The sequence below is a fragment of the Lampetra fluviatilis genome, chromosome 3 (assembly GCF_964198595.1).
Source record: "Lampetra fluviatilis chromosome 3, kcLamFluv1.1, whole genome shotgun sequence".
Lineage (NCBI taxonomy): Eukaryota > Metazoa > Chordata > Hyperoartia > Petromyzontiformes > Petromyzontidae > Lampetra > Lampetra fluviatilis.
This window is the reverse complement of record NC_136277.1, coordinates 25,076,614-25,148,702: the sequence shown is the minus strand read 5'-3', so window position 1 is coordinate 25,148,702 and position 72,089 is coordinate 25,076,614. Positions and strand designations below refer to the sequence as shown.

Sequence of the window (72,089 nt, the reverse complement as noted above, 5' to 3'; positions counted from 1 at the left end):
GATGTACCTTATTTACTTTTCACGTGCATGTGTTTTCTCAGAAGTTTGAAGGTTCAATATTTATATGGCTGTTTTACAAAAAAATACATATATATTTTGGAGAGTAGCACATCACAAGAATGCCCTTCAAACAACCCCACTATGGTATGCATTCAAGAAGAACATCATGGATAATATAAATGACTGCACATGGTTTTCATCTTTGGCTTTTCCCACAATTTTAATAATGCATGGCCAATTGCTGTTCTTACTTGTGTCATGAATTTATGAGCATTTTATAGGTGTGATTCCAGCAGATTTCGTATAAATTGTACCCTCCAATATACCGTGCATTGTTGAACAACACACGGTACAACTCGAAAACTCATCGGGGAGCTCTTGCAGCCTGTAATTTTTATGTAGAGGCCTCGTCTCATCCTGTTTATGCAATGCTCAGTGTAGGTGGCTGCCAGGTGGAAGATAGTGGCACCAGACGTGGAGTAAATGAGACCATATGCCCTTCCTGGTCACTGTTGCATATTGCATTATACTGGAGAGATGTATTCCTTTTTAAACAAAAATAACGCAGCTACTACCACCATCAACTCTAAACGTGTGATACATTGGTGCATTTTGCAGCAGAAACATCCGTTGAGATGTCCCATTGAGATTGAGTTCCCTATAACTTTTTTCCCCTGTGTGCGCCTCAGTGCAGGCTAAGGCATGCAGAGGCCACAGTGCACAGTTTGTGTTCATCTACTACTTTTTTTTACTTGATACAGCTGTCGGGCTGTGACGGTTCCACCTGAAGACGGAAGCTTGTGTTGCCTCCGAAATGTCGTGATTTTTTATTTATATTTTACTTTTATTAATTTAAATTTAAATTTTTTACCTACGTGACTTTAACGAAAAAAAACCTAAGAATATGAATCCTTGCAGTCACGAAATCTTCAAATCTAGAATTCATCTACTGCGTAGGTTGTGATGGCTGCGCTGCAGAAGCTCCGACGCGTGATCGTGTTGTACCGCTCGTTGTTCAGCACGACGTCTGACGTTTGGCTCCCGCGCACACGGTGCCACGCAGCGTATTTCTTGACCTGTAAGCGTCTTGACCAGTGAGCATAGAGAGAGGAATGACTTTTGGTGTTAGTTTTGGGAGCCAAATAGAAAAGTCAAGATTCAGAGTTTTGTTTAGCAGGTAAAAACTTGAGCCTGCGTGGGTTCTCTTCAAAGGTCGACATGGTTAAGAAAAATTGGGGCCTGAAACGTAATTCTCTAAGCCCTCCCAATCAACACCTGTGAGGCCTCCCAATCAATTTCAATCATAAATTGTATTTAATTTTTTTATGTTATCTTTTCGCTCAATGGTATCCTGATTGTGCTATTGATGTTATCATGTCAGGAGATGAAGTATCGATTCGGATATCCCGTAGAAGACTACGACCCTTCATGTTCAAGAGTGGCCCTCAGACGTTGATATCACAGAGCCACCCCTGAGATCCTTTCAAGTGACCTCTGATTATACAGTAGGGGGCAGCGCTTTCCTACCCGCCCTGCAAACGATATCAACGTCCGTCGCATGACTGTCAACCCGACGTTTAATTCTCGAAGCCGGAATTTATCCGAATTAAGTGCAGAACCAAATTTAATGCAAAATGATTTTTTTTCTGTGTGAGCATTAATTGGTGACCAGGCTGAGACCCCCAACTCCCTAAACCTAAGAACTCTTCTTTTATCGAATCAATATCGGTCCACCACATGAGGGCTGCTGCTTGGTGGCTCCAATTGCGAACAGAACAGCCCATCCAATTACGGGGGTCATTGTAAACTTATCTATTACTCTGTGACCATGGCAATGTACTCCTTTATCACATTTCATGTCATCTTTGCATTTCAGCTGCTATCACACCTCCGGGTACTGGACGGCGCATGCCTCGTATGTTCTCGGTCACAACACGGGACACACAGATAGCGTGCTAAAACGCCATGCAAACATTGTTGCTTCATAAAAAAAAATAAAAAAAATTACCTTTAGAAGTTTGATACGTTTATTGGTTAAGTTGATGGAACATGTTTTGTTAACAATTATCTTTTTTATGGTTCTAAAGATTTCGAAGAGTGTTTGGATTGTAGAACACATATTTAGGAATTATTGAGCTATTTTATTGAAGCGTGTAATATTTTCTCAGGATTCCCATGAAGTATTTTCATCTTAAACATTGCATCTTAAAAATACTTACTTGAATTATAAACTACTGCATAAGTATTCCACTGCACGAAACAAACTATTTGCCGTTTAATTACAAAAAAAGATTTAACGATCAATTTTATGACAAGTGTTTTTTCTTTAAGAAAAAATAAACTGCAAAAAACATAAATATGGTGTTTTATATTTGAAAGAGTGGGAAATTGTATGAAATATTCTTCTGCATCAAACATGATCTTTCCACTGCTGGCGTGAATATCCCAACCTGTCACAATGTCCTGGTGGTCACACAATCTCACGATCCGTCGAGCTGCTACGCTTGAGACGATCTCATTGCTCCATATCCATGGTCGACGTTGCCTTCGGATGTGTAAGTCCTGATCATTGGCTGTCATCTCTTTACCGAAATGTATATCTTGTTAAATTACATTGTTCTTTTTACAACAGTTAATTAATACATGTTTTAAAGTTATATTAAAATATAGAAAAAATACTGAAAAGAATAATTCCAAAGTCAAATTATGGAACAGTACTGCATTAGCCTGCTATAATTAGACATAATCGTTCTTTATTTAATACAAATTGCGGTAAAATATCTTTTTTTTAAACACCTTCAAATATTCTTGCAGATTGAACGACTGAATGTAAAGTTATAACGATTTCATTAGGGGCAGTGGCTTGATTCCTGCAGTGTAATGAATAATCGTCCTTGCATGCACGTGTGAGACTTGGTGAGGGCTGTGTGCAAGGCTAATTCAATTACTGCACAATTATGACTGAAGTTGATTGTTCAACTTGAGAAGCGATATATTGTGAAATTAAAATGGAATGGAATTAAAGATTGACGTCACAAATTAGGAATTATTTGTTAATTGAAAATCTTATGTTGGTCTCTCCTGTTCAACAAACATGGCATGCACTTCACGAAACGGTTACATATGTAGTGGGTTCAATTTAGGCACACACTTCTTGGGAGGCAACACTCATTTATTAGAACAATAAGTATTATAACACTGTACATTACACATAGGGCGGTGACCACCGACCTACTCTAGCTAACACACACTTCTCTAACTCTCAGCTACTCTAGCGTGACCCAGCCAGGTGGGCTACTGGCAGGTCCGCTGACTGGAGGCCTTGACTCTTTTTGGCGTTTTCACGATGCACCTTCATTCTTGGTACGGGCAGCCTCGAACCTCGTGAGGAGGCTGCTTATATGGGCCTCGGCGTGCCCGGGCCCCACCCCAGCCACGCCTCCCTTCGAGAACCCTCTCGAAGCCCCCCCCCCCCCTGCTGTCCACGTGCCCCCCGAGGTGCCCCCACTGGGATCCAGTCACGTGTCCGACGGAATCACAGAGCGTGCCACGACCTCGCACCACCCTCGTGGCCTCCCGAGTCCAGAACCGGCCCTGACGTCATTCCCGCCTCCAGCCGGAATGACGTCATGTGTGTGTGTAGACCCACGGGGTAGTGACGCTCCCCCGCATAGTGACGTCAACGTGTGCGTGTGTACACAGTAGTGATGCTACAATCACTACACAGAGAATACTAGTAGTACATTTAATATAATTCTGTAAAACGTTGTCGCGGCCTTGACATTCAAAATAACATTCAGTGTCAATAATTGTGGACACTTATGCCATGAATATTGTATTCATGTGTTGTCAATAAAGCAACATGTAATCCGTCACACAATATCTGTTGGTAAGGACAATTGGAAACTGCATTTTTACTCATAAGCCATCCGAGCATCTTTGGTTTGCCCCCATTCAATGGTCTTAATGACCATGAGTTGACCACGTGCCCCACCACTCCGTCGGCTCCACAGCTTTAGAGGTTGCCTATCAAGAGCCATTGCACAGTGGCACCAAAGTAATTTCAACAGCTTAAAACCAATGCCTAAATAACCATCGAATGCCTTAACAACCTTGAACATTCATATAGAACGTTTGTTGCTGTTCATCGCCCTCTTGGCTTTTCAGACCAACGGGGTCAAGAAGCATTAGTTTAAGCAAGATATGTTTTATTTATTTATATGTGGTGACACAGAATAGAGTTCGGCTAATACATATGCTTTCATTCATGGCACTCCATGGTAATGCATATTGCGTTTGTATACAGAATTAGAAGATTGCTCAGCAGTACGTATTGCCTTATTCCTCCGTTGGGTGGATTTGGTTCTCGCTACAAATCGAATTTTTACAAATGACCGTGTGTGCGTCGCAGCAGATGTCACTGCTCTCACACCGCGTTTCCACAGATGAGCTTCAGCTGAATTGGGGGAAAGTTACCTTCCCATTTATGGTTATGAGTAAACCCGGGGCCTCTCATTTCAACAAATTCTTTGGTGATTCTGCATTGGCAGTGGTGCAAAATCACAAGTAAGAAAAAGCTCAAAACATCTGTCAATAATACTACCTTGAAAGGAAAAAATATAGTGTTTACTAATGAATATGTTTTATTCGTTTGTTATCTGACCCTCTCAATGTTTGCTTTAGACTTTGTGTTCTTCGTATTTATTGATTTGATGTGGCTTATGGCATTCACATTTTCACCTTTTCTCGTATGTAGATGCATTTAATGACTTTTAGGTCAAAGGTATGCATATGATGAACATGTACAAAAGTTTAACACGTAGGCTTTCGCGACCAATATCAAAGAGTGTGCAACGTATGACTGTTAAATCTTGATTATACCATATAATCACTCTATACACAATACCTCGGACATGTATATGCTAGGCGTATGATTTACAATCACGGAGAAATCGATGGAGCTTCTCCATAAACAATAACAAGTGTCGTGTATGTCTGTTAAAAAACACACGGCTAGGTTGTTCAGATTGCAGTTAGCACTGTATGTCAAGCAAAGGTCAACACTATTCTGTTAACAAAGTACAAGTCCACAAGTTGTCTCTCCAAGTATCTGCCTTCATCGATGACCCCAACTATTCATATATTCCTTCAATCTGCAGGCGCCTTAGTCCAATGGCTCTCTTGAGCTCATCCATTCCTGGAGACACACAATAAATCATGACAGACATTGAAGTGTCACTCCTGTGTTCGTGTTTGTGCTTTCAGGTTGTACCTCATGTGGTTACAAAACCATGTTCGACGTTTCGTTCCACGTGCTAATTCAGTTCCCAAAGAAGCTCCCTAAGCACGTGAACAAAAAATAACTAATTTGATTGACCAGGTAAGGCCCACTGAGCTATATATGTTTATTTTTCCGAAGTCTCATATGGTGTTCGACCAGATGACGCCAAAAGGCGCACAGTTCAAAGACAACGCATGAGACTAGCCTCTAAAGAAAGATGTATCTGGTGTGGACCAATCAGTTTCAAAGACAATGCATAAATTATCAGAGTATTGTTTTTTGTTTGCATTTGACTGCAAGTATTGTGGTTAATGTAAGCATGATTCCTTGCAAAAGGTGTCAGTTTTGTTGCCAGAAAAAAGGGGAAAACCCCTATTAGTATAAGGTGAGAAATGTAGATGAATGGAAATATACTGTACAGAGAAGGGAAAAGAAAGGTGGAGAGAAGCCAGGCTCTATATATGATTAAACGTTTTCCTGGCTTGCTGGCATACACGGACGTACAGTCGTGTCCACATGACATGCGAGTTGCTGTTTCAGATATTTAAAAAATACGCTCGTGTTGGTGAGAAAAAACAATCACATCAGAGCAGTGCCGGATTATCCTCGTAGCAAAAGTAGCAAATGCTACGGGCCGCACACTTTCAAGGGCCCCGCGCTAAATGCTTTTAAGCTATTAATTCCAGTTCAGTGATTCTGCACTTGCTCTATTACTATAGTACTATACTTCCTTCAACTTTTATGAACGTCTGGGTGTTTAAGGTTAGCGATTTGTCGTATTATCTGGCTGTATGGAAAATGTAAAAATACAATTACTCTACTATGCAAGTTAAACATTTATGTGTTAATTTTATTTTTTATGTAGAGCCCCTTTATAACATATGCTACAGGCCCCGCATTAGCTTAAGCCGGCGCTGCATCAGAGTATAGTACTATATTTTAGAACAAATACACACCACTATAGTAAGACGTTAAGTGCCAACCATAAGCAGCTTTGAGGTCAATTCCATGAGCATCATTTACCTCAACTTTTCAAAAAACATTCTGCAGTAACACCCATGCTAAGAGGATTACGCCAGAGTTGTCATCACATTTGAGTACTTTTACCAAGTCGGATTTGCAATGCTCAATTGTAATGTTGTAGGGTCAGCGGAAATGCAATCATAGGCAGTTGATCAGTACCATTTCCTGGGGATGGTGATACTTCTTTAATTGTGATTACACCTTTTGGCGGCAACACTGGAATCCAGTTATCATCTGTAAAATAAAAAAAACACACACACAACACTATGCTAATGCTGTGAGTATATTTCCATCACTTAAGAAAATATTCACCGAGTTACAAGACGCTTTCAGGAGTGTCTTATTCACAGATGTTTAGCCACTTATGTGTTGTGCTGCACACTCTACCAAGTTCCAATATAATTCAATTTGCTCATTACGCTGTGACAGTTGTCCTCCTTACGTGGAAAAACCTACAAATGTCTTGCTAGCAATGCATTCTAGGTAAAAATTGTATCCGCATTTAGCTCTCCAATGTGCGTAAGGGTCATACCGCGTGTTGTTTGGCACGATGGCCGCTATTTCGCTGCACATGTTGGAAGATTATTGAGGAACGTTGGACATCACGTCCAACATTAAGCGGTACGACACTTAAGCACATCAGAGAGCTATAGAGCACAATCACGAAAGCCGACACAACTGTATATGTCTTTGCGTAACTCTCCCAGGTATACCTGTATGACTGGCACTCGTGTCAAAATGAAACAAATACACTCATGCTTATGGAAAACATAATCAAATTGGAGTAGAGTACAATATTTTATTTTTTTAAATGCATAAGACTAAAGCAAGACATAAAATTCCCACAACCAGTAGCTTCAAGGTAAAATTCAATGATTAAGTTTTAATTCAACTTTTCAAAAACATTCTGCAGTAAAACCCATGCTAAAATGATTCCACCACAGTTATCATCGCATTTGAGTACTTTTACCAAGTCGTTTTTGCAATGCTCAATTATCATTTTTGGGGGGGGGTGAGTGGAAATGCAATCATCGGCATCTGATCAGTACCATTTTCTGGGGTTGGTGATGGTGAAAATGCTGTCATTGTGGGTACATCTTGTGGTGGCAACCCAGGTGCCCATTGATCAGCTGTAAAATAAAAACACACACACAACACTCTGTTACGTTAATGCTGTAGATATACGGACATTGTGCCCAACATTAAGAGGTACACTCAGAAAACACATTGGAGAACTATGTAGCACAATCACGAAAGCCAAGGCAGTTGTATATACAGATTTGCAAGAACTCTCCCAGGGAAACCTGAATGACTGGAATTGGTGTTCACTAAAATAAAATACACTCGCGCTTATGGTAAACATAACCTAATTAGACTCGAGAACAATATTTAATAACAAATATACACGACACTTCAGCGAGACATGAAGTGCTAACGATAAGTAGCGTCGAGGTCATTTACATGAGCATGATTTACATCAACTTTTTGTGAGAAAAAAATCAGTAACACTCATGCTAAAAGGATTAGACCAGAGTTGTCCTCACACTTGAGTATTTTTACTTGGTTTATTGTGAGTGGAAATTCAATCATAGGCAGCTAATGAGTACCATTTTCTGAGAACGGTGATGGTGTTGGTGCTGTCTTTGTAGATAATCTTTTTGGCGGCAAAAGTGCTTTCCTGTGATTAACTGTAAGATAATAAGACACTTTAACACGTAGGCTTTCGCGACCAATATCATACGCAATAGACGCTTTTTTTTTGGATCGCGTAAATATATAAATGTGTCGTCAAACCCACCACCACCCGACACAGCCAATTAGTAAGGTTTGTCACGTAAACAGAATGTGCCAATTCGTCACTAGTGCAGCACACCGGTGTGTTGGAGAGCAAAGCCACAACATTTACAATCTGAGAACGACGTTTCGCCAATAATTACAACCAGCTTCATCAGGCGACAGCCAGATTTGTGGAGAAATTATCATGTGTCGTTCCTTAAATAGAGGGGTAGATGTGATGACATCACTTGTGTGCTCTTCTTGCGCGAAGTGGGGGGGATAAATGAATAAAAATAAATGACTATGGATATCCATTGTCGTTTACGTTAGTTAGACACGTAACACTGTGTTATGTAAATGCTGTTACAATACGTCCATTACCCAGGAACAGATGCATCGAGTGCCAAGACACTTTCAGGGGTTGTGCCTTTACTCACAACATGTTTAGCCACTTGTGTGTCGCGCTGCACGCTGTAATACGTTTCAGTAGAATTTTATTTGATCATTGCGCTGTAAGCGTTGTCCTGCCACTCGGAGAAGCCTACAACCTTATTGCTAGCAATGCGTATTAGGTACAAACTGTATCCGTATTTAGCTCTCCGATGTGTGTACGGGTCGTTGTTCGGCACAACGTCCGACATTTCGCTCCACGTGCTGGGAGATTATTGAGGAACGTCGGACATTATGTCCCACAATAAGCGGTACAATCCGAAAACACATCAGAGAGCCGTACAGGGCAATAATGAAAGGCGACGCAGTTGTATTCATCTTTATGTAACTCTCACAGGTATTCGTGTATGACTGGCGTTGGTGACACATTAAAATATATTTAAGATGCTTGCGCTTTTGGAAAACATAACCAAATTTGAGTACAGTCCAATATTTCAGAACGAATACAGAATACTACAGCAAGACGTATAAAAGTGCCAATAAATCAGAACATTTGAGATTATTTCGATGAGCATCATTTATCTCGACTTTTGAAGAAGAATAAGAAGAAAAAAACACTGTAGTAACACCCATACTAAAATATTTTATTACACCAGAGTTGTTATCACATTTGAGTTATTTTACAAGGTCCGTTGTGCAATACTCAATTATTATTTTGGGGTCAGTGGAAATGCAATCATAGATTGCTAATCAGTACCATTTTCTGAGGATGGTGATGGTGGTGCGATAATTGTGGATACTCTTTGTGGTGGCAAAGCTGGTTTCGGCTTATTAGCTGTAAAGTACAAACACACACAACACTCTATTATGTGAATGCTGTAAGTATACTTTCATTACTCAGGAAAAGATTCACAAAGTGCCAAGACGCTTTCAGGAATGTGTCTTGCTCACAGAAGTTTGCCACTTGTGTGCCGTGCTGCACGCTGTACTAAGCGTTGTCCCGCCACTCTGAGAAACCTACAGACGTCTTGCTAACAATGCCCTCATGGTACAAAATGTATCCATATTTACCTCTCCGATGTGACGGGTCTTACCGCCTGTTGTTATGGGGAGTAGTAGTATAGCGGTTAGCGCGCTGCGCTACGAACCCGCTAGCCTGAATTCAATTCCCATTCACGGCCAATACCAGTGATGATAATCTGAATCGGTCCTGGGTATCCCCTAGGTCCACTCAGCCTCAAATGAGTACCTGGTGCGGTGTGTAAAAACATCACCACTGGGGAGACAGAGGCGGTCGGGCGTGGTGTTGGCCACCCACACCCTCGTGTACAATGCCGGCCTTCATAGGTGCTCGCTAACAGCACTTGCCCCAACAGTCTGTTAAGGCTATACGGGGGGATCTTTGTCTTTGTTCGACATAACATCCGACGTTTCAATGCACGTGCTTGGAGATTATTGAGGAACGTCGGACATTATGTCCCACAATAAGCGGTACAATCCGAAAACACATCAGAGAGCCGTACAGGGCAATAGCGAAAGGCGACGCGGTTGTATTCATCTTTATGTAACTCTCACAGGTATTCGTGTATGACTGGCGTTGGTGACACATTAAAATATATTTAAGATGCTTGCGCTTTTGGAAAACATAACCAAATTCGAGTACAGTCCAATATTTCAGAACGAATACAGAATACTACAGCAAGACGTATAAAAGTGCCAATAAATCAGAACATTCGAGATTATTTCGATGGGCATCATTTATCTCGACTTTTGAAGAATAAGAAGAAAAAAAACACTGTAGTAACACCCATACTAAAATATGTTATTACACCAGAGTTGTTATCACATTTGCATACTTTTACATGGCCCGTTGTGAAATTATTTTTTGGGGTCAGTGGAAATGCAATCATAGATTGCTAATCAGTACCATTTTCTGAGGATGGTGATGGTGGTGCGAAATTTGTGGATAATCTTTGTGGTGGCAAAGCTGGTTTCAGCTTATTAGCTGCAAAGTACAAACACACACAACACTCTATTATGTGAATGCTGTAAGTATACTTTCATTACTCAGGAAAAGATTCACAAAGTGCCAAGACGCTTTCAGGAATGTGTCTTGCTCACAGAAGTTTGCCACTTGTGTGCCGTGCTGCACGCTGTACTAAGCGTTGTCCCGCCACTCTGAGAAACCTACAGACGTCTTGCTAACAATGCCCTCATGGTACAAAATGTGTCCATATTTACCTCTCCGATGTGACGGGTCTTACCGCCTGTTGTTATGGGGAGTAGTAGTATAGCGGTTAGTGCGCTGCGCTACGAACCCGCTAGCCTGAATTCAATTCCCATTCACGGCCAATACCAGTGATGATTATCTGAATCGGTCCTGGGTATCCCCTAGGTCCACTCAGCCTCAAATGAGTACCTGGTGCGGTGTGTAAAAACATCACCACTGGGGAGACAAAGGCGGTCGGGCGTGGTGTTGGCCACCCACACCCTCGTGTACAATGCCGGCCTTCATAGGTGCTCGCTAACAGCACTTGCCCCAACAGTCTGTTAAGGCTATACGGGGGGATCTTTGTCTTTGTTCGACATAACATCCGACGTTTCAATGCACGTGCTTGGAGATTATTGAGGAACGTCGGACATTATGTCCCACAATAAGCGGTACAATCCGAAAACACATCAGAGAGCCGTACAGGGCAATAGCGAAAGGCGACGCGGTTGTATTCATCTTTATGTAACTCTCACAGGTATTCGTGTATGACTGGCGTTGGTGACACATTAAAATATTTTTAAGATGCTTGCGCTTTTGGAAAACATAACCAAATTCGAGTACAGTCCAATATTTCAGAACGAATACAGAATACTACAGCAAGACGTATAAAAGTGCCAATAAATCAGAACATTCGAGATTATTTCGATGGGCATCATTTATCTCGACTTTTGAAGAATAAGAAGAAAAAAAACACTGTAGTAACACCCATACTAAAATATGTTATTACACCAGAGTTGTTATCACATTTGCATACTTTTACATGGCCCGTTGTGAAATTATTTTTTGGGGTCAGTGGAAATGCAATCATAGATTGCTAATCAGTACCATTTTCTGAGGATGGTGATGGTGGTGCGAAATTTGTGGATAATCTTTGTGGTGGCAAAGCTGGTTTCAGCTTATTAGCTACAAAGTACAAACACACACAACACTCTATTATGTGAATGCTGTAAGTATACTTTCATTACTCAGGAAAAGATTCACAAAGTGCCAAGACGCTTTCAGGAATGTGTCTTGCTCACAGAAGTTTGCCACTTGTGTGCCGTGCTGCACGCTGTACTAAGCGTTGTCCCGCCACTCTGAGAAACCTACAGACGTCTTGCTAACAATGCCCTCATGGTACAAAATGTGTCCATATTTACCTCTCCGATGTGACGGGTCTTACCGCCTGTTGTTATGGGGAGTAGTAGTATAGCGGTTAGCGCGCTGCGCTATGAACCCGCTAGCCTGAATTCAATTCCCATTCACGGCCAATACCAGTGATGATTATCTGAATCGGTCCTGGGTATCCCCTAGGTCCACTCAGCCTCAAATGAGTACCTGGTGCGGTGTGTAAAAACATCACCACTGGGGAGACAAAGGCGGTCGGGCGTGGTGTTGGCCACCCACACCCTCGTGTACAATGCCGGCCTTCATAGGTGCTCGCTAACAGCACTTGCCCCAACAGTCTGTTAAGGCTATACGGGGGGATCTTTGTCTTTGTTCGACATAACATCCGACGTTTCAATGCACGTGCTTGGAGATTATTGAGGAACGTCGGACATTATGTCAAACAATAAGCGGTACAATCCGAAAACACATCAGAGAGCCGTACAGGGCAATAGCGAAAGGCGACGCGGTTGTATTCATCTTTATGTAACTCTCACAGGTATTCGTGTATGACTGGCGTTGGTGACACATTAAAATATATTTAAGATGCTTGCGCTTTTGGAAAACATAACCAAATTCGAGTACAGTCCAATATTTCAGAACGAATACAGAATACTACAGCAAGACGTATAAAAGTGCCAATAAATCAGAACATTCGAGATTATTTCGATGGGCATCATTTATCTCGACTTTTGAAGAATAAGAAGAAAAAAAACACTGTAGTAACACCCATACTAAAATATGTTATTACACCAGAGTTGTTATCACATTTGCATACTTTTACATGGCCCGTTGTGAAATTATTTTTTGGGGTCAGTGGAAATGCAATCATAGATTGCTAATCAGTACCATTTTCTGAGGATGGTGATGGTGGTGCGAAATTTGTGGATAATCTTTGTGGTGGCAAAGCTGGTTTCAGCTTATTAGCTGCAAAGTACAAACACACACAACACTCTATTATGTGAATGCTGTAAGTATACTTTCATTACTCAGGAAAAGATTCACAAAGTGCCAAGACGCTTTCAGGAATGTGTCTTGCTCACAGAAGTTTGCCACTTGTGTGCCGTGCTGCACGCTGTACTAAGCGTTGTCCCGCCACTCTGAGAAACCTACAGACGTCTTGCTAACAATGCCCTCATGGTACAAAATGTATCCATATTTACCTCTCCGATGTGACGGGTCTTACCGCCTGTTGTTATGGGGAGTAGTAGTATAGCGGTTAGCGCGCTGCGCTACGAACCCGCTAGCCTGAATTCAATTCCCATTCACGGCCAATACCAGTGATGATAATCTGAATCGGTCCTGGGTATCCCCTAGGTCCACTCAGCCTCAAATGAGTACCTGGTGCGGTGTGTAAAAACATCACCACTGGGGAGACAAAGGCGGTCGGGCGTGGTGTTGGCCACCCTCGTGTACAATGCCGGCCTTCATAGGTGCTCGCTAACAGCACTTGCCCCAACAATCTGTTAAGGATATACGGGGGGATCTTTGTCTTTGTTCGACATAATATCCGACGTTTCACTGCACGTGCTTGGAGATTATTGAGGAACGTCGGACATCATGCTCAACATTAAGCGGTACACCCAGAAAACACATCAGAGAGCCGTGCAGCGCAATAGCGAAAGCCAACGCGGTTGTATTCATCTTTGTGTAACTCTCACAGGTATCCGTGTATGACTGGCGTTGGTGACACATTCAAAATATAGATGTGCTTGCGCTTATGGAAAACATAACCAAATTGGAGTACAGTACAATTTTTGAAAACGAACACAGAACACTGTAGCAAGACATAAAGTGCCAACCAATCAGAAGCTTCGAGGTCATTTCCATGCGCATCGTTGACCTCAACTTTTGAAGAAAAAAAAACCACTCCAGGAATCACCCATACTAAAAGGATTGATTACACCAGAGTCGTTATCACATTTAAATACTTTTACAAGGTCCATTGTGCAATGCTAAATTATTTTTTTGGGGTCAGTGGAAATACAAGCATGGACCGCTAATTAGTACCATTTTCTGAGGATGAGGATGGTGATGGTGATGCTCTATCTGTTGATACAATTTTCGGTGGTAAAACTGGTTTCAACTTATTAGCTGTAAAAACACAAACACAAAACACCGTATCACATGAATGTTGTTAGTATACTTTCATTGCTCACGAAAATATTAACCGAGCACCAGGACACTTTCAGGAGTGTGCCCCTGATCGCAGATGAGTCGCCACTTCCTTGTGTGTCGATGCACTTCACTCGATACAAAGTTGCAATGGAATTCACTTTCACGGTGGTGCTGTGGAGGTTGTCCTGCCACCGACGGGGGGGGGGGGGGTCGCTCAGGACCATACAACGGGGACGAAAATATATATACGTATTTTTAAAGTGAGGGCTGAACTGTACGATTTTTCATGGATGAAATCACATTTTTAAACTCTTTGGCTCTTTCGGTAACGTCACGTAGATATCTACGTGACTTTACCGAAAGACCCACATAGTATGAATTCCTGCAATCACGAAAGCTTTAAGTCAAGATTTAATTTTTTTTAATGAATTCTTCAAAAGAAGAAGTGAGATGAGCATCCAAAATTCAGGGGGACGCAAGCTTGCCAAGAGCGGACCGCGTTGCAGGCCGACGCGCAGCCGGATGATGCAAGTTCACCCACGTGGCTTTGCCGGCGGTGACCTTGCGCTCTCTCCAAGAGTTCAGCTTTGAGGGGCGTCAATGTCTGGGCCAGGAATCGGCAAACCTGCAGCTCTGGATCTGCACGCGGCTATTTAAGGACTGCTTCGTGACTATATTGAGTTTTTTTTATTTCATTGTAAGCTGGTAAGTATATTTGACGGGGCCAATCCCAGTTAATCATAGCCACCCACTGCTGCCTATGCTCAGCAGTTATGTTGGAAATGGAAGGGCACTGGGGAAGAAAGCTTGACGTTTAGGGTGCTGCACAAAACCACTTTTCTTAAATTGCCAGTGTTCTGTATTTACAACATAATTGGTATCATTTGTAATGCGAGTTGTACAATGTAGCATATGTAAAACACACCTGTTGATTATCAGACACCGGTGCAGCATTGGTGCAGCCATGAGTGTACTGCACGACGAATCTACCAGCTTGAGTTTAATTCATAACCCCAGCTACTACAATCAGTGGCGAGTGATATCTAAATCAGTCTCGGACCCTCTTCGGCGTGGTGAAGTAAGGACCTTTATAACTTGCATGTCGTGGGTGGGGGGTGGTCCTTCATCCAGCAATGGATTGAGAGTCTGAAATTATAACTTAGTGGGGTTTCTTTTTAATCATGGACATCGGCCAAAGAAGAATGTGTTTAATCACTATGTACTTGTCTTCTGTGAAATACGGTTCAAAAACACGGTCGTTAATAATATATATATAGTATAAAAAAAACTGAAGCAAGCATGGCGAGATAAATGCTTGGATTAAAATTAAGAGAGAGAAAGAGGATTTCATGGATGAGAGAACGTGTGCATGTTAATGACGCCATTGAAGCTTTTAATAAAATACATTGGGCGTGGGCATAAAAAGTCACTAAGAAGGGGGTGATGGCCAAGGAATGAAATGCAACCGAGAGGAGAGACACCGACAAGATGGAGCGATGAAATCAGTTTGTGTGCAGGCACCACGTGAATTGTGACATTGGATCGTGAGAGGTGGCAGCCATTTTGGGGAGGCCTTCAATCAGCTGAGCCTGGCTGTGGATGTATGTTAGTATGTTGAACCTCTCTCGCACTGTACATAGCCAACCGTGATAATTGGAGGTGCGGGGGAAGGACAACAAACTAAACACGACAATCAGTTCTAAAGAAATGAGTTTTTAATTTAGAATTGGATGATAGATGGTTGGCTAAAGTCTGAACATTGACTCAAAAGTAATTACCCTTCCATGTTAATAATCATAAATAAATGATTGTGTTTTGTATTTATGTCATGCGAGAAATAAAAGCCATTTATTTCTTCCATTTAGTAAAATGTTTTCATTACAATGTGAATAATGAAGCTATTGATTGAAAAGTCTCCTTTTGCTTATTTCATTACTGCACAAAGGTCGTTGGTACTCACCAACAAGTGAGAGCTTTTAAATATTAATTTTTAACAAAATAAATGGCCTTCAGGAGCATAATACGAATGCTAAATAGGTGATCTTCCAAGATGTCTGAACATCGTAAAAGAGGAGACCAAATCACCTCTTCAAGGGTTCTCTTAAGAGCTCCTTCTGGAGGAAGCCGTTCAGCCAGTAGTTCTGGTAAGCAAGCAATTGCATGGGCTGCACCATTATTTTAAATAATTAGTTTGTATTTGTTTATATACATGTACCACATAATAATAGCAGTTTCTTGTGTTAAGTTCCCAATTAAAATGTCCAATATGCTGTGCAAACACACTTGGGTTTTATAAACCTCTGTATGGAGACAGCTGCTGCGGGTGTAATAACCTTGCCAATGCGCGTCGTCTGCTTCACAGCGGACTTAAAGATCACCTCATTCACAAAAGTAGGCCATTGAATGCCGACGTCAGCGTGCAGTGTTTTTTTAAAATCGAAGATTCTAAAATGATCAGCAAATGACTCAATTGGGATGATACACATAGCAGGCCAGATGGCTGAGTCACCTAATGCTCACAAGGGAAGCTGCCACTCGGAGGGTGCCTTTGATAATGTATGAGGCGTGATGCAACGTGCTCGGAGGGCAATATACGTATAAAAAATATTTCATTACTTCCATATCTTGCTCTGTGATTATCTATCTCTGTCTCTGAGGCACACTTTTGCCTCATCTGCAAAGGGCTTGAATTACACAGCCTATGGATGTTTAGCGTATGGATGTGTTTCATTTTCAGATTGTAAACAAAAAAATCTCCACAAAATAGGGCCTAGAGACTATATTTTGGGTGGAATTATTTTTAATTTAATTTCGATCGGCCTGAAAATATGGCATCGCAGGAAATAACACAAACACACACATCACAAACAACGAGTTACTTGCGTGTTTTCCAGTCAATATGGCATGTGTTCGCGCGCAGACAATTAAAATAATTATTCGACGTGAATGATCCAAAAAATTTTTTTTAATCCAAAATCGGCCTTGAAAATCTGAAATAGAAATCTGGCCTAGATACTACATCTCTAGTAAAGAGTAATTGTAAAACTGACTGAGGAACTCGCAAGCAGCAAGGCATTCGTGGAATAAATAAATATATGTTGACAATATCTGTGTCAAATCCAAGAAGAGTGCACTAAACCAAAATAATAATTGTCTTCATTTTATAAAGCGCCTTTAATATCAAAATATCTAAAAGTGCTGTACATAATAAAAAAAACTACGCTCAACAAATTTCTATAAAATCCAATTAAACTAGAGGAATGGTCGATACACGAAAATATGTTTTCAAGCTGGATTTAAAAGTGCTCAGTCACACTTGCTGTTATAGGCGGTAGCAGTTGTAATTATATTTCAATCATGGTTGCTCAGCACAGGCCAGCAACAAACAGCACTCCTACAGGTGTGATCGATGAGTTAAGACGTTTCTAGAATCGAGCAAGGTTGTAAAAGGGATAGAATTCCAACGTTGAGCAGTACGATGAAAGAAACAGAAAAGCATTATGGTTCTTGAACACAGTATGGGCGAGATGTATGTATGTTCAATTTCTCTCCCAGCGTACGTAGCAAACCGTGCTAATTTGAGGTGCGGGAGAAGGACAATGAACTAAACACAAAACGCAGTTATAAGGAAATCAGTTTTCAATCTACGTGTAAAAGTGCATTACTCCAATTGCTTCCTAATATCGGAAGTAAAAGCGTTCCAGACGGCCGCAGAAGCGCATTTCAAAGCTCGCGATGCAGTGACCATCTCTGTGAAAGTATGCTAAATCAAGTCCTCAACATGGGTGCAGGAACCAAGGAGTGTAAGTCCATGGGAACAGTAGCAACGGTAGTAGCGATACAAGAGTACACTTAGTGTTGAAATTAACAACAATGGTCGTAAACTGTCTTGCCTCCCCCACCAGAGCTTTCAATGCATATGTAATGTGAGGTTATATCCAGGTCGTTGACGGATTACAACTCGTCACGATGATTGGCTCTGCCGGTCCTGGTCCATAGCCAATGGGGGGAAGCCGAGGGGCGTGGCCCTGACGTAATGGAAAGGTGACAGCTGTTTGTAGAGGATTGGTTCTGCTGGCTTTAGCCACAGCCAATGGGGAGACGAGTCAGGGGCGTGGTCCCGGGAGCCTACGGTGGAGTCTGGAAGATTCCATAGAGGCTAATCAGGATTGGTGGAAACGTACCACGTGACCCGGGTATTAAATAGGGGTGGAGACGAACAACACGTGGTCAGAACTGGAACGAACGGAGGAGGAGGCCACGCGAGAGCGGGGGTCCAAGTTGCCATGTGGCTGCACGCGTCTCTCTCTCTCTCTATCCCTCTCACGCTGCCTGTCAGCAGCGTGAAGGAAGTGCTGTAATGAAAAGCGAATAAAGACCGGATCCCAGAAGTCGCCTCAACGACCTTTATTACACATATGAAGCCCTTTTAATGTCCACATCTACGTACAAATCTGCATAATTGAACATGTCTGACCACAATGTGCTATGCGTTTGTTCAGGGTGTTTTTGTATTTTGGCTTTTCCTGGGCAGCGACTCTCAGCATTATTGAAGCCAAATCCACGCGCAAAGCTTTTGCAGGCACCGATGGTACCTGACAGTTGCTGTCCCGTAGAATTCGGTTCGCTCTCTGCGCCTACATACAGCTCCGTGTATATTTCAGTTTCCAGCGTGTCTTCGTAAAGCACATCCTCTGCAAAGGTTATAAATACATGGTATCGTTCGCGATGTAACCACCTTTGGTTGTGTGCGCGCGCGTGTGTTTTGTGTGATAAACGCACGCGAGTGTGCACGTGAGTCAGTAAACGTGAGTAGGTGCGCGATGCGTCGAAATGCGCGCGTCACCGGTTTGTTGGACATATGGCGTCAGCATGCCGTTGGTGGCTTTGACGAAATAGTCTACGACTCCATGCAGCGACGTCACCTCCACCTAAGTGTGGTGCAACACGGGGGGGGGGGGGGTCGCAGGTGAAGACATTAGGGGCCGTCCATAAATGACATCACGCGATTTGGGACGATTTTTGACCCCCCCCCCTCGTCACACGGCGTCACAAAAAGTCAGACCCCCCCTCAAATATGACGTCACAAAGCTCTGCCCCCCCCCCCCCCCAAAAAAAAATTAAACATGCTTCAAATCGCTTTAAACTATTGTCATTGTAGTGCGTATTTAATGTGGTGCTGCACTCTGATGTTGTAGGAGAACACATTCATTAAAAAGTCTATTTAATTAAATATTTATTTAAAGTTGCGCATTTATATGTGACGTCAGATTTCTAAACCCCCCCCCCCCCCTTCGTCACACATCGTCACAAATGTCTGACCACCCCCCCCCCCCTAGGTGCGTGACGTCATTTATGGACGGCCCCTTACCTAGGTCGACCCTTGCGTGCATTGGGTGCGATTGTGCGTGTGCCATTTAAAAAGTGCACAAGCTCCCAATGGCTTTCTAATAGTGGGAGGGTGTAAACATGCGTGGCTGATGACGGCGGCGATTGAACGACGGATACTTTATTGTTGTTACTATTGTTACATTTGCAATTTGTAAACCGGGAAAGCCACACGAAGTCTCAAGACCCCTTTTTTTCAGGAGGGTCCTGCCAAGTCCCCACCGGAGGTGGTGCTTTCGCTAAAGTAGGATACGACAGTACTGTCCGTCCAGAAATATGCGCTAATGTAAAAAAACGAACACTTTGAAAAGTTTAAAACATTATTGTGACTCTGTAATTATGCCATTTCTATGTTGTAATCACGTAGCCAACCAATTAGCTAGGTAGGCTACGTACGGTGCGAAAGAAGTTCAACATACATACACGCAAATTCAATGTCAATCATATTTAACCCAATTTGACACCACGTGGGGAGAGCAGTTGATGCAATGGTTCGCCCACTGCACTATGAACACAATGATGTGAGTTTGATTCCTGACCATGACTACCACGAGCGTAGGTGAGCCAAATTTGAACTCGTCCTGGGCCCTCCCCCCCTATCGACGACTCTTACGGTGAATTATTCTCAAACAACAACGGCCCTCTGGAAGCCTTCATCCAGCAGTCGTTTCGCGACAATGGGGCCGAACGAATTTCAGCCGTGGTTCTCTTACTAGAGGCGGCATTACTGCGTCGTTAAGTCTCAATTTATCTTCTACATTTTTTTTTACCGCTGCATCTATTCTGTTTCAATCTTAATTTTGGAGGTTTCGTGACTGCAGGAATTATTCTTTGGTTCTTTCGGTTAAGTCACGTCTAAAGATAAAATAATAAATTAAATAATAGCATATTACGACGTTTCGATTGCAACACAAGCAATCATCATCAGGCATTAAAGAAATAGCAACAAAAATCTAACTAGAAAACTATAGACAGACATACAAGCAGACAGACATCACAAGGACACACAGAGAGAAGTGCCGATATGTGTCCTCTCTCTGTGTGTCCTTGTGATGTCTGTCTGCTTGTATGTCTGTCTATAGTTTTCTAGTTAGATTTTTGTTGCTATTTCTTTAATGCCTGATGATGATTGCTTGTGTTGCAATCGAAACGTCGTAATATGCTATTATTTAAATTATTATTTTATCTTTAGACGTGACTTAACCGAAAGAACCAAAGAATGAATCTATTCTGTTTTTTTTGTCTCCCTGCCTCCTCCGCCCTTCACCCCGAATTTTGTTGTGTGCGGAATCGCCCGGCCCGTTCTCATAACGCATCCTGACCGCCCATGGTCTTCTTTCGTTGCCTTGGTCTAATACGGTTGTTTTCACTCGAAACCCATTTCTTATATCGCTTTTGTTTAAGCCTGTGCAGGCGAGCTACTCAGAGTCCTTCTAATCGCAGTCACCAATATCTTTATTTTAAGAATTCTGTGCCATATTACAGAACTAGAGCTACCATGGATTCGTAAAGTATATTTATATATTGATGACACCAAGTGGCACCTCTGAAAAGTTGTAAATGTTTTTCACTCGCTAGAAACCCATGACCACGAGGTGGGATTAATTCTGTAATTTGGAAATTGAAAATAGATAATTAAAAAACGTAAGATGAATCTGGATAATTTTTACTAGGTGGATACATCATTATTAAACCACGAACCACTGTATTAATGTGCAGGGTACTCACTTTTTTAGTCAGCTCAATGATGTATCCATCATGTTTATGTGTTACTTTGTAGTGTTGTGGTCGATGAGGCCTACATTCAAAGAAGAAAATAAGTTTAAAAATGTGTTACGATAAAGCGACAGAAACTTAATATATGTACAAAAACATAAATCCCCCATATATAGCCTTAACTCTTGGGGCAAGTGCTGTTTACGAGCACGTAAAATATACACACACACACATGTAGAAAAGTCCACACTTAAGGAAAGAAAGTGGACTTTGCCAAAATAATACATTATGATTTCAACTATGAAGAAGACAGTCCCAGAATCGAACGAGTCGGTTATGAATCAAATACATTTTATTTGTCCATTTGACAATAATTAATCATCCCTATTTATTAATTTAGTTCATGCAAATACACAAGATCGCATTTATAATTTCTACCAAGGCCGTAATTATAATATATATGGGGGGGGGGGCACATCCCCCAATATTCAAATATGCTCAAAATGTCCCCCCCCCCCCCAATAAATTGCTTTAAACAATATTAAAAATAAAAATTGTTATGCTATGTAAATAAAAACAACAATTTTCTAAACCTTGGCCACAATATCTGGACTTGTCTTCATATAACAATGCATAGATTTCTGTTTCTATGATTGTGGTTATACTTTATTAATCCCTAATCTCTGCCATTACATACAATGAAACAAGAAAAGGTAAAAAAGAAAAAACTGAGCAATATAATACAATACACCATTAGACATTAGTATAAAAAATGAATAAAAAGTCCTTCCCATGTGTTAGTGATTTTTTCAATATTTTAGGCAGGAAATTAGTTTTGAAATTTAGATTTTTTTTTTCGGGGGGGGACCCCCTGGAAGGTTTGGTCCCCCCCAATGTTGACTCCATGGCTACGGCCTTGATTTCCACACTACGGAGTGAGTTAATATCCCTTGTGTGTTTTGTGCACACACTACTTATATGTAGGTGTTTCAATCGCCAACAGATATGGGATGTTTTGTATTGGCATTCGTGTGCGTTTCATTTTATGGCATGTACACAACTGCTGAGACGCTATATAGACTGATCCGTTGATTATTAATTATCACGACGTTTCGATTGCAACACAAGCAATCATCATCAGGTGTGAAAACCACAGCAAGAAAACAATTGCTGAAGTGGGCATTTGTTTATTTCTGTGGTTTTCCCACCTGATGACGATTGCTTGTGTTGCAATCGAAACGTCGTGATTTATTTATTTTCTAACTACGTGACTTTACCGAAAGAACCAAAGAGTATGGATTCCTGCAGTCACAAAAGCTTAAAATCAAGATTTTAATTATCAGCCGAGATGAGACGACACATTGGTTGTGAAAGTTGAACCAGGACAGTCGAAGGTCATCTAACCGGTTCAGAGGCTGGAAGTGGCAAACTGAGACGGAGTAGTCCACGTTGTTGCTGGCTGGGCGGAGGAGTAGGTTGCCCAGCTCCGGATGCTCTTGCAGCATTTTCTCAGCCTCCACGCGATCCACTATGTAGTAGCAGCTGCACAAACCAAGAAACACACCGTGTTGTGCCTCTTAAAACGTTGCAGCCTGGAGACGTGTTTTGTACGTAATTCTCATGCAAAACCATTTGGGGTATTATTTTGTTTATCTCGCTCTCTGATGGGGTTTTCGGGTTGTACACCGTGCGGTGTTCGACGTTTAGCCGGCAGCTGTCGCTGAACCGTGGCACATCGTGCCGAATAGCACACGGTGCCAACCCGAACACCGATCGGCGAGCTAGCTGTCCAGCACCACCGCGAAAACCTCCGCTAGCAGATTCTTATTCAGAGTTAAATTTACACCTACAATCTAGTTATGGCCCTGATAGCTATAATTTGGCAGAAAAAAAACACAATTAAATACTAAACTATTGTATCTACCGGGTAAGGCTCACTGAGCTATATACAGTAGCTCTTTTTCAGAAACGACCTGTCCACCAATTATAGCTCAACGAAGTGGCTTATCATGTCGAAACGTATTACAGCCAAAAACTCGAAACGCATGTTTTTAAATGTGGAGAGAAACACCAGAGGACCCGGAAAAAAATCCACGCGACCACGGGGAGAACATGCAAACTCGAAATATACAGCAAGCGTCGGGATCGGAATCGAACCCACGACCTCTTGCATACCAGGCGAGGGAGATAACATCTCTTCACCACGACGCTCCATAGTAAAGCAATAAATATTGTGCATCAGAGTAAAGCAATATTCTTAAGAATATTGCTTTACTCTGATGCAGCGTGTGCGGTTTACAGCCTATAAATACAGTACACCTGTAGCACGTACAGCCCTATTGCCAATCCACTGCTGGATGGCCATACTTCACCACGCTGGAGAATGTGGGTTTGGTAAAGGTGGTAACCATGCAATCATTGTATTTTGGTTCACTGCCCCCTGCTACTCACCACGTAGCACAGCACCGCGGTGACAAAGACAACGACAAATATTCCCCGTAAAGCCTTCACGGACTGTTGGGGAAAGTGCTGTTGCACGAGGGAGTGGATGGCCAGCACCACTCCCCATCGCAATTGTTTCCCGAGTGGCTGTGAGTTCACCTTGCACCAGGCCCTCACTTGAAGGTGAGTCGACCGAGGGGAGGCACAGGACTAATTCGGAATGTCGTGTTGGCCATGAGCGGGAGTCTAATTCGGGTGGCCGGGTTCAGGGCGCAGTGCGATAACCTCTACACTATTGCTCCCCACACATAGGGTTTAGTTACACACAGACACACACACACACACTGTAGACATTTACCGGATTGAATTCATTTTAAGATATGAAAATACAGACAACGTTAATCACCTGGGATACAGCAAATCTTCTGAATAGATATTTCCACCGTCTGTCTCCACTGACGTAGCCCCTTGCGTTGGCCTCGCCAGAGGTGATTGTTGGGGTAATTGTGGCTTTGGTACAGGTAGTGGCGGCAGTGCGTGTGATGGGATCTCTGGGCCTGGCCTGCTGAAGGGGAGCTGTGATGGAGAATCCGCTTCAGCCAGCCTCGCCCTCTTCTCTGCCTCTATGGCTGTGAGCACCCGCTGCAAATCTTCCGAGGGCAGGTGCGAATCTTCAGGCACCTTGAACTGATGGAAATACAACATCGGAAGACACTTGTCAGTTAAAAGAGACGTATATGGTGACGGTGAGAGATCGAGGAAAGAAATCGGGATTCATAGTTGATATTAACCAACTCACGTACCGACGTGTTAAACAAGACGTAACGTATCAACAAGAGAAGACTTGTAAATACGGAGAGTCTGGTGTGTGTTTGCATTTGAGAGGTAGTGTAGCAGTAAGCGTGCTCCGTAACGAACTCACCGATTTCGATACCCGTTCATGGCCAACACCAGTTACAATTATCTGAAACAATCCTGGGCCTCCCCTAGGTCTGCTCAGCCTCAAATGGACACCTGGTGTGATGTGTAACCATAGCCACTAAGGGAGACAAAGGCAGCCAGGAGTGGTGCAGGCCACCAACTCCCTCATGTGCCGTGACGGCCTTCAAAGGTGCTCGCTAATTGCCGTTACAGTCTGTGAAAGCTAAAACTGGGATCTTAGTATTTGTTTGCATCTGAACATGTATTTTGTGCAAACGCTCAGGAAATATAATATTGTGAGGACACAGTTCAGGAAAACAAGGATACTAATAGAAGTCGCGAATTCAATGTTGCCAATCGTCTTATGTTTAAGTGCTTGGAATGAAAATCCGCAGCACATACATTTCAAACACAATTTAGATTGTATATAGCATCTATGTATGTTAAACTTATTTCGCCCCATACACAGCAAACCTTGCTAATCAGAGGTGTATCTAAATGCAACCATGTTTCAAATGCTGTATAGAAACAGTGGGTGTTTTCGTAGAGAAGCAGTCACAAACAGAGGGAAATGTAAGGTATTAATTTTGGACTTGGACAGAGGCTTGCCACCACAGTTGACTGGGGAGAGTTCCAGACCATGGGAACAGCAGAGAAGAGTGAGTGACCTCCCACTGAGCAAATGCTGACTGGGTATTTCGGGAGAAAGCCTTCAAATAGAATGAGATGAGACGGGAGAGGTAGGCAAGTGTGAGTCAATGGAGTAAAGACGGCGAGAGCATATGGAAATTTTAACACTGATTTTTATAAACGTGTTCTGTAATAGCGTTAGCAGTAGCAAACATTTTGTTTACTGGGATAGATTCCAATGAGGCATTAGTCTCCAACAAGGGAGGCCTGGATTAATCAAGCACTTTACAGGCACGTCCTATGCATGTGCATTACATTTGTAGCAGGACCAACTGAGTTTAAGACGTTGTTGCTTTTATTGTAACACCTAACACAAAGGGGTAACTGTCTCTGTGCCAGATACAGCCTAGGGTGGTGACCACCAGGCTAACTACACTATACAGAGGAGTTACAGCTACGAAGGGTTGGACCCTCACTCGGGTATGCGACCACGTGTTTGCCTCGTAGGACGTAGAGCTTCCAGCTTGCAGAATGCAGCGACCCCGGTTCCTCTCAGGGACCCGCCTTGTATCCCTCCACGGGTCGGGGCTGCTCCGCTCTTGGCCCCGCCCCCTTCTGGAGCCTTCCAGCTCCCTCTAGATCCCTCTCGAGAGCTCTCCCTGGACACGTGATCACCCCCCCCCCCCACCTGGGGGCCTCTCTGTGGACACTCCGGATCACGTGCCTGCAGGGTCAACCAAAGTGCCATGGCTCAGGGCAACCCTGCCTTGGGCTGACACCCTCTCACTCCCCCATGTGGGGGCCCTCACCACACGCTGTGCGTGGTGCTCGCGCTATCTCGGCGCATACCAAGCCCCGCTAGGGCTGGTACTACATCCGCCTACGGGGTGTACGCGATGACGGTGCATCGCGTGCCGTGGCCCTCTCAGGACGGCACCATATAGTGGCATCCCCCGATGTCACTACACATTTGACGTCAGCATGTTGACCTCTAATAAAATGGATTACAAGAACCAACCAGAGGCGTATCTAGAAAATCCCCAAGGGGAGGCGTTTTTGAGAGGGCTCTATATTGATGGGGGGAAAACATATTCAATGTTTTTCCTCTGGTAAATATAAATAAGATGTCAAGTTTATTTGGATTCGCCACTGCAGCGGACGCATTTCTCCGCTGCAATACGATGCTGTACTGCATGTGTGCCATTTTACATACCTCCGTAACTGCGAACATAAATGCTCTCCACAATTCCATGCAGCCCTTAGAGTCCGCCTGCAAAAGCCAAGCAAAGACATAGGCATGTTGGCTCCGTACTTCGCCACCTTGGTCAGTGTGGGTTGTTGATGGCGGGCAGTGAATTTAAAGGTTCAGGCCGACAATTACAGGGCTGCACCTCTGTCCCTTATTTCTTCAACCCCCCCACCCACCACCGCATCTGCCCACCCATTATCAAAGGCAGGGCACATGCGGTGGAGTAACGTGTAGTTACTCCCACCTCTCCCAAGACGTCTGTCCAGCATGAAAGAGTAGGCCAAATATCTACTAAAGTGGCTCTCCAGAGCTCCCTCTAGTGGAGTCCCTACCTCCAGGAGTGGTGTAGGCAAGAATGGGTAAGTGGTATAATAAGCACGTGTTTTCTACCCTCAACTTGACTTCTGTAGTGCCAGTCTTGAGTGTAATTTTGGCGGTAGAGCCGCCAATTTTCGTCAAGTACTTGGTGGTGACGGTGAGTGGCGATTTCAAGTAAATTTTTTCTCCACTCTAACAGGGGGGGGGGGGGGAAGAGGAAAAAAAATACAAAAATGCAATTATTCAGGTCACCTAAAAGCACAGTTCAATATTATATATAATATCAACAAATAATGCCTTTTAATTTCAAAGGGTAGCCTAACAGAGTGACTTTTTTTTCATGTTGGCCTTGCATTGGCCAATTCAATATGGCACTGACTATTTTCAGTGTGTAATTCTAGATTTGAAGCTTTCGTGACTGCAAGGATTCATATTCTTAGGTTTTTTCGGTAAAATCACGTAGGTAAAAAATTAAAATTAATAAAAGTAAAATATATATATTTTTCTAAAATACCAAATGAAAATGTGAAATGTCCACATTCATAGTTTATGGCCAAGGTTGTCACTCCCTACAGAGGCATCTGATAAATATATATATTACAGATTAAACAACAGTTACCATGGGTGGAGAGGTGGCGTAGTGGTTCGCTCACCACACTGCGAACCCGGCGACCTAAGTTTGATTTCCAGTCACGTTTCACGTCAACGGTGAAGTGATATCTGAACCGGTCCTTGGCATCCCCTTCACCGGCCTCCAAAACAACTCCAATGACCGACAAGGCACGGGAAGGCCTTTCATCCATCCAGCCGTGGATTGACAAAGGGCTGACTTTTTTTTGTTATTGTATATCCAGTGCCACGTTGCGTTCATGATATTTGAGCGGAGCAGGTTTCAGTGTGTTGAGATAATTATAATAGTCATGAGAATTATAAATATCAGCAGCAACTACATTTCCTTAAACATGCGAATTGGATCCTGTGCTCATTGTGATAAGAAAAAAAGGCTCAATGCATTTTGACGAAAATATTTGGAGCTTTGCTGATGAGGCTCAGTCTGGGTTGATCCAGTAAAAACTGGCTCCTCATTGCACCACTCTACATTTTGAACAGGTTGTCCCAAAAAACAGATCACTATGCCAACACAGAATACATTAGACACTGTGGGATTTCCCATTGTACCTTTAATCCTAAATTGTAACAACAAAAAACCTAGCAAAAACATTAACAATTAAATTTAACGTCACTTACGAACAATGTAAGTGACTTAAACAAGTATTCGTAAGTAAGTAGTGCTATCATTTAAAATATGGTAAAAAAATTCAGTAATACGAGTAGAGAATCCGTTTGTCTGCAGCTGCAAATAAGAGACAGGAGGTCATTGTTATACTCCTCTAACAAGCCTCCTGCGTTTACACATAATACTATGTCTTGTGAGTTTCTATATATTTTCGCTGTACTTAAATAATTGTAATATTAATAGGTGTACAATTTTAAAAGTTTCAACCATTTTAAATGAACCTCGTCAATATTCTGTATTCGTTTCTCCCACCACTTATTGGCTGCTATCTATAAATGTCTTGCATACTTCTTCCTCCATTTACATACAATGCATTGTTTATTTGTGTTACACGGAACAAAGGTCCCATGATGTAGCTGCTCACCCCGAGCCATAAATTATCTGATACGTGTGGCATTGTTTTTGTACTGTTCGTCTGTTGGCGTTCTCTGGTCTGACACTGGTGATACGAGGCGATAAAGAAGGCCGTCTCTGGTGTAGTCGAATCAGTTTCAAAGACAATGCATATATAATTATCAGAGTGTGTTTCTTGCATGTTCACCACAAGTGCGAGTGGATAATGCAGACTTGATTCTTTGCAAAAGGTTTCTCTTTGGTGTTTGAATATCTTCACACCTCTTTTATTGCCAGAAAGGATAAAACCTATTATTATTTTTCATACTTTGATACTGGCAAAATGTTCCATGATATTTAGCCAAAGAATATTATATGTAGCCAGTTACCCAGCTAATTGTTTTTGGTAGTAACAGCCCGCAGCAGCCACTAAGAACAACAACGTTGTAATTGTCGAACGAAGAGGAGACCAGCCAGCAGCCAACCAGGAAACTGGAGGCATGGGATATTTTGAATAATTGTACGATTGTACTTTATTAAATACATCATATGAAAACATGGGTATCGGTCTAAATAGTTTTATCCACCGACAAAAAACATGGCTTCATGAGTGACATGAACACAATAACTGTTCCTGCTTTTGTTCAATGACAGTAATATTCCATGTGGCATCAAATGGACAGGTTATGTCTTTGTTGGAAGAAGCCAGTGTAGTTTTGATGTGTCAAGGTGGTTAAGGTAAGAATGCACACTCACGAATTTAATACCAAAAACAAATCAACACAGGCGTCAATAAAACTGTGGCCTTGAAAGGAAAAATATATAATAGGTGACGTTTGAGGCAATGGCCCTTCATCATGGCAATGCCCACAGCACCACCTCTTACATACTTGTCCTTTCAAGGCCACTGTTATATTGACGAATGTGTTGCATTTGTGTTGTTATTTGAGCATTTGCATAACCGGTAATGCAGCAGTATCATCACATAATTTGTTTACCTTTCAAGTGGGTACATTTACATTATCACCATCATCATTTGTTACAGTACTTATACCACACCTCCCTTGCAGTAAATCTAAGTGTGCTATAAGAATTTGAGAGAACTACTTAGCAATTGAGTGATTGCAGACCAAACACAATGATGAAAAATAATATAGTACAGAAAATATACACAACCAACACAATAAACAAAGTTGAAAAGCCAAACTGAAAAACTTAGTTTTTTTCTGCACTTGAATTGAGGATTTTATTACTTCTCTGAAATTGGCTATTATATATTCTTACATTGATTAATGGTAGGTTGATTGATGACATTTCAGGGTAAGCTTTTTCACAACTTCAGTACCAAACACCAAAAGCCCGTTGAGCAATTCTTAATTAAATTTGCCGTTTTGATATAAAACAAAAACACCGATCATAATTTTGCAATCATTCTTCCAATAATAGTAGCTCTCAATTTTGTAAGAACTAAGAGGTTATTTACCTTGTGCAGTTGATATTCACCGTTTCTCCTGCCCACATGCCCTGGTGTCTGTGTATCACAATGAACGGACGCACATATACAGACCCTCATGCGCCAAGTCTGCATTATGTATGCATTTTCAGAGAGAAAATACGTATGTCCACATGATAAAAAAATACCATTTAAATGTGCAGCCCTGTGATTTTTGCTCATGTCTCTGCTGGCAGAGGGCCCTTCCCTATAAGGAGCGACAGAGAGCCCCTCCAGCAGCTATTTGGCCGCCTGTTCCACGCTGGCCACATATCTCGTGGGACCACGCACACTTTACCCCACCACACCTGGCGATCGGTGTACTAATTCATGCGGCTGGGTGGACAGAGATGGGGGGAGAAATACAACAACATACTATTCCTATTGAATTTCGATTTAAAGCTTTTGTGACTACAGGGATTCATCTTCTTGGTTCTTTCGGTAAAGTCACGTAGAATGGAAATAATAAAATAATCAAAATAAAACATAATAAAATAATTCTCACGACGTTTCGGCCACAACGCAACCAGCCGTCCTCAGGTGAAGACCAGGTCTGTCGGGGAGACAGCGTCTGAATGAAACAACACCACGCTTGGAGCTTATATTTAAGCTGGGTTGGAAGGTGGGAAGGTGCGCCTTGACAAAATAATTTGCATATCAAGAGGAATTTAGCATATTTATGGGAAATGCAGGTATGTGATTAGTACTACTTGTGAAATGCGTAGGAGGTGGACGGGGGGGTTTCAAAGTCATATTATGCCCGTGCATTATGCAGGATTAGCAGCATCAAAGGGAGGGGATAGGGGTGGCATTAATAAAGGGAAGGAATATTCTTCTTGGTTCTTTCGGTAAAGTCACGTAGAAGGGAAGTAATAAAATAATAAAAATAAAACATAATAAAATAATTCTCACGACGTTTCGGCCACAACGCAAGCAGCCGTCTTCAGGTGGAGAACAGGTCTGTCGAGAAGGCATTCTCGACAGACCTGTGAAGGCATTCTCGACAGAAATAAAACATAATAAAATAATTACTCCACGACAGTATCCCACCTGGCAATGATGATGATAATAATTTACAGCCCAGTGGATCAATGCCTCCCAGCGCCATATAGGTCATGGGAGGTGTTTAATGACACTTCACCATGCTTGTCGGTGTTTAGCTGGCGAAGTTGGCAAGGGGAGGGCAAGAACGGTTTGGCCACTGACTGATTTCAGCCACATATTTGCTTTGAAAAAAGAAACATAATTACAATGGGACATTGGCGGCTCGTGACATTTCCACGAGGTGGGGCTGTTGTGAGTGACCTCTGAAAATATGGTGTTATAATTAAGAAAAACCTCGTCATGTTATTGGCCTTCCCGTGAAAGTGATATAACTGTCTTATATACCAACGGTAGGCATTTATAAACAATACGAAACAAAACAACAACACACTCAAATGCTGTCCCCATGAAATGGAATATTTCGGAGTAACTCCACAGTGTTCGTTGCTAATTACTCGTTTGCTGCACCGACTGCCATCACCGTTGCTGTTGATTCCTCCTAGAGCGTGGAGGCAGTGAGCTGCTATATTTGCACAGTGCAAGTTCGCGTTGTGACATCGCAATTACAGCAATGGGCGCCTTTTTCACCGCCCTGAATGGGTCTCAAACGGCGCGGCTAAAATGCGAAGCTAATGCAACGAATGAAGGGAGATATACATACTCTTTGGTTCTTTCGGTAAAGTCACGTAAGTAGAAAAAATAATAGATCACGACGTTTCGATCGCAACACAAGCAATCGTCATCAGGTGGGACAACTACTTCAGCAGTTTTTTCTTGCTGTGGTTGTCCCACCTGATGACGATTGCTTGTGTTGCGATCGAAACGTCGTGATCTATCATTTTTCTACCTACGTGACTTTACCGAAAGAACCAAAGAGTGTGGATTCTTGCAGTTACGAAAGCTTCAAATCAAGATTGAAGGGATATATATCACTCGGACGCCTTCGCAGCCGGCCCGGTTTCTAATATGAACAACTTATAATGTTACCTTCATTAGGCAATTCACGTCGAAAGAATTTTTTTTTTTTACACAACAAAACAATTCGTAGAAAAGTCTTTCTAAAATATACAAAAAACACATTCCTGCGGAGGGAGCTGGTAGGAACGTTGGGTTGCTCAGTCAATGGCCAGGGTCAACGGAGGCGTGGTGTATTCCGCAAATATGCCCGACTGTGAGGGCGGACACAAGCCGGCGTGAGTAGGTTAAACGTTGAGTTTTATAAGGGCACCACGGGGTGACCAGCCCCTCCCCACCCAGCCCCACACCTCCCACCCCCCACCCTCCCCACCCAGCCCCTCCCCACCCAGCCCCTCCCCACCCTCCCCACCCAGCCCCTTCCCACCCAGCCCACCCAGCCCACCCAGCCCCTCCCCACCCTCCCCTCCCCACCCTCCCCACCCAGCCCCTCCCCACCCTCCCCACCCAGCCCCACCCTTCCCACCCAGCCCCTCCCCACCCTACCCTCCCCACCCAGCCCCTCCCTCCCCACCCAGCCCCTCCCTGCACGACGGACACAATAATCCCCTGTGGGCTGGTGTAACCAGGAGGTTCCTACCAGTATTAATTTCGTATCTCCAGCTGCTTGGTGGGGTGGCGCCTCTACGCCCCTAGTGGACGAACCGCGCCTGCGCAGTGAGGGGCGACCCACCAGCGACACACGCTTTGGGCCATTGTGCAATCGCGGCTTCAGCCATCATTCTGCCAAAATGTGGTGGCACCACTGACAAATCGTGTCCCACATTCCTTAAATGTAAGACGACATGGCTCGCATCTTATTGTACGTATCGGTTTGTCTATTACAGTGTGTTGAGCAAACTTAGCAGTTACGTCAGTTTGTAATTATTTAAGTAATACTGGTAGGAACCTCTGGTTACACCAGCCCACAGGGGATTATTGTGTCCGTCCGTCCGTCGTGAAGGGAGGGGCAGGGTGGGGGGGGGAGGGGTGGGGCTGGGTGGGGAGGGGTTGAGTGGGGAGGGAGGGGAGGGGCTGGGTGGGGAGGGGCTGGGTGGGGAGGGTGGGGCTGGGTGGGGGGTGGGAGGGGTGGGGCTGGGTGGGGAGGGGCTGGTCACCCCGTGGTGCCCTTATAAAACTCAACGTTTCACCTACTCACGCCGGCTTGTGCCCGCCCTCACAGTCGGTCATATTTGCGGAATACACCACGCCGCCGTTGACCCTGGCCATTGGCCGAGCAACCCAACGTTCCTACCAGCTCCCTCCGCAGGAATGTGTTACTGGTAGGAACCACCTGGTTCCACCAGCCCACAGGGGATTATAGTTTCCGTCCGTCGTGTGTTTCACGGCCCTTGGTCTCTTCAATACCGGATGAAGACCCTCAGTGCTGTCGGTCACAGGGGGATATTTGACTCTACTTCGCCGCACTGGTTGGTGAAGAGGGGAGGGGGCCCAGAACAAATATCGCTCACCACTGATGTTAGCCGTGCCCTGGAATCGAACTCGGGTCACCAGATTTAAAGTGCAGTATGTAATTCAGCTGTGGCATAGGGGCCGTCCATAAATGACGTCACGCGCTTTTGGACGATTTTGACCCCCCCCCCCCTCTTCGTCACACGACGTCACAAAAAGTCAGACCCCACCCAAATATGACGTCACAAAGCTCTGCCCCCCCTCCCAAAAATAAAACATACTTCAAATCGCTTTAAACTATTGTCATTGTAGTGCGTATTTAATGTGGCGCTGCACTCTGATGATGGAGGAGAAAACATTTATTAAAAAGTATATTTAATTAAGTAGAACGTGTTGTCTATATTTATTTAAAGTTGCGCATTTTGATGTGACGTCACATTTCTCACCCCCACCGCCTCGTCATACATCGTCACAAATGTCTGACCCCCCCCCCCCCCAGGTGCGTGACGTCATTTATGGACGGCCCCATAGGCGACAACATTAAGCCTGGATTTCCATCCCCGTGATACCGGACACACGGTGAAGTGTCCGTTTGCGGACTCTGTTACCCAGAATGTTCATGCCATGGAACATTTGACAACGCGTCAACATGTAAACATTTACAGGTGTTTTACGCGTACATTCCTGTTTATCTGTAGATATCAGTGCTAAGCATTCTTTAAAAAAAAAAACTCTTTTGTGTGTTTAATGGGGTTGTTTGTAGGTTTCACATGCTGTCTTTAGAGTGACGCAAGGCTGCGTCATATGCAATATAAACACATGAATCCAGAGAGGATCTTAATCGTGATGATTGTTGTAAACCACAATGGGTAGACAGCGGCAACCTTGCGGTGATTTCTGTTTCCGTGGGTTGTTCTCGAACACACTATCGTTCGTGTGAACCGAACGAACAATTTGTCTTATGACATGTTGCCGATAGCAGCAGTGAAAATAAATTGGGAAAAGGAATTTAACCATCTGAAGCTTTTAATATAAATCCATTTTAAATTCTGCACTTCATAGGGATTACGTTACAAGATAGGGAGGAACGTCCAAGAGACATCGAATGTGTGATTTTTCTACTGCACTTGCAAGCGTGTTGTCAACACTACAATGCAATAATGTGAATAATCATAGTACATACCTGACAATCTATAAAAATAAAGACCTTAATCTGTATGTCTCAAAAAACTCCAGGGTACTTCCTGACAAGGTAGAAAGCTGAAATTTGGTACATATGTAATGTAGTAACTCGGCGGGAGACGACTTCACGGGTAACACACTCTTTATTTTATCAAACTTGGTTACAGGTGACTAACACCTACTTTGTATCTCGGGTGACAAACACCCACTTAGCTACTTGGCGACTAACGCCCACTGAGCTACTCGGATGACCAACATCCACTTAGTACTCGGGTGACGAACACCCACTTAGCTACTTGGCGACTAACGCCACTGGGCTACTCGGATGACCAACATCCACTTAGTACTCGGGTGACAAACACCCACTTAGCTACTTGGCGACTAACGCCACTGGGCTACTCGGATGACCAACATCCACTTAGCTATTCGGCGACTAACGCCACTGAGCTACTCGGATGACTAACATCCACTTAGCTACTCGGCGACTAACGCCACTGACTAAGTCTTCAGCTCCGTCTTCGGGTCTTCAACTGGGTAACTCTCTCGAGTGCTCTCGCGCGTCCCCCTTTATACCCCACCTGCGGACGTCGCTGCGAGCACCCACTTATTCGACCAATCGCCGGGCGCTGGCTACGATCCTCTTTTCCCACATCTCATCGTGCCTCACCACTCACGCCGCGCCGCCCCGTCATCTGTCACTCCCGGCGCGCGCGTCCACACCACGCCCACAACGCGTGCCCAACCCCGCACCCCGCGCCGCCCCGTGATCCATCACTGTCACAGTCGGCGCACGTCAATACCACCACTACATCACCCCCTACCACATAGCTCGCAGCCGCCCCGGCTGCTACAAAAATATACAAACCCTCCCTGTGTGCCCCGTAACACAACACAACAACTAAGCTAACAACACAACACGACGCGAACACCACCATCCGCAACCCTCAACCAATGCCACCGCGACAATAGAACAATATATACAAACCGGCGAGTGACAATAGCAATGTGTATACAAAAAAAATAAATGGAAATTTTTTTTTTTCTTTCGACTCGTGCAGTGTCCCCTTTTCTTCCGAGCGTCCCTACAACGGGACATTACCCCGGCAGAGGGGAACACCGGGAGAGCTCGGTGTAGAGCACAAAAAAACCGTCCTCATGAAAATTGTTGAGACCTAGCCCGAGTCCGCCTTGCCGGTCCGTCGTACGGCACCAGACGCGGTTGAACGTCCGGTGGTGCCGGCGGTTCAGGAAGACATCGGCCAGGCATCGAGGACTCGTGCGTGCCCCGGGGTTCAGGCTCTCGACGGTCAGCAGCCGTCAAGCCCGAGGCACCTGGGGGTGGGTCAGGTGGAGACACGTGAGGATCAGCCTGCGACACCTCCCTCCCCGAGTCGACGGTCACATCACACGCCCGGTCGTCACGGCACAGAACGGGGTCACACGGTGCCGCATAGGGCTTCAGTCGGGAGGGGTGCACATACCAACGGCGTTTCCCCCATTTAATCTGTATACTCTGGGGCCGTGCAACCCGCACAATTTCCACCGGTCCCCTCCAAGGTCTCAACAACTTGGGGGACGTAGCCAACGGTGCATGTGGACAATGCAGCCAGGCCTTATCGCCTGGTTTCCAATCATGCGTATGCACCCTCCGCTCATGCAATTTCTCGTTTGCAATTTGCCGCGACCGCGAATTCAACCTTGCCCCCTCCCGCGCTTCAGTCAATTTGGCGATATTAAATTTGATGTGGTCTGCCAATTTAGATTTCGCACGTGGCTGGGAAATCCCCAGTTGGACGTCCATGGCCGGATCGGCCTCCCGCCCATACATAAGAAAAAATGGGGAAAACCCTGTCGCCGCATGAGGGGCCATTCGATAGGCCGCGAGTACCCCCGGCACCTGTAAGTCCCAATCAACCTGATCGTCGCAGACCTGTTGGCACAACATAGACGTAATCGTTCTGTTCAGACGCTCAACCATCCCGTCAGTCTGCGGGTGGTAGGGGGAAGTACGCACTTTCTTTGTACCCAACAGGTCGCACACCTCGCGCAACAAAACGCTCGAAAAATTCTTCCCTTGATCCGTCAGCAAGCGTTCGGGGGCGCCCTTGTCCAACACATAACCCTGGACAAAGGCGTCCGCCACCGCCGCAGCCGACTGGTTGGCGAGCGGCCATGCCATAGGCCATCGGGTGAAGTATTCCACGCCAACCAGCAGGAACCTATTTCCCCTTGGTGTAACCGGAAAGGGCCCCAAGATGTCCAACGCTACCAATTCGTTTATACGCGAAACCTGAATGGATTGCAGCGGTGGATTAGCTGCCAATGGTGGCGGTTTCCTTTTGGCGCACCCTACGCATCCCTTAAGAATATTCGCCACGTCGTTACCCATCCCCGGCCAATAATAGTCTCGCTGGATTAGGGCGAGCGTTTTGTGAAAACCCAGATGCATGAGCCGTTCATGAGCTGCCAGAACAACCCTACCCCGCATAGCAACAGGCACAACGAGCACGTGACGCCGGGACATGTTGTCCCACCTCATCAACAGGCCCTGTCTGCACACCCAGGAACCGACCCGCGCCTCCCCTTGTTCGGGAGCGCCAACTTTCCGACGCAGCGTAAGTAGGGAGCTGTCGGACATCTGGAGGCGGCCCCACTCAATGAGGGGCAACGACAACAGCGAGTCCCTCCCCGTGGGGGCGTCCTCTCCCGGGGTGTCAGTGGCGGCGAGCGCAACTCCCGGGGTGCCGGCGACCGGGGGTTTGCACCGCGTTGATCCCAACAAACATGTGCAGTCCGTGCACGGCGGCAACCGCGACAAGGCGTCCGCGTTTGAGTGCCGCAACCCCTTGCGGTAAATCGTCGTGAATTGGTAGTCTTGAAGGACCTCCAACCATCGGGACAATTGGCCCGATGGCTGCGCCACGCGCATAGCGTATTGTAGAGCCGCATGGTCCGTCCGGACCGTAAAATGACGGCCGTAAAGATACGGCCTGAATTGCTGTGTAAAAAACACAATGGCTAACAATTCACGACGAGTTACGCAATAGCGTTGTTCTGCGGGGGAAAGAACCCTACTACCGTAGGCGACCACCCGTTCAACCCCCCCGACCAACTGTGAGAGCACCCCCCCGATACCCGTATTGCTGGCGTCCGTGTCAAGCAAAAACGGTTGTGTGAAATCGGGGTAACACAAGGGGGGAGCCTGCACCAAAGCGTCACGGAGGGAGCAGAACGCATCCTCCTCCTCTGCCCCCCAGTGAAACCTCACACCCTTAGCCGTCAAAGCGTGCAGGGGCTTGGCTATGGTGGCAAATTGCTTGACAAAACGACGGTAATAGGAGGCAAAACCAATGAAACTACGAACCTCCGTGACCGAGGTTGGCGTTGGCCATGAGCTGACGCAATGCGTCTTAGCAGGGTCCGTCGAGATCCCTGAACGACTCACGATATGGCCCAAATACCTGACCGATTCCCGAAGCAGGAAACATTTAGCCGGTTTAAATTTAAGCTTAGCGGAACGCATCCTGAGGAACACCGCTCTCAGTCGCTGGAGGTGCTCCTCGAAAGTCCGACTAAAGACGATAATATCGTCAAGATAAATCAAACAGGTATCCCATTGGAGGCCCGACAAAACCAATTCCATGAGTCTCTGGAACGTGGCGGGAGCGGAATGTAAGCCCATGGGCAAACGGTTGAATTCAAAAAGGCCCCCAGGTGTCCGGAAAGCAGTTTTAGGTTTAGACTCGTTATCGAGTGGCAATTGCCAAAATCCAGAAAGCAGATCGAGTGTGGAAAAAAACTGCGCTCCCGCCAAGGCATCCAGCGACTCATCCATCCTGGGGAGCGGATACGCATCCGCCATCGAGATTTTGTTTAAGCGGCGGAAATCGACACAAAACCGCAAGGACCCGTCCTGTTTCTTTACTAGGACAATAGGAGCACCCCACGGACTAGAAGAGGGCGAAATGATATCGGCCGCCAACATATCATTAACCGCCGATTGCACATGTTCCTTCTCGGCCGGGCTGAGCCGGAAGGGGTTCTGACGAATAGGGGCCGCGTCCCCTGTAGCTATGTGGTGGCGCAACAGGTCAGTGCAGCCGATATCGTACTTATGTTTGCTGAACACGTCAGCAAACTCGATGAGCAAACCCCTCAATGCTCCCAATTGCACCCCGGACAAGTTAGCAGAACCCGCACACAGCGAGTCCAACCACTCAGTCCCCTCATCACTTTGAGGATGCGACTCGACAGTAAAATCTGCTTGAGCCACGAGCCGTTCCTCAACGGGCAGCGGCGCGGCGTGAGCCAGCACCGTTCCCTGCGCAATTACGGCCGGCCGCGACCCCGTATTCAGGACCATTACGAACGGCTCACTGTCCCCTCTCACCACGGTTTGAGCAACCGCTAAGTCGAGGCCCTTACTGGCTCTGTTTGACGGCCCCAACAGCACCCCCTGTGCCTCCGCACCCACCTCGAGTGGCTTCCTGAACCGAAGGGGTACTAACATTTGCGATCCCGGGGGTACCCGTACAGTGTGAGTCGCCAGCGCCTGCACCGTCGCACAAACCGTGCGCACTTTGATAGGGCTCGACAAGAAGGCAACCCGCCGACCTGACGGAAGCTCTATGCAGGCCTGATCAATAAGAATTTTGATGGGCATTTTTGACAAAAAGTCCGTACCTAGCAAACAGGGGACGGCCAGCGATGATGATACAAAAATAGGGCCCGCTAATTTAATGTCCCCAATGCAAATAGTCGCCCGAATCTGGCCGATGATCCCCAGGGATCCCCCATTCGCCGCATAAAATGGCACGTCTACTGGCAGAAGGGGTCTACTTTGGACGGGAAGAATGTTATAAATAAGGTCCGAGATGATGGTGGCCGACGCACCCGTGTCAACAAGCACCCGGACCTCAACCCCGTCAATGAACCCCGTTACCACGGACGACCCGGCTGACGCAGCCACGATCCTGTGGGCCAATTCGGACCACTCGACTGCTTGCGGGCCGCGTACGGACCCCCCTCGCCGAATTGAACCCCCGGCACCCAGCCGCGAACCCCCCACCGCGAAGCGGCGACCCGAATGTGCCGTGTTTGTGGACCGAACGTGTGAGGTGCCGCGACTTGCCGGGTTTTGTTGGGATGACTTGTGGCCCTGGTCGTCGTCCCGACGTGGTCCTGCGGCGCGCGGACGCGGGGCCCGGCACCCGGCTGCGACGTGACCCCGAAGGCCGCAGTTGTAGCAGACGACGGACGTCGTAGGTTTCGGTTGCTCCAGCTTGCGGGGCGAACGTGTGGGCGAACGACCTCCCGTTCTCCACTCCCCCGGACACGATGCAGCGAAGCCCCGCTCCTGCACCGCAGCTGGCTGAGGTTCGGCGATCGTGGCGGCCAGTGCCGCATTCCCCGGCCATTTGCAGACGACCCCCGGCTTGCGTTTGAGGACCTCGTACGCGTGAATGCTCGTGGCGATCGCCAGGGAGCAGATCTCCATCTCGTCTGCCACGTTGATGGGGACCCCCAACTCGTGGGCCAACACCAGCAGCTGCTCCGTCACCATGGCGTCCTTCCCCTCCTTATCCATGCGGGGAAAAGCCGCGTCCGCCAAGGCGAGCAGTGCCGTGCGGTAGGCTAGCGTCGTTTCCCCAGCCACCTTCCGCCGATCGTAGAACTGGTGGCGGCACGTGGAGGGCGGCCCGAACACCTTCGCCATCAGGTGTAGTGCGGCCTGGAGCGTAGAGCGGGACGACCTTGCAGCAGATGTGAAGGCTGCAAGCGCGTCGTCGTCAAGCATCGCTGGCAACGCACGCAGGGCAGTGGTGTCGGACCACCCCGACATCTCCTGATGAGCGAGGAACCTTCGTTGGAAGGCTCCCCAGTCGCCCCCATCCGCCTTGAACGCCGACAGCGCGGGCAATCTTTGCTGGAGGACCCGATCGTCGTCGACGTCGGAGAGATTTTCCCGCGCTCCGCTGGAGTTGTGTAAAATGTCGGCTCGGTTGTCAGGCGCAAAATGGAGGGCTCCGGCGCGCGCCGATGACGTGGGCTGCGCTGCGCGGAGGTGTCCGGCCACGTGGCGTCCGTCTTTCCCGCCAATCAGTGGCGGCCCCCCAAAAACGGCGGCAACTTCCAGACTTTTGGCGCGAAGCGCCCTTTGGCGGGAATCCTCCACCGTCGCTTCCTCCACGACCCCCGCAGCCGTTTTTCCGCTCGCCGGAACGGAGATGTCGGCCAAGACAGCGGCGGCGGCGAGTAGCAACTCCGCCAACCGGGCGTGCGCGTCCTGGAGGCCGGTGTCGGAGGCAAGCGGAGCGTCGGCCATCACCGCGAAGTGCTGCCTCGGCGGCAACTCCTCGTCCTCTACTCCCGAGGTCGGTGTCCCCGGTACGCCGTCGTCATCCCGACCTCGCTCGTGGGTACGGGTAGTCTTCCTTGTGTCCATACTTCTTGAAGACAGGTTTACTTCTGACGCCAGTTGTAATGTAGTAACTCGGCGGGAGACGACTTCACGGGTAACACACTCTTTATTTTATCAAACTTGGTTACAGGTGACTAACACCTACTTTGTATCTCGGGTGACAAACACCCACTTAGCTACTTGGCGACTAACGCCCACTGAGCTACTCGGATGACCAACATCCACTTAGTACTCGGGTGACGAACACCCACTTAGCTACTTGGCGACTAACGCCACTGGGCTACTCGGATGACCAACATCCACTTAGTACTCGGGTGACAAACACCCACTTAGCTACTTGGCGACTAACGCCACTGGGCTACTCGGATGACCAACATCCACTTAGCTACTCGGCGACTAACGCCACTGAGCTACTCGGATGACTAACATCCACTTAGCTACTCGGCGACTAACGCCACTGACTAAGTCTTCAGCTCCGTCTTCGGGTCTTCAACTGGGTAACTCTCTCGAGTGCTCTCGCGCGTCCCCCTTTATACCCCACCTGCGGACGTCGCTGCGAGCACCCACTTATTCGACCAATCGCCGGGCGCTGGCTACGATCCTCTTTTCCCACATCTCATCGTGCCTCACCACTCACGCCGCGCCGCCCCGTCATCTGTCACTCCCGGCGCGCGCGTCCACACCACGCCCACAACGCGTGCCCAACCCCGCACCCCGCGCCGCCCCGTGATCCATCACTGTCACAGTCGGCGCACGTCAATACCACCACTACACATAGATAGCTTTTAGGACACAAACAACAAGAAACATCTGAACATCCCAGATTTTTCATTTTAAGACCCCCCGCATCTCGATTTTAAGTGCCCCATAAACATGTGTGTGCGTGTCATTCAGAAACCTTTCAAAATATGAGTGCGTTTTTTTAGTTTGATCGAGCGTTAAACAGCAATTAAAGTTAAAGCGAGAAAAATTGCTCTATTTTTTTATTGTTTTGCATTATTTCAGATTTAAGTAGTTTTTAACGAAAAAATACGCATTTTATAATGTTCAAATCTGAATAATTTGAAAACGGTAAAAGATAGATTGTATTATCTTTTCATAAGCCAGACATATCTAGCAATGGACATTGGCCACCACACAACCTTACTAATGTTTTCACTGTTCTGTAATTAAGAAGCTGTGAGGAATTGTGGCCGAATTCGGGCAATACTGAATCTCGTCGGTGTTGGTAATAACATAGACAGCCAGTATCCTGTATGTGGCATGCTGAGTGCCTGATGCAACACTGCTTGGATGACAGATGTCTTGTGACCCGCATTTAATTATCCAAAAGGTAATATTTCTTCAAGTAAGTTGTATTTAAAACAGAAATGAATACGCAAAGTAAAAATGTTAGGGGTCAATTCATTGCGGGTCACAAGCCATCTGGACAACCCTGTACAAGGTAAAAACATTTAAAATTAATAAAAGTAAAATAAAAATAAAATATTTGTATTTTATTTTACTTTTATTAATTTTTTTTACCTACGTGACTTTACCGAAAAAAACCTAAGAATATGAATCCTTGCAGTCACGAAAGCTTCAAATCTAGAACCTTGTACAAACCCTTAACTTACATATGCTCGCATGTCTTGCAACATGCATAGAAGTATGTTAAGCTTCTTCAGGTTTCACAAGGAAATCCGAAGTCTAACAATGATTAATTATTGAGAATTATAATTCTAGCCATTTAACAAGTCACTGTTGTATGATGTCCTCCCCGTGCCGTTTCCATCATGAGAGTGGTTTAATCAGATGTCATCGCGCTGGTCAATGCTAGTTGACGAATGAGAGCCAGGGCTGGTTCGGGTAGAACTCGCCACTGAAAATAGCCGCTGACTTGGAATCGAACTCTGTTCGCCAGGTTCATTTACGAGGACCACTACGTCACTACTCCCGCAAGTCTTTGATGTCTCTCATTTTCTTCAATATGTTTTTTCGGCAACAAGAAAATGTGATGTTAACTTGGAGTTCATTTTGAAGTTTTCAGTTGGTTGTTGGCAACAAAAATTCCGATTTAGGATGTTTTTTTTTGCAGAGTTAACTAAATGTCTTATATCTATGAGAAAATAACAACGCTTAACTTTTGTGTTTAAATGTATTGCCTCTTATAACAATTCGCTTTTAATGTGCTTTTCAAAGGGATGCTGATCCGTTGTAATGGTGAGCACACTGGACTTGCAATTCAGAGGTTGCCGGTGGTACGATTTGATCTTCTGGCGTGGCAGCTGAAACTACGTTGCAATGTTTTTTTGTTACGAATCTCCTCCACCTCTGTCCACCCAGCAGTACAAATGAGCACGTCACAGTCGACCAGCATGGCGCGTGTGGTGGTGTAAAGTGTGTGTTACTCCTACCTACGTATAAGGTGTTTGGGTCCTGTGGAAGAGTAGGCCAAATACCCTCTAGAGGGGCTCTCTCGGGCTGCACCTTTACTCTTTATCTTTAAAAATAAGGCACACATGTAAACGACGCATTGTTTAAGTTGGTTTTCTTGTGCTTTCACAACAATCACAAGATACACATGAAAGTGGCTGCAATGGTATTTAATAACCTACCTTTTCGCGTTTGTCTGCGTAGAAATATAGAACGTTCCCATTTAGAACCGTCCATTGTTTCTTATATTCCTGCCAATGAAAATGTGCGAAACGTTAATGAGTGCAGAACCAGCCCCTGTAGCGTGACCTTGTTTAAATGGTGTGTTAGGAGTGTATGAAACGCGGGGAATTGTGGGGTACACAGCAAATTTGAAACACATTTTAAACAAACGTTAACGCTCAAAAGAATAAGTAACAATATGATTTTCTTTTGTTATTATGCGTACTGCTCAAGCTCTCGAAGTTCACCGAATGAACATGGATTTAAATCAACATGAAGCTAGTCTCATACAATAATTAATTATCTTATCGGCGCAAACTTAAAAAACTAAAGTTTAAAGACTTGAGAGTAAAGAAGCGCCGGGGTAATGTGCATCAATTATAGAATGGTTTGTCACACAACTGCTTGTAGGAAAACGCAAAATAAAAACTTTAACGCGACAATAAAAAAAACTGCAGTGCATATACCTTGTCCTTCTGATTCTTTACATGGAGATAGCCATCGTTGTGTACTCGCAGGGATAGTTTTCCCACAGGTGAACACTCTGCCATTCCGTTGTTTCAACCCTTCAGACCTTTGCCGAGTCCCTTCGGCTTTGACTCGTAGACAGGACATGACAGAGCCTCATAACGAGACGACACCAGGAAACAGAGGCGGAAAACCCCAGTCGCATCTTGCAAAACCAGAATTTCAAGGTTTAACTTAAGAACTGACAATACAAAGCAAGGACGTGCCATTCTAACATATTTCCCACCTGCATAGCGGGTACATTATTCTCATGCCACGAGTAGAGCCTGACACACGAAGTGCCCTGAGCAAAGCAAATACTGTACCAGAGAACATTGAGTGTTTAATAAGACGTTTAAACAACATACGTTGCAGTACGTATAATATATTCATATTTTACATTATTTAGCCATACATCCTCACATTCTGCAGAAGGAAATAAGTCAGCCAACTTCCTGCAGAAATAAGGTAATCTTTGGAAGGAAGGACATTGACCAAAGCCAATCTTCTGTCGGCCCACATTTGGCCAAATGGAGCAGGTAAACCCGTGCAATTTGCACGTTGAAATTGACTTCATTTCCCCTGTCAGAGTGGCCCATTATTCCACTCGACTGGTTTGACTAAAGGCGCACAGCCAGTAAGATCTTATGCAAAACAAATCCACGTCGCATTGTTCTTCTAAGTAATGCGGAAGTTGCTATGCAACTGCATGCCATTGCTCTGGGTTTTTCTGTCCCGATCAAATGCACCGATAACGTTCTCGTAAAACTTGAGTGATGGAAACTTTCTTCGTGAATTTTTGGCATGGGTGGTTGTTGCCGGCCAATGCTCTTGGTCAACGAAATTTGGACAAAATTTGAGCAAAAGAGCAAACGTAAGTCAGTGGCATGATCCTATAAGCTTTTTATAAAAGCAAGGGCTTTTGATCAGGATGCGTTACGAAAAGAAGTGGTAAGCAATGGTGAAAAAAATATAGTGAATCCAAAGAACGGAACGTATCTGTGAGAGGAGATGGAGCGGCGATCAAATCAGTTTGTGTGCAGGTGCTGGGTGGACATCTGTGATAATGAGCCTCATTGCTCATCGGATTTCTCCAGGATACATCAAGATTCTGATTATGATAGGTGGATTTATTGTATCGCAGGATCGTGAGAGGTGGCAGCAGCGTGAAGAGGCCTTCAGCCGTGTTATTTTTGCCCCGTGTTGATATTTCAGTGATGGATTATTATTCATGTTTACAATGTGTGTGCAAAAAACGATATCAACAATAACTTGAATACTGTAATAATTTACATCTTGGACAATACACTGCTGGATGAATGCTCCCACGTGGTGCGATGGTAATGGGGGCTTGTGTTTGACCGTACTTCACTGTGCCGGCCAGTGCCGCTTAGTAGAAGAGGCGCTCAGGAGCGGTTTAAAAGTTACGCGCTACCGTTCTTAGCAGCTGTGACCAGGAATTTAAATCAAGTCGGAGTGGCTATGTAGATAGGTTGCATGTATGTATGTTGACATTCTTTCGCACCGTACGTTGCCGACCGTGGTAATCGGAGGAGCGTGGGGGGGAGGGGACAACAATCAAAGCACAAAAAGCAGTTCGAAAACACAAAACAACACACGGATCAGATAACATACGCAAACTAGAGACGCACCATATTGACTGTTTAAAAATTAAGTGGGCTTAGACAGGACACAAGGCTTGAAGGTGCAATTCTACAACACGCGCCTCTGCATGCTTCCGTCTTTGCATTTCAGCTTTTGTTCCGTTCTCTTCATCAGTGCACATATTTTGTAACAGTGCCCCCCCCCCCCCATAAATAATGTGCACATGTTAGCAAATTAAATTCGATTTGGATTTCGTTCCCAGTCCAATTGAGACAACAAAAACGAGACCGGACTTGGTAGTTTGAATGGATCGTGAAAAAAGCGGTAATTCATTAAATACTCTCTGGTTCATCTTCTTGGTTCTTTCGGTAAAGTCACGTAGAAGGGAAGTAATAAAATAATAAAAAATAAAACATAATAAAATAATTCTCACGACGTTTCGGCCACAACGCAAGCAGCCGTCCTCATTCTTCACCTGAGGACTGCTGCTCGCGTTGTGGTCGAAACGTCGTGAGAATTTTTTTTTTATTATTTTATTACTTCCCTTCTACGTGACTTTACCGAAAGAACCAAGAAGATGAATCCCTGCAGTCACGAAAGCTTTAAATCGAAATTTACTCTCTGGTTCTTTCGGGAAAGTCACGTAGATAGAAACAAAAGATAAAAGAACACGACTTTTCGGTTGCAACACAAGCGTCCGTCATCAGGTGTTGCGACCGAAGCGTTGTGTTCTTTTATTCGTTTTTCTACCTACGCGACTTTACCGAAAGAATCAGAGAGTATGGATTCCTGCAGTCACGAAAGCTTCAAAATCAACGTTTTTGGGTTAGATCGCGTTATTTATAAATGTGTCGTAACCCTCCACCACCCGATACGGCCAATCAGCAAAAAAAGTGTCACGTTGATAAAAGACAAATAGTTCACTACTTTAGCCCACCGGTGTGTTGAAGTGTGAAACCACAACATTTAAAATTTTTGAGTATGACGTTTCGCTGGTAATTGCATCCAGCATCATCGGGCAATTCGTCAAAACGTTCATTATGAATAATATTGGTCGCGAAAGCCTACGTGTTAAACTGACGAAAGCTTCAAATCAAGATTGAATTCATTAAATCTCACGGGTTGGGAGGGTGGGTATTGAATGATTACATGCCTACACTGAATGCAGAACTGTGATTACTAGAGAGGATAAACAATAACTCCCCATAAGATGTAAACAAAAAATCTTTAATGGTCAAACATTTAAAATATTAAATAATAAGCATCATTAAAACCATAGCTTCGAGATGTATGTGTGGTCATCATTAGGCACTGAAGACAATACGCTGAGCATATAAAGCAACCACTGCACACAGTTCGTGAGGAAATCTTGGGCAAGCATATATAAGCTTGGTATATTTAAACATAGTGTACAGTTGTATCATATAAAAATGTAATGTCTTCCGTTACCTACTGATATTTCTTCTTACAATGTAAATTTGATTAATTCTATGCAGTCAGACATTCTGCATACACTTGCATTGTGCAGTGCTTACATAACATAAAATATAGGACACTGCCGGTCATATTAGCTATCATCAATTCGAAGACCAAACGACCCAAAAAGCAGTGATATAATGGCAGCCAAAGGAGGTAAAACCCCTCAAAAACTTGACAACAGTGCGGAGATGGAAAACAACGATCGGTTCATGTGCAGGAGTGAAATTGTGACATCTCAGAACCGTGAAGTATGGTGATGGCATGGAGAAGCTTTTATCCAGCAGGGGATATCCAATCAGCGATGGTGGTGGTGATGATGATTGATAAAAACACTGGTGTTACCAATTTAACTTCCGCTTCACAAGACACATCATTAAAGATTTCTGGATTTATTTTCACTTGACACAGTAAATTTGGCTGTGACGGTCCCACCTGAATACGGAGACTTGTGTTGCCTCCGAAACGTCGTGATTTAATTTAGTTATTTTAATTTATTATTATTTTATTTCATTATTATTTTTTACCTACGTGACTTTACCGAAAAAAACTAAGAGTATGAATCCTTGCAGTCACGAAAGCTTCAAATCTAGAACACATCATTAAAGAGTTTAATTATTAAAAAAAAACTGCATTTGGTCTGATATAAAGGACAGAATTGCCATTTGTTACCGTCAATAGTTACTACTCTGCTACCTTTGTCCATTTCCTACAACTGCAAAAATCAAGCACGGATGCCAATTTAAGTATGGGTTTTATGACTTAAAAGTACTTTAGCTCAGACCATTGAGTAGATTAAGGAGCACATTCTAATTTTGACGGCGCTACAGCAACACTTAATTCTGTCCCATTTTTTTGTTTTACCCGTTAGTAATAGAGACATCGGCAAGATTTCTCCAAAAATTAGATTGAGCACTGCGTCTTCAGAAAGGTTCATTCTATGATTTTTTTTACATATTTGTTCATCCGTACGTGGACACAACAATGATGAGTAATTGCAAATAAAAAGAGAGAACTGTAAATATCATTATATTCACAACTTTATATATATGCAAAGACAAAGACATAGCCTCAACAGACTGTAGGGGCAAATGCTGTTAGCGAGCATCTATGAAGGCCGGCACGGCACACGAGGAAGTGGGAGGCCAACACCACGCCCGGCCGCCTTTGTCTCCCTAGTGACGATGTTTACACCATTGGAACCTCCTTTGCCAGTGGCAAAATATGATAATTGGGTTTTTACCCTTTTATCTGGCAACAAAACTGACATTTTTTTTGTTTACACATCGCACCAGGTACTCATTTGAAGCCGAGTCGACCTAAGGGAGGCCCGGAATTGGTTCAGATAATCGTCACTGGTGCTGGCCGTGAGCGGGAATCGAACCCGGGTCGCCAGGTTCACAGCGCAGCGCGCTAACCGCTACACCGCAAAGATAAAGATCCTTTGTAGTGTAGCGGTTACACTACACTCACAGGCACACAGACACACGTGACACTCGTGACACTCACACACAGGCACACAGACACACAAATACAAGTGTCATGAGAGGCGCTGGTGCCATTACAAGCGCTACTTTGTCGGTTTTCGTGCTTGTGCTGCACAGCTCCCCGTTGTGTTTTCGGGTTGTACCACGTGGTCGTTCGGCATCATGTCCGACGTTTTCGTTCCACGTAGAACGAAACGTCGGACATCAACCCCAACACATCAAAAAGCCGTATATTACAAGTGCTATTTTTGTTAGATGGACCCCGAGCCTGGCTCCATCCGTTCGCGTGATACAAAGCCACGTCTGTTCTTGTGGTGGCTGTTTACTTGGACTCGATGTAAACCATGTCTTCCCCGATGTGTTTGCGCCGACGTAATACTGCGTTCTTCAGCTCTTCATCCAATTCTGCGGGCACATGGGATGGTGAGACAGACAGCGGTTTCAATGCAAAAACAACATCGAGAGATGACCAGAGCGAATACCGAAATAATTACAACATTAATGGCGATGTACAACACGTTCGTAGGTTTTTGTATTGGTTATATGTTTCGTCTCAGGAACCTGGATATGACCCATCAGTGCTGACTCAGTTACTCTAAAATCTACAAATATTAATAATCACTCTCCACTCCACCGAGAAACACGAAAGAAACCTTATAATGTCATGCATTTTAAAACGGAGTCTTTTTTATTTTATAATTGCAAAAGGAAGCATGTGTGCGTGCGTATGTGTGTTTGAGTTATTCATTTTGTGATTGGAAGAGTGGTGGTGACTTATGCAGCGTTGCAGTGCTTGGAAACCGTATTCCACTCGTAACAAGAGATATGCCATCTAAATCTGTTTTTCTCTGAAACGATAGAACTACCTGCCCCAGTTGTGGAAGAGTTCCCAGAAGACGTCGATGATTTCTGTGATACGGGATGATGGGTCGACGTGCTGCCTTCTATACACTCACACAAAAAAACAAATGATGAAAGTTTAAAAGAAAGTTAGAATTTAATTTTAACCATGTACTTTTTCTTTCATTAAATATAAACTGTCCACACTGAATATAATGCACGCAAATATAAAGTCGTAAATAAATGAATGACATTGTAAAATAATGTAACAAGAACTACAGCTTAGCTTCTCAAACTAAATGTCGACATCTATTGCCTAAACATGAACTACATTTCAAACCTGGCAATTCGTTTTTGTGTCAAGTGTCTACTCATTATGCTGCAGTTTAAAAAAATTACATAACCGATATTAAATATAATTATTCAAAACTAAAGTTATATTTTCCCATTTAATAAATTCTGTTGAAACTGGAAAAAATATTTACTTGATACTATTCATATCCCGTTGACATGCGAGGGTGGTATGGTGGAACATTTGTCATAGAGCACGTGCACTGCTCTATGAACCTGGACAACTTAGTTCAATTTTTAACCACGGCTAACGTTAGTGGCGAGTGATACTGGTAGGAACTTCCTGGTTACACCAGCCCACAGGGGATTATTGTGTCCGTCCGTAGTGCAGGGAGGGGCTGGGTGGGGAGGGAGGGGCTGGGTGGGTGGGTGGGGAGGGGATGAGTGGGGAGGGTGGGGCTGGGTAGGGAGGGGGGGGCTGGGTGGGGAGGGTGGGGATGGGTGGGGGATGGGAGGGGTGGGGCTGGGTGGGGAAGGGGCTGGTCACCTCGTGGTGCCCTTATAAAACTCAACGTTTAACCTACTCACGCCGGCTTGTGCCCGCCCTCACAGTCGGGTATATTTGCGGAATACACCACGCCGCCGTTGACCCTGGCCATTGACCGAGCAACCCAACGATCCTACCAGCTCCCTCCGCAGAAATGTGTTATATATGAACCAGTCCTGGGTCTCCATCCACCACGCCCCCCACTTCACAATCCGAATTGACCAACGTGGTGAAGTGTGAATCCGCCAGGTGCTTCCAGTGGTAAAGCAAGCGTCTCGCAATCGAAAGATTGCGATTTCAAGTCCTGGTTTTGGAATTGATGCAGCCTTTCATTCAACCGGGGTCGATAAAATGGTCACCACTGTGTGGGCAGTCAACAGTGGTCTTATGGAGAGACTCGCCGCCACCAGAGAAATGTGTAATTTCCATTCAGAGTCGGTGGTGGAGGAGATGGGCATTGCCTCAATGCTCAATTGGTCAAGATCATCCCCAGGACTCAAAGGTGCGGGAGGAGCTCATCCCGCAGCGGATTGAAAAAGGGCTATGTTGCAAATACACGTGGGCAAACAACTCATTTATTTGAGCTGCATTAATGATAAACTAATTCACTATATATGTTGCTGTGCTCAGATGTTTGCTTTTCCAAAATGCATTATTAATTCTGTACTGTAATTGTGGCCGCAAACACAGTTTGAACAGGCGAAGGGTAAATGTTAACACATTAAGTTTCATTTCTAATTTACTTGTAACCGTCTAAAGTTCAATCATATTTTCCTTTGACGCGTATACATTTGTTAAGTTGGAAAGAAATATAGCTCGTCCCATCACAATAAAGTAGATAACAGTCGACCTTTGACATTGGCGGCTGCTGCTGCCATCGCAGGTGCGGTAGAGCTCCCGTCTGGCAATGAAGTCTTGACGTTAGGAGCTGTGTCCGTGTAAATTCCGTAGTTTTCTGTGGCTAAACAAGACAAAATGAGGCAGCGATGTATGTCATTGATTTCGTTTTGTTTTTCGGTGAGCAACGTCAACCAACGTAACATTTGGTGAACACCACCGCCAATGCCTGGTCACAACTGTAACATTTGGTGAACACCACCGTCAATGCCTGGTCACAACTGTAACATTTGGTGAACACCACAGCCAATGCCTGGTCACAACTGTAACATTTGGTGAACACCACAGCCAATGCCTGGTCACAACTGTAACATTTGGTGAACACCACCGTCAATGCCTGGTCAGAACTGTAACATTTGGTGAACACCACAGCCAATGCCTGGTCACAACTGTAACATTTGGTGAACACCACAGCCAATGCCTGGTCACAACTGTAACATTTGGTGAACAGCAAAATTACTGGCAGAAGAGGAGCTGTAATTCCGTTTAAACGTTGGATTTGTACGCGCGTTTCTAAGCAAATCCCAGCAAGGTGAAAGACGTCACGAATGTGGCGTGTCGTTATGTGCGTCACAGTGCGGTGCGTCACCAGGATCCGGGATGATGAAAGGCTTCAGTGTACCATTGGTGGCTTTCACAAAATGATCCGTGACTTCATGCAGAGAGCGCACCTCCATCTAGACACGGTGCACGAGGAACAGTCATTGCTGAATGCATGAACAGGGTCACTCTGGCCCTGGTATCAGGTACACGTGTGTGTGTGTGCGTGGTGGGGGGCATTTGGGGGGAGCGGTAGTGCAGCGGTTATCGCGCAGCGCTATAAACCCGGTGTCCCGAGTTTGATTCCCATTCACGACCAACACCGGTGACGATTATCTGAATCGTTCCTGGTCCTCCCCTAGGTCGACTCGGCCTAAAATGAGTGCCTGGCGCGGTGTGTAAACATCGCCACTGGGGAGACAAAGGTGGCTGGGCGTGGTTGCTGGCCACCGAACCCGGTTGTGTGCCATGCCGGCCTTCATAGGGGCTCGCTAAAAGCACTTGCCCCAACAGTCTGTGAAGGCTATACGGGGGATGTTTGTCTTTTGGTGGGCACGTGCTGTGCTTGTCCATTTGCGTGTTTGAGAGTGACAAGTCGGGGAGCTGAAGCGCAGTGGTTAGCGCAAAGCACCACCAGCCCCCCTTCACTGCCAACGTCAGTGGTTGATATCTGAACCTGTATTGGGTCGACTCAACCTGAAACGAGTCCCTGATGTGATGTTTAGATATCAACACGGGGGAAACAAAGACGGCTGGGCATGGTGATGGCCGCACCACCCCATTGTGCGCCATGCCTTTTATAAGTGGTCGCTAACGGCACGTGCCCCAACAGTCTATATCACTCTACGTGGGATCTTCGCGTTTGATATGCAGGGAAGTCTTCTTTAAAGTAATTGGGAACACGTGCTTGTTTAGGAGGTTTTAAGTGCATGGTATTCAGTAATGGGTACCGTAGTACTTTTCCGAGCCCAGTTGTAGATGTCTGCCTCTCTATGGAGCTGTGGTGCAGTATTTAGCACACTGCTCTGGTACGTGTGGCATTGCCTTTGTACTGTTCGTCTTTTGGCGTTCTCTGGTATGACACTTGTGAGACTAGGCCATAAAGAAGGTTGTCTCTGATGTAGGCCAATCAGTTTCAAAGACAATGCATCATATATTATATTATCCAAGCAAGTGTGTTTGCATGTTCACCACGAGTACGTTAGGTTAATGTGAACTTGATTCCTTGCAAAAGGTTTCATCTCTTTGGTGTTTGAACATCTTAACGGCTGTTTTATTGCCAGAAAGGGTCAAACCTATTTAAAAAATTTCATACTTTAAAAAAGCTCCCATGACACACCACCGCGCTATTAACATGTCAACCAGAGCTTGCGTACCGTACCACGTTGTTGTCCACTCATTGACATGCTCATTTTTCTCTGCCCCCTCCCTCTCTCCGCCCCCGCCCCCTCTCTATATTTAAGGCCCAGTCACAGAGGCGTCCTCTCTCTTTGTGCCGATACGTGTTCTCTCTCTGTGTATCTTTATGATGTCTGTCTGCTCATATGTCTGTCTATAGTTTTCTGGTTAGTTTTTTGTTGCTATTTCTTTTATACCTGATGATGATTGCTTGTGTTGCAATCGAAACGTGGTAGTATGCTATTATTCAATTTATTATTTTATCTTTATACGTGACTTTACCGAAAGAACCAAAAAATAATTCCTGCAGTCACGAAAGCTCCAAAATTAAGATGTCAACCAGAGTTTGATTTCCAGCCACGGCTAACACCAGCGGCGAGCGATATTTCAAGCATCCTGGACCTCCCCTCCCCCATTCACTAACCTGCACTACATTGACCCAGAATGCCGAGGTGTGGTGAAGCAACAACACCCTCGGCCGACATGGCCAGTCGTGGATTCATAAAGTTTAGCAACATATGCGAGTGTGTGCTGATTTGATGTAATGCACACATCATGTAACTTCCTAAACACGGGTGTCCTACAAAGAGTAGTTTTGCAGAGGCTTTGTTTATGACTATCTTAACAATCCCCTCTGAAACGTTTCCAAGCAAAGCACGCATTTTCCACAAATGCTCCATCGTTTTTAGCCAGACAGCAAGGTCACGTACTCCTTTACCTAACATTCGTATCCACACATGGCAATACCTTGCCACCTGATGTAAAGCACCCGGCCTACAAATAATAAATGTATGCCTGACAAAACAAAAATCACATGTTTTCCTTTGTACGTGGTCTGTAGAAAGAACAACAACACCTGTTTGGAGGATAGTTATGGCACAAGGATAAATATTGTTTACCTTATTAGAGAGTTCAATGACGTACACGTTTTTTTTTACACTGATTCTGTAGTGTAGTACAGCGCCAGTCCTGATTGGGAACAACAATGACAGGTCCAAAAAGTTAGTACAATAAATTATCGCTGGCCTTCTGAAAATGTTAATATCCCAGGACAAGGAGTTTAGGTGGCGCTATTGTTATACGTTGTTGGTATTCTAGGCAGACCTGTTTGGGCAAGTAAGGGGTTATAAAATGCATTCCAGTGATTTTTTATGTAGCTAAGCTAGAACAAATATATGCGTTTGAGACGCTAAAAACAGGTTTATTCAAGTTCAGTATGAAAAGTATCACGCAACGCCTGGGGGTGCGAGATGCCTTTTCTACGAGTAGGAGACATGCCTGATTTTTTTTAAGGTAAATAAGCGAAACGTAAAATGAAGCACGGGGACGTAAGTACAACTGCTTCGTTTTATAAAACAGATGTATTTGTTAACATAAAAAATTACGATTTAGAAACAAAGGGGTGCAAGGCTGCAGCAAAGGTTAAGAACCCCTGCCCTAAGCAAAACATATTCTTTGGGGGCCCCACTTTAAATTGATAAAATCCTAGCAAGATAACAGAAGAGACATAGACAAAGAGATACGAGACGCAGTAAGATAAGAGAAATGTAGACAATAACATACTTGTGTAGTGACATGGAACGGGTGACTATGGCGTGTAGTGCTGGTTGCTGGCAGAGAAGGGGATCTGCTGTTGTAGCAGCCCTGTCTGCCATCTGGTCACGTGATAGGCCGGAGAGAGGGCTGTGGGGCAAAGGTGACAGAGGGGGCACGTGAGGTAAAGCCCGGGAACCTTCTAGTAGATTCTAGAAGGGGGGCGTGGCCGAGGGCGGAGCGAGGCCACGCTGGGTGGATAAAAGGGAGACCCCGACCAAGACTCTGGGTTGTTGTTTGGAGAGGAACCTGTGGTGCTACAAGAATCTTCGTCACCGTCTTCGTCATCGTCTTCACCTCATCAGCGTTGTTGGTCAGGCAGCCTGTTGCTGTCCTGACCGAAGTGCAGTTATTCCCTATGCTTGTGAAGTTTATAATAAAAAGAGTGCCTCCTACTACTAGTGTCTCTGAAGTGATTCACTACACATGTAGTGAGATGACACAAGAGAGATGAGAATAAGATAGAAAAGTATTAATTGGCTTTTTATGTTCATTAGCTTGTTATGCATTGTATGGTTTGACTTTAAGATATTATGAATCAAGGACCACTGAGCTTCTTAGGGACCTAAGCTTTTATTTTGTTCGCTTATGCCAAGTGCCACCACTGGTGTAAAGTTAAAGCATTATGTTTCAACATACATTCTAGCTAACACAGTATTTGTAATGAATCACTGAAATATTTCCATAGCAGACCTTCAACTCCGATAAAACAATGTGAACTTTCATTAACAAAACAATGGTTGAAGTGTTCTACTCAGATGTTTATTTTTAATTGGGGGTCAGTTCGAGGGGGGTACACATTGTGATTTACGTAGAACGATTTCAATCCATCCAGGTGGAGAAAATGGTGGAATGTGCGGCTCGCAATCGGAAGGTCGGAAGTTCAGATCCTGGTTAAGGGTCAATTTAGTTCCTCATCCTGACGAGGTTGATACAATTAGCATTTACTTAGCGGAGGCATCAACAGTGGTTTTCAAATGTAAATACTTGTGTCCACCATAGGAATATGGAAGTTCCTCTGCTGGCTTAGGTTTATAGGCACGAGATTAGTGCCGCCCCATGCCAAACTAAGCGGGAAAACCACTTTGACTTCTGTATTTTTGAATACCATTTAGAGAGCTGTTGCTCAAGCAGTAAGATTGATCAATTAATTCATTATCCATTATCAATCCACTGCTGTCCACTCCGTCACCATCTCTCATGATCCTGTGATGTAATAATCTACTTAGGTACCTGCACACAAGCTGATTTCATAGTTCCATTTCCACGGGAAGCACCATTTCAGGTGCGTCCCCTCCCTGCCTGCCACTCCGTAAGTTTTTTTGACCATCGGCTATCAGCATATAACTGTATTACTGTGAAGGGTCCATAACTAGCTTCATCAGGTGACAGCCAGATTTGTGGCTGTCGCCTGATGAAGCTGGTTGTAATTACTGGCAAAACGTCGTACTCAAACTGTAAATGGTGTGGATTTTCTCTCCAACACACCGTTGTGTTGTACTAGTAACGAATTGGTAGGTTCTGTTAACGTGACAAAGCTTACTAATTGGCTGTCGGGTGGTGGCGGGTTTAACGACACATTCATATTTACGCAATCTAACCCAAAACAAACCTATATTATGGATGAAATTGGTCGCTAAAGCCTACGTGTTCAACTATTAAAGGTGTAGGATTTAGTAAGCGCTTAACACTCGGTCCGACTTGCAACAAAATGCCACGGCGGATTGTTCCACAATGCAGCCTCCCACTGCGTCAAGTAGTAGAGTGACGCACAATCGAACAGGTTGTTGTCAAACCTGTAGGATGGGTGTTCGTTCCACACAGACACGGCGTAGTCCGTCTGATTGCTTCCTGGACGGAGGAGCAGATTGCCCCAGTCCGGGTGCTCTTGCAGCATCTGCTCCGCCTTGTCCCGAGAAACGTCATAGTAACAACTGCAAAGAGAGACACAGATGCCCCCGCGAGCTGTCTTGCTTAAGGAAGAATGATGGGGTGAATGATGTTAGCAAGGAATTGATTATGATATGGTACACGTGCCTAGCCCTTGTGTCAGTCCACTGCTGGATGAGGGTCTCCTCGTGCTGTGCGGATCGTGGGGGTTGTTTGACCATACTTCACCAAGCCGGTCAGTGTGGGTTGATGGAGGGGAGGTGCATTGAAGTACAATACAACAATTGTGTTTTTTTTAGCACTGCCCTCTGCTGCCCACCACATGAGGTTGTAAATGGATCACTAAGTCATGGGTGGGGTCACATCACACCTGGCCGACTTTGTTTGCATTGGTGTAACACACCAGGGATTCATGTTAACTCATAAGACGCCCAGGCTCGACTCGGGATATTAATTGCAAAACATGTAATAATTTACCCAAACCCCTCCCTCATCCTGTCCTCCCCCACTGCCGACAATGAGATTCATTGCCATAATTCAAATCAAGAACGGATGATTTATATTCTTTGAATTCCTGCAGTCACGAAAGCTTTAAGTCAAGATTTAATGGATGATTTGTTTATGTTTCCTGTGCTATCTCGTTAATATTGCCCGCTTCCCAGATTTTCCCGTTCTCTCTTTTTCATTTTATTAGCCAAAACTTAAGTTAACGTATAATTTGCAGACATTTTTCGGATATTGTAAATAATCGACTCTTTGACACGCAGTTTGATGCATGTATTGTGTGCATAAGAATCGCATTTTCATCGATAAATTGTCAAATGTCTAACTACTGCCACTGGGGTCCCTATCCTGGAATTAAACCCGGGTCTTGTACACGATAAATTCCCTGCGATTATACGTGCACGTGCTGCGCAAATCACAGACTTTCACAATGCAGAAACAATTAAAAGAGACTGCAATTTCGGTGGAAGTATATAAACATCACAGCAGTAAAAGAAACACGCTTATTGTCGGCTGTTCTATTTATTACACACACTTTGCATTGCAACATAGCGGCAAAATGTTGGATAACGGGATTGGCCGTGGTGGACAACAACACAAAAATCATCACTTTCAGCAATAGCACCGCCGTTACAAGATAAATATTTTTGATACAAAGTAAGTAGGCTGACGTTTTGAGCAATGGCTTTTTTTCTGAGCAAAACTCAAGATGCCCCTCGGGATTTATCCCTCAGAATGATGTACTCTACTGCTCTGAAAGAGGGTCAACTACCTGAAAGATCAACATATTATATTGCAGGGTGGCCCCAAAGTGAGTTTATTGAAATAGACACATTATTATACGTAGTATTTGACCTCTTTAAACAACATTTTGGGCCACATTGTATTTTTATGTTGTGAGGCAGTGCTGTTGGTGTGTTTGTTTTAGTTGAAAACCCATTGGATAATGTGTGTTTTAACGAAGTAAAAAACAGATTTGCTTGGTCAGTGAAGAAGGCATTTCTCTGGGAAGGATCGTTTTGCATCTAAACTAGGGTTGCCACCTCTGAGGTAAAAAGAAAAAAAGAAAACCTCAAAACACTGGGACATATCATGGGAAGAAGAACATCTCACAATACCAGAAGAGTGAAGAACTATGTGTCAGTGCATTGCTTTGATTATTGGCGGTTTATTATACAGCTGACCAAAAACCGGACTTTTAATGTCACGTGAAGACTTACAGATTTCCATAGACAGCTACTTGGGAAAAGCAGGATAGGTGGTAACCGTAATGTGAGCAGATATATTTGTGCAGGCTTTAAGATGGACGTACCTGGGAAAGGATAATGTGTTATTGTGCAGCACCGGTCCCTGCACCGGTGCGGGTGTCAAAACGCTGGCTCTCGGTATCTGTAAAGCATCTGGATGAAGAATCCTGTGATCCGGCGGTTGGGGTGGCATCGGGCACTCGTTTGGCTCCGGCCACCCTTGCCGATCCTTCTCCCTTTCTATGATCTCCCTCAATTGCTGCATCTGCCCTGGGAGCAGGGTGATGTCTCTCGGGATGATGTACTGATAAGACATGGGAAGACACATCGCCAGAGGTTACGACAATTCAGACAAAGTTACGATGGCAGATGCAGACTTGAACATTTTTATTTAGATCATAGGTACATAATTAAGCGTTGGAGATAAGGGGTAGCCAGGTGGCTCCGGCCAGATACACTGAGCCAGCACTGCTGAGATCCTAGGCTCGAATTCGGGGGTTTCTGCCACTTTTAATTAAAGTCGGTTATCGAGTGTAGCAAAGTGATGGTCTCAGCCGAGTCAGCAATAACTCCACAAACAACAATCACATTAAAGTTGGTTTAGCATTTAATTTGGATAATTTCCAGGTCCGAATCACACACCAATCTCATGGCAGCGTGTGATTGATTGATTTTATTTCTTGATGCGTGGAAGAAACATTCAGCCCTAAGCTGTTTACAAGAATGATCCGCAGAGGACCTTGGTGAAAAAATGGGATGTTGCAGCATAGAAGTCATAATGCACATCAACACTGAAGCACTAAGTCCATTCGCCACAAGTGAAGGAATGTAGTGCACATCAGAACTATAAACACCGAATCGTGCAAGGTTCAGGAACCACATGTGCAACCGAAGGGATATCTTAAATCAAGAGATGAATTTAAAATATCCAGGGAAGGAATTTAAGTCAACACAACAAAGTCAGATAGTTTCAAAAGTGAGGGGCAGCAACAGGAAATGATTTTCTTGGTTCTTTCGGTAAAGTCACGTAGAAGGGTCTGTCGGCAAGACAGCGTCTGAATGAGGTCTGTCTTTCCGACAGACCTGTTCTTCACCTGAGGACGGCTGCTTGCGTTGTGGTTGAAATTGTCGTGACAATTATTTTATTATGTTTTATTTGTATTATTTTATTACTTCCCTTATACGTGACTTTACCGAAAGAACCAAGAAGATGAATCCCTGCAGTCACGAAAGCTTTAAATCGAAATTTAAGGAAATGATTTGTCACAGTGAGTCGATCTCACGCTGGGTACATTAGGGCGTAGAGAGGAGCTACTCAGGCGACCGCAATGAGGGCTGTAGTCATCAAAGGTGGTCACGGAGGTAATCAGCTGATTTGTTCTGGAGTATTTTGAGAATGATGTCCAATGACGCTTTTTTCCGAGTATGAAGGGGAGTCAGTTTTGTGTTCAAATACAAATCACAGTGTGCCCCCTCTTGCGCGATGAGAAAAAAAGGGTCTATTGAAGAGTGTTTCAGAAGTTCTGGGAATATGTCTTGCACAGCCGTTTTCAGAGCAGAATTCTGCGTGATTACCAATTGTATTGTCTCAAGATAGACCACCAATATCACACCATGAATAAAACTGGAATGTCTTGCCTCACGGCAGATGGGGAGCGTACGTTCACAGGAAGTTCCTGTTTTTTTATGCTAATGTTGGTCACGTGACCAGGAAGTGATGATGTTAGATTTCCACTGTACCACGCGGGCGTCAGCCATTACACAGATAAGTCAAGATGGCGGCACGCATCGCATCTCAGTGAGACCACAGCCGCACTTGTCCATTGTGGGAGTTTAAGAAGCATTATCTGTAAGTTGTTTATATTCCTATAATATTGGAAATGCTGTTGTAATGTTGGAATGACCGTTATAGCAATGTAAATGCCTTTATGATGCCGTTAAGTTGTTGTAGTAAATACGAGGCCTAGTTAGTAACGAAGCCTGTGACTTTCCTTATTGTGGATGTTACTTGTGATTTAGTAGGTCGAGTCAGACTTGTGCCTATGTTGCGATCCTGAGAGTGATGACGAAGTATCTCATCCACAGTTTAGTGTTAAGTGTAATGCTGCACATTTGGGGTGCAGTGGGATGAATACACTATGTGCCTGTATGCAACGCACCAGCTTGTGCCTTTGTCTAGTTGTTCAGGGGTAATGTGGGGGCCTGGTCCTTCCAGGATCTATTGTTATCTGAGACAATGTTCTGATGCTGTGGTGTTCATTGTGTGGGTGTTTCCGAATTATAACAGATGCTGTATCTGTGTTTTCTCACCAGTTTTACCTGTTACAATCAATAAATGACGATCGGAGTTGGACGGTCATCCTGGCTCCGAGGGTTTATTGAACACATGGTTATCTACTCGACTAGCGGTGCAACGCAGCGCACGGCGAGGCCGAGATACTGGAAGGCTCAACTAATAAAACGAATTTATTAAATAAATATCACCTTTATACGTAAGTGTTGATTGAATTAGTTATTCACAACCTGGAATAATATTGAGCTGTCCTTCCATGCGTCTGTCCATTGGCTCAAATGAGGTTACCTTGACTAAAAGAGATAATGGTCTCCACTAAATAAATAAAAACTTCCAGGGATGTGCAATTTACGTGTTCATTATTGAGTTTAGTGCAGCTGCGTTCATCACACAAAGCCCTACCCGAGGCAACACCCGTGCCATGCACGGTAAAGGTGGCTGAGTGGCCAAGCACGTAGAAAAGCTTTATAATCGTAAGTGCTTCAGCTCCAAAGTGGCGATGCAGGGCATGTAAATCAACTACTACACGGATTTATTTTCAATTATCAATATTTTTTTTAAAGGAAATGCCTGAGTTTTCATTTATTCTTACGCAGTCAATACTTGAATAGGCCAAAATCCCACACCTCGCTTAGATGTTCCTGCCCATATAAGCTCTCTATGCTGACTATCTATGCGAGACAGAAACATAAGGAGTTGGGTCTTGGGCCAGACACATCGGGTCGGGTGGTAGAGGGTTACGACACATTTATAAATAACGCGATCTAACCCAAAAACGTTTATTATGAATAATATTGGTCGCGAAAGCCTACGTGTTAAACTGACATAGGGTTAATATGATATTTAAAAAAGGAGAATATGACACAGAAGGAGGCAATGGCACACAATAATGATAACGTTTCTATCCATTCTATTGTTATTAACGGAGCAATGGATGATGAAAGGTGCAGAGAGGCGGTAATAAGTGGCATGACGAGAGGGTGCTTCGCTGGCAGGGGTTGACAGAAGAGGAAGTCGAGGGGATTTCATGGAGACAAACCATGACTTAATACTTGCATGGTTATTCTGCAGTTAATCAATAATTCTGCAAAAAAAAGTGTTCTGCAGGCAACAGGGCTGTAATTGATTTATGTATGACTTGGCGAACCTACCCTGCATTAATGAATGGACGAACACAAACTGGCAAGCCACAGCAGATTACGCGCATCTAAAACAGCTACTGAAGGCCCACTAGAATCAATCTGGTGAACTAACGAGGTAGGTCGAGAGCAGATTTGGCATACTTTTGGAAATCTGAACTGGATAATAAAACGTAACATTGCAATGTGCCGAAAAATAACATTAATAATAGTATTACGCGTATGACCTAATGGACCTCATAATATGGTTTAGAAGCATCGTTATATTCATGGAACAAAAAATAAAAAGTGAAGGGGGAACAACATGTCCCGTTGGTCATGGCGGTTGTTTGGCCATAATTCACTTTGCTGGTCAGTGTCGGTTGTTGAAAGTAGGAAGCTTTGACGTGGGCATATCGTACAGTACAGGACAAACATTATTATTGATGCCTCAAAGGAGAGGACACACGCAAGAAACATAATAACCATAAAATAAATTCCAGCCCCTTTGTCAATTCCATGCTGGATGAAGACCACCCCTTGCCCTGTCAGTCGTGGTTGGTTTGTTGGTTTGTAAAGGTGGCCTAGGAGCAGTTTAGATACATCACTTTCCAGTGATTTTTGCCTTCAACAGCAATCAAAAAGTCATGTGGCTGGGTTAAAATAGAAAAATTCATAGATTTGCATAATCTCCTATGAGCACGGATGTCTACGTATGATGCAAAGATGTTCACATTTTGCAGACTGGTTTCTGCATGATTAAATGTAAAGAAAACATTTCATTTTGATTTAAAGCTTTCGTGACTGCAGGGATTCATATTCGTGGTTCTTTCGGTAAAATCACGTAGAAGAGAAATAATAAAATAATAAAAATAAAACAATAACATTCTCACGACGAAGACATTTTCTTGCTGTGGTTTTCACACCTAATGATGATTGCATGTGTTGCAATCGAAACGTCGTAACCATTTTATAGTTTTATTATTTATTATTTTATTATTTCCCTTCTATGGGACTTTACCGAAAGAACCAAGAAAACATTTTATGCCATGTCTAAAGGGTGTTGTTTGCCCGATCATTATAGCTCACAGTTTGAGATTAATTTTCAACATTGAGATATTTTTGTCTATTTAAAGCATCTGAATAATATTAGTGGCGTCCCACAGTTTTACAATTGCGAGTGCTAAATAACCCACGAATGATCTATGGTCATTCTACATGTCGCATAACGTAATTTTAGATTGCCCAGAGGGAATATTGTCATATTAAATGTAAAAAATATAACAGTGCTTTGAAGGGAGCATTGTATAATGTACTATCCTTTGTAAAAATACAATTGAGTTCTTCGCACTGATGCTACTAATAAACTGTGAGTAATAGCAATGATAATCCTTTACAGATGAATGTCAATGTGCTGCTGGATGAAGGCCTGATCATGGAGGGCCAAGAGCTGGCTCAGATTTCACAAAATCCCTGATGTTACCTATTGCCAGGAATTGAACTCAAGTTGCGACGTTCTTCGCGCAGTGTGCTAACGACTGCACCACTGCTCCACCCCAAAGACAATGACAAATGCAGTGTTACCATCTGAGTGGTATTTTCGCTAGATCTAGCATCTTTTTGTATTTCCATATCGAAATGGTTTTTTTTGTCAAAGTGACAGGCGACAAATCTAGCGACTTCCTGGAATATGATGCATATTTAAGAGCTATTGCAGACTGTATGAATAATTCTGTATTAATGTATTACTTGTGAAGGGTTTCATCAAATAATGGATGTACAATGGGTGATGCTGATCAGTTCACTATGTTTAATACTTGGTAAATTGTCTCGTGACATTTTTGACAACGTTAGAAGGATTATCTAGTCAGAATCAGAATATGTATTTATACTGGAGGAATGCTATGAGCCATGAAGCTCATTTCACAGATGTCCAGAAATCACTAGTGACACATACGTGACTATATGATGTTTGTTTGATGTCTTCCCACTGTAGGCGTTGGCCACACTGGAAACAAAGTTAGAAAATACGGTACATTCATATTAAGCAACATTCAGAATCAGTGTGCTCATGCATTGCACACGTTTTAAGTAGCGTTCACCAGTGTTGGCAGTGATTGCTGTTTGTTTACACGCTGCTGGCATACTTTCTATGGAATAGGAACGTTGGGTCTTTCATTGTTTTGTTCCCAAACAGAGTGGGACTTGCATTCCAGTAATCGCCGGTTCAATGTGTCCATAGTGCGTCACTTTAAATTATGGGCACATTTTTTTTACATCCCCACCGTAGTAGATTGCCATGTATTGTGTGTGGTGTGAGGTAAAGTGTGCGTACTCCCACCACTTTGAAAACGTCTGGACAGCATCGAAAAGTCGACCAAAGAAATATCCTCAACAGGGACTTCTCTCGACTGATGCTCCTGCTGTTGTGGAGTGACTCATGCAGCCAGCTATGGCTGCAGAGTTTGGTAGTACATGTTGTTCACGTCGTTTATTGTGAAAACTCGGTCACAGTTCCTATGATCACTGTTTCATTGCTTTTATGGCTTTATTTTGGTGATTTTCAAAAAGTTTTTTGGTTTGTCCATGTTTGTTTGTTGTAGTATAGAGTTAGACTGATGGCCTTAATCTAAGTTGTCTTGTGTTGTTGTTGTTTGACTTGCATCCCACTGGAATTTTTGCACACAGTGTTGGTGAACGGTGCTTTTTCTACAATATTTTGCTGTCTTTTCTTGGATTTTCTGTTTGCGCATAGTCACTTTAAGATGTTTTCTTGTTCATGTTTTTGTTTTCTGTTTGTTGCGGTTGCACCCGATTCAAGAGCCGAAAGGCTCACAGGGCTATACCAAATAAATGAACTTGAACTTGAACTAGAGCTTCCCCAGTGGAGGCGCTTCTGCCAACAGTTACACGAGAAAGAAATTGCTGCGCTACGCCATCACCGCGTGTTTCCCCCTCTAATTGTTGTTTTTTTCCTCCACAAGTATTTCATTCCCAAGGCAATGCGGTACACACAAAGGATATGACAGTGGGTTGACAATAGCACAAACACAGTACGGCTTGCAGTGCAATGGAAACCTGTCTAAACCGCGTGTTTCAATAAACTCTTCAACCCTGGTGTCTTTCTAAGTTCTGATATCCCTGTAGGAAGAGGAGGAGGAGAAGGATGGGGGGAGAGGGCTAAATGCCTAAATGCCCAAATGAATGCTCTTAAGAATCAATGCCCACTGAAGGAGAGGTAGTGAAGGGGCACCATGTTGTTCCCCCCTCTAATTTAATGTAAAAAAAAACTGAATTCAGTACCTCTCGTGCTCAATACAAGTGTTTTTTGGGGCGGTGGTGTTTGTCAATGTTGGCTGACCTGAGGAAGTGCTGATTGCATGTTAATCATTGTGAAAATTGTACACGATTCATTTACATACTGTCCACATGACATTCGCCTCGGCTTGTCGTTACAAGTTGAGCTAAGGGAAACAAGTTGCAGTGCGGGTTTTTCCGAGCGTGCACTTTGAAAATAAACAAAGTAAGATAAATCACATCGCGACCACGAGAACCGCTCTTACACAACGACTCTTTTGCAGATCACCAAACGAAGCTGTGAAACCTGAACCGAGCGGAATTTATTGTAACCCCCCCCCCCCCCCCAAGTGATTATGTTCTAGAGACTACGTAAAAAATGTAGTCAATAGAACATCATCATTGATGATTTCCAGAGTCCTCAGTTCAGTGCAATACGAAGACGTTACAAATAGTTGGCTTCATCTTCTTGGTTCTTTCGGTAAAGTCACGTAGAATGGAAATAATAAAATAAAACGTCGTGAGAATTATTTTATTATGTTTTATTTTTATTATTTTATTATTTCCATTCTACGTGACTTTACCGAAAGAACCAAGAAGATGAATCCCTGCAGTCACGAAAGCTTTAAATCGAAATAGTTGGTTTGGTAACAGAATCCCGAAGGATGGTTCCAACATGCCCGACAACTGCGTAAGAGGCCTTCGTCCAGATGTGGATTGACAATAAAGAGCTCTAATTTTATTTCACACACGTACAATATTATATACGACGGTATTTGTAAGGCTGTGTTTTTTGGCGACAAAGTCAGCTCACCTCTGTCACGGCAAGTATGTATGCCTTCCACATTTCCATAGTTTCTGTGTCCGCCTACAAATCCAAACAGCAAGAAACCGTCAATGTCACACGCTTTATAATGAGAGAGGTGCAAACTTAGTGTGTGTTTTGACAATACTATATGAAGTCAAATATGGGCGTTGTGACCGTCCGAATGCATCGCCATTCTTTCGTCGTTCTATACACACAGATACATACCGCGAAGTTGTGGTGATGTAGCCAGTGGTCAGAATTGCAACACAACATTCTGCCACGCGTAAATAAAGACTCATTTGACGAGTTAGCAGGCAACGGAAGGGGTTTGATCAGTACACGCTTAGTTATTGATCTCGAGTGAAATTTATTTTACTGATTTTTTTCCGTGTAAATGCTCCCAATTTGATAGTAATTTTGCTATTGGCTGCACGAGTCGCGGATTATATTCGGATAACTTACAGAACAGTGCAGTCCTTTGTGTTAGAGAATGGTCTACAGAAGAGGCTATCACATAGTCACCTTTGAGATCTCTTCGAGTGACCTCTGGTCCACAGAATATAAAGTATTTTTGTCATTTGATCTACATATGAGAGTAATGATAGGCAAGCCCATATTTTATTACTTCGGAGCTGGTATTTCAGCCAGTCAGTGGTGTCCGGGCTAAGACCATCAGCCTACTGTACACGTACATCTGATATGACAACATGTCGCTGCTGTGATTCGAAGCTGGAATCTTAGCAGAGCCAAGTTCAGTCCTCTGACCTCTACGCCACCCGTACACATCCTCGAGTGACATGTATATGGATTGAAGCACGAGTAATTGCCCCTGGCCTCATCAGACGTGAAATTATGGAATGGGTAATCGAAATCCAAAAAGATTACTCAAAACCCTTGGAAATAGACATTATCTGAAACGTGTAACCCCTGACACCACAGTGCCACCGAAAACGATGTTGATTGACAATGTCATTTAAATTTCAATGATAAAGGGGAAAGAGAGGTTCCTGTACACGATTACTGTTATCAAAGAATAAAGGTCAACAACCTCAGAGCTCAGGACATTATCTGTGCTCTTAGTGCTTAGCAGCTGTTGTCTGTTGATGAGGTTGCATGGCAATAACTCATAATGAAGATGCTGATGTTGCGGTTACATATCTAGCTTTCTGTGTCAGTTGTACTCACATAATTAGAAAGAGATATGATTAGAAAGAGATAGAAACAAAAAAATCACGAGACGTTTCCGTGACATAAAAAATCATGACAATAGCGTTCCCTGCTTGTGTGTCTTGGCCAATGTCAGTAATATACATTCCTACGTTGATGAAAGAACGTGTCCAGGAGGACGACCACCATGATGACGGAGCGATGAGATCAGTGCATGTACAGAAATGAGACGGATGGTAGCAGCACTATACTGTGAGGGATGCCGACGGCCGTGCTTCAGCGGTGGATAAACGTGCGACGTTGGGCCAAACAGATGGAGCAACGTTGGCCCAATATTCCCTGTTTACTTGGCAGTGATTGATGATGTAGGTTAATGATGTAAGTTCTATACCCACGTGCTTTATGTATACATCTCTTATCTCGTCTATATCTGGTATCTCTTCTGACTACAGCTTTATCCTATCTGGTACAGAATATCTCTTTTGAATACTTATTTTTCTCTAATACAGGGCAGGTGCTAGGAGCGTGCTAGGGTGAGCCCAGCACCATCAAATGTCCCTTTGGCCCACCCAAATTCACTTTCCTTCGTGATGAATCACTGTTACGGTGGCCACTCACTCAACAGCCCTACTGCCCCCAACCCTCAATCCGAGAGAAGCCGGGCCTGCTTTTATAACGTTGATCCTTACCCACTTATCGATAGTTCAACGTTCATGTGCCATTTTATTCAGACACTGTGTGTTATCTTGGTGTGATAAATCGGAATTTAGAGGTAAATAGATATTGCTTTAATTTCGTATTTTACTTATATTTAGCGACTTGCTTACCTTTTTCTCTATTTTGAACTATTATCGTTTTTTTGTATTGTTTGTTGTAACTTTCTGAGCCGCCCACACTGGAGTTCTGTGAAAAAAGAGCTCCATATCTCATCGTATTCCTTCAGTCTAAATACATATTCTGATTCTAATTATGATTCACTTCTGAATACATCACTCTCATATCTCTCCTGAATACATTCTATGCCACCTCTTATCAATTTTTATTATTATCTACCTCTCAAAAGATCTGCCTCTCTTCTGAAGAATCCATTTTACTTATATTTCTCTGATAAATGCACGCCACATCTTTCTTAAATGTGACTCTTCTGAATACATCTCAAACCTATCTTGGCGTTGGATACTCATTGCGTTGTCTGTGGACAATGGCCATTCATGGCATGTTAGTCACACTGACCCTCGGGCTGTTGCTCTTTATCTGCAAATGTGCAGGCTTGGTTAATATTTTAGGGGTTTTCGCAGGTCCTCAGTGCTATAGAAAAACGTAACTTCAACTGGATCGCCCTTTCAGCGTTAAACATTGACGACAATAAAAGGTCACAGTCGCAAAAACAGCTTGAATTATTCACAGATGACAGTATTATCAACCGCTTGTTGTTTACCTTCAACTTGAGCTCAATGGTGGATGTTTTGAGCTTCATCTTGCAGGATGACGTGCCACGCATCATAGAGCTGACCATATGGAAAACAAGTGGCTTCGCAAGCGGTATTTTTTCTGTGTACTGCAAGCAAAAAAACAACAGAAAAATGTTAGTTTATGCGACATCTGGAAATGCGTGGGGTATTGAATAATATCCCACAATTATTACACCGGACAGACGGCATTTAATAAGTCAGGAATGATCGATGGTCATAACAATACAATATTCTCATATTGTACAGAGGAAAGCTTGACATTAAAAGTTCATTAAATAATACTGTTTTGAAGAAAAAAAACCTCTGTGTTGTACTCTATAAAAATACAACGAATCAGGTTATTTTAACAGTGAAGTTAATATAAAAAAAACATAGGTAGTAAAAATGGATATTAATTTACAGCACTTTGTCAGTCCAGTTCACCCCTGTATGAGGGCTTCTCCGTGCCATGTCAGTCTTGGTAGTTATTTGACCATACTTCATGCTGGCGAGTGCAGGTTGGTGAAGGGAGCAGTCGGGAGACCGTCCACGACTGATTCAGGCATCGCTCGCCACTCATGTTAGCCGTGGCCAAGAATTACATTTGGGTCACCTTCTCTCCGTTGTATTCATTACCCTCCTTCCACTTCACCAAGCCGCACTGACCAGTGACCAGCATGGTGAAGTATGGTCAAACAATGCCCATAACCGACATGGTGTGGAGAGCCCTTCATCCTGTAATTAATTGAAGAAGGGCTCGAGCATAACATGATTATCATCAGCCATAACATATACATTGCTGGATGAAAGTACGACTTTTTTATGCTCATATGCATCTGCAGCTCGCTCCCTCCCCCGCCTTTGCATGATTACTTAATATGTTCTTCCAGGATTTCCTGTCGTCAATTCGCATTAGTTGTTATGACTGTCATCAGCAAATCTGAGATGGCTAAAATCCTCTACGTTTGTATTCATGCATTTACATTTTTCCAATATAAATATCAGAAAACGTCCACAAATGTCGCTGTGCATATAACTTTGGCGAAAGAGTGTTCTTCTTGTCCTACATCCCTTCAAACGTATTTTCTTATTTTATCTATGCATTCGCAGTGCAGATGTAAAAGCTTATTTTAAGATTGTTTCTGAATTGTTATAAAGCCTCGCTTTGGGTGAGCTTGGTTGACCGCACACGGTTTCCACCGACTCGAACAAGGTCAGGATATGTAGTCAATGGTAGAAATACCTTTTCGAAATCCAACGTTGCTCAAATGGTTTTTAGTTGGCTTCTACAATTGTATATCGCAATACTGTATACAGTTTCATATAATGTTCGTTAACAGTTTACATACACGTGAAAGGAGACCAATGGAAATTTAAATTTTTCAAAATTAGTTTTAACACCAGTTTTGAAGAAGAGGAGAATGATTGCGGTATAATTCAATGCTCACACATAAAAAAAAAATGCATTGTGAATCCTGTAGCATATTATTTTGTAGAGGTATCTCATAGGCTACGCCGCATCATAAACATTAGAGTGATTTTATTCGTGAAACTTTCATCGGTGCGGGGCAAACACACTTCATGACGTAATTCAGCTGTCCTCTGACAAATAAACTTAAAAGAAGTGTGGTTGATATAATTTGCATAATAAAAAGATACACTGCCCTGTTCACTGAAGTGACTGTTATTCATGTTGTTAACCTTGACAAACCCAGATACGAGAACAAAGTGCAATCAGTACACTGGGTTTATCACCCTGCACTCCCTTCGTTGACAAGGACCTATGCCCACACACAATTACTGCAACATTACAATGACCAGGTGAAGTACTAAAACGTCTTTGCGGTTACAGCTTAGTTCGACAAATTAGAATTTTACTTTTCTACCGAGACTGGAATGTAGTAATAGCGAGCTTCACTCTTCCTTGAGCACGTTGGCCTTTTAACGAGACCATGCTCCTACTGGTTGGGCACTTTGTGGTTTATAAAGAGGTCACTTGGTCTTTTCATGCCTTGTTGTCAAACCAATAAATTACAGGCATAATTAAAGTGAAACGTCTGTAATATGTACAGTATGTTATAGGGTGTGCAGTAGCCCTCTGTACTATAAACCCCGGTGTCTTGAGATTGAGTCCGAGCCATGGCTAACATCAGTGGTTAGCGATATCTAAACTAGTCCTGGGCCTCCACTCTCACCGACCCGCACTGACCAGCATGATCAAAAACACCCAAAATAAACATGGCATGGAGAGGCCTTCATCCAACAGATCCAACAGTGGGTTGACAAAGGATATTTCTTGTCCAATATGATATTCAATGAAAAAAGTAAAATACTGAATGTTGAAATGTTACTCACTACTGCGATATGCCATCACTCAACAATTGTTGAGTTACTTTTTACTTAAGTTGTAACACATAAAGTTGCTTTACAGAGAACTTAAATTTATATACAGTCTTGACTTTGACCCTTATGTACTTCCTAACAGTTGGCCCGAGCACTTCAATTAAATTGATTCATGAAATGGGGTATAAACACTGGCATTTTAAACTGGGGGAACATTGTTTAATATGGTCCCTGTTCTCAAGACGAGGAAAAGGCAGCAGTGTGAAATATTAGGCGTCATCTTGGATATGTTTGAACCTAATACAGTGTTTCGCGATTACCTCAATGTCACGGTCGGTTGAGTAAAAGAAGAGAATGTTTCCTCTGAGCTCTACCCAACATATTTTGAGTGCCTGTTCGGAGAAAAAAACTTCCCGTTAGTTGGCATAGCTGTGAGAGCACAGAAAGCTTTAATAAAGCACGTTTTTTGAAAAACTCATGGGACCATGCACAAAACTTAATTCAGTGCACCGTCACAATGTGACCGTCACATATCCATCTTGACCAATTAAGTCCCCACACCCAGCGTGGTGCAGTATGCAACTGGCATACTACTTTTCTATAGATGTTCACATATCCGACTATTTTTACATATCTGCATATACCTCAGTCCCCATGTGACCTCGTGCTGTATGCTCAAATGATGGCATTAACTATCAGCACTCCTGTCATTCTGCCAAGTGTCTACAGGTATTTGTTTTTCATCACATGAAAAGTCTGATCTTCCGCAGTCTGGTCTACCAATAGCATGAACCACAATAGAATGCAAACAATATTTAGCACCACATATCCATTTTCTGATTACATTTAATCAGCGATCAATACATTCCCCTTGTGGACAACACAATATCGTGTTGCCGGCACAAGATGAACACGAGACTCAAGAAAAAAGCCAAACGACGTCTTACTGCACCTTATCTGTTGATGATTTTTTTTCAAGAAATCCTTTCATGTACACAGGAAGCGTCGTCTTCTGGTCTCGCATGATGGCTATGTCGCGTTCTCTCTGTACACGAAAATCCATCGTAAGTCCTCTGTCGTCTGCCCGGGGAATCCTGATGCGACACTCACACTCACACCGTGGGCCACTGCTTCTGACTCTCGGTGTGGTGGTGGTGGCATGTCATAAAGTCGGACTCTGGACCAGGAAACACTAAAGTGGAATCGCCGTGTTCATGTTTAAAATTACGCGTATTTTTTACAGGATTATTAACTTGGATATTTTGTCTCATAGTTTGCTGTAATTTACCGATGCGGTGTAATGTCTCCTTTTGAGTAAAATGGCAATTGCCGGCACTGTGTTGAAGT

The 72,089-nt window shown here is 44.1% G+C and overlaps 1 protein-coding gene across 1 annotated transcript; it reads right to left on the bottom strand.

The window, feature by feature from the left end:
• Positions 1-48,840: 48,840 nt before the first annotated feature.
• Positions 48,841-71,805, bottom strand: LOC144949509 (signal-transducing adaptor protein 1-like). Its single transcript, XM_078879436.1, has 11 exons — positions 71,695-71,805; positions 71,063-71,134; positions 68,387-68,506; positions 65,788-65,841; positions 58,331-58,569; positions 56,421-56,558; positions 53,931-54,000; positions 51,683-51,770; positions 51,047-51,157; positions 49,385-49,462; positions 48,841-48,923 (listed from the first exon to the last, which is right to left on the bottom strand). The coding sequence occupies exons 1-11, from the start codon at positions 71,803-71,805 to the stop codon at positions 48,841-48,843; spliced, it is 1,164 nt and encodes a 387-aa protein (XP_078735562.1).
• Between the last annotated feature and the right edge of the window lie 284 nt (positions 71,806-72,089).

What these genes read in the sequence shown, in the direction of transcription:
- LOC144949509 (XM_078879436.1), bottom strand. Translation starts at nt 71,805, where the DNA reads ATGGATTTTCGTGTACAGAGAGAACGCGACATAGCCATCATGCGAGAC. An exon ending in CAACCGACCGTGACATTGAG is followed by an intron (nt 68,507 to 71,062) that starts GTAATCGCGAAA and finishes TTTTGCTTGCAG; the next exon opens with TACACAGAAAAAATACCGCT. An exon ending in AACACATTATCCTTTCCCAG is followed by an intron (nt 56,559 to 58,330) that starts GTACGTCCATCT and finishes CTCTCTTTGCAG; the next exon opens with TTGTTACTATGACGTTTCTC.